Raw genomic sequence first — 72,089 nt, 5'->3', positions numbered from 1 at the left:
AAGAGAGAGAAAGAAGGCAATGGTACTCCATGGGAGGAGAGGGGTGGGAGGTTGGGGGGTGGTCAAGGTCTCTTATTCTTGGGGAATTGAAGGATGTTTATTGAGATTAAATCATTAATTAGAAAAAAATCTGCAGGTATTCCATGATATCAAAAGGACTGACAAAGTTTTGAGTATTCTGAACATAGCTACTCCAGCAAATCGTTAGAACAGCTCCTATAAGCTTATCCAACAGATGGACGCAGGAGTTTTAAGGAAAACACTGAAGCGCACACAATCACTGGCACTGTACAAAGATCTGAGAATAATGTAGGCATACCCAATATTATTGAACTTTGTTTTATTGTGCTTTGCAGATATTGCGTGTCTTACAAATTGAAGATTTGTGATAACACTGCACTGATCAAGTCCATTGCAATCATTTTCTAACAGCATGTGCTCACTCTGTGTCACATTTTGATAATTCTCACAATATTTAAAACTTTTTCATTACCATTATATCTGTTTTGGTGATCTGTGATTCAGAATCTTCAATGTTATTATTATAATTGTTTTGAGGGCACTGTGAACCATGCCCATATAAGATGGTGAACTTAATCGATAAATGTTTTGTTCCGACTGCCGGCTGTTTTTCTATTACTCTCCTGTTCCTCAGGCCTCTATATTCTCTGAGACATAGCAACACCATAAATAAGCTAATTAAAAACCCTCTAATGGCCTCTAAGTATTCAAGTGACAAAGAATTGTAGGCCTCTTACTTTAAATAAAAAGGAAAAACAGTTGAGCTTATAAGTGAGGAAGACATCAACTGACAGGCAGGCTCTTGCATAGCCAGATTGTGAATGCAAAAGTTTTTCTTTTTTTTTCTTTTCTCAATACTAAGGATGGAACCCAGAGTGCTTTACCACATCCCCAGTCCATTTTATGTTTAACTTAATGTTTAATTTAATTTAATGTTTAATTTTATTTAATTTAATTTTTAAATTAAATTAAATTTGAGTTTATTTTATATTAGACAGGATGAGGCTGGCCTCAAACTTGTGATCCTCCTCCCCCATCCCCCCAAATTGTCAGAATGATAAGTATGTGTCACCATTCCTGATTAAGAAAAATTCTTGAAGGAAATTAAAAGTGCTACTCTTGTGAACACATTAATAATAAGAAAGTGAAATAGCCTTATTGCTGATATGGGGAAAATTTTAGTGTTCTTTTAATAGAACATCAAACCAGCCACAGCATTACCTTATGCCAAGCATAGACCCTAAGAGCAAGACCCTAAGTCTGCTCAATTCTATGAAGTCTGAGTGAGTTGAAAAAGTTACCGAGGAAAGTTTGAAGCTGACAGAAGTTGGTTCCTGAGGTTTTTGGAAAGAAGACACCTCCATAACATAAAAGTGTAAGGAAGAGCAGCAAGGGCTGATAAAGAATTTGCAGTGAATTATCTAGAAAATCTAGCTAGGATAATTGATAAAGGTGACTATGCTAAACAGCAGATTTCTCCATTTAGATGAAGCTGCATTATATTAGAATATACCATCTGGAACTTGCATAGCTAGAAAATCTCAGTGTCCAGCTTTACAGCTTCAGAGGACAAGATAATTCTTACTAGTTGATTATGCAAGCCAGTGACTTTAAAGTCATTGTTCATGTTCCATTCTGAAAAACCCGGTGCATTAAGGTCCACTAAATCTACTTTGCTGTACTCTATAAAGGAAACAGGAAAGCCTGGACAACACCTTTCTTTACCACATGCCTTACTGAATATTTTAATACCCCCCTCCCCCATTGAGACTTGCTATTTAGAAAACAGGAATCTTAAAATATGACTGTTTATTGCTAATGTACTTGGTCCTGCAGAAGCTTTGACAGATACACATAAGGAAATTGATATTTTTATGCCTGCTAACACATCAATTATGCAGCCCATGAATCAAGGCGTAATTTTTCTTTGAGGTCTTTTTATTTTTAATTTATTTTTCCTTCTTGTAGTGCTGGGGAATCAAACCTAGGATTTCATGCATCCTAGGCAGATAGATACTGTACCATTGAGCTACATTCCCAACCTTATCATTGCAAGCCTAATTATTTAAGAAATAGACTATAGCTGCAAAAGAGAGTGACTTCTCTGATGGATCTTAGCAAAGCAAATTCAAAACTTCTGCAAAGATTCACCATATTAGATGCCACAAAGAATATATATGATTCATTGGAAGATGTCAAAATAGCAACATTAACAGGATTTTGAAAGAAGTTGATACCAATTCTCATGGATGACTTTGAGGGGTTCAAGACTTGAGTGGAAAAAGTAACTGCAGATATGGTGGAATAGGAAGAGAACCAGAATTAGAAGCGGAATTTCAAGGTGTGGCTGAATTGCTGAAATTTCTTGATAAAATTTAAGTGGATGGAGAGTTCCTTCTCATGGATGAATAAAGAGAGTGGTTTCTTGCAGTGTACTCTACTCCTTGTCAACATGCTAGGAGTATTGCTGATATGATAACACAGAATTTAGAATATCACATAAAATTAGTTGGTAAAGTGGTCAAAGGGAATTAGAGGACTGATTCTAATTTGAAAGAATTTCTACTGCAGGTAAAATGCTGTCACACCAAATGGCATGCTACAGAAAACTCTCGTGAAAGAAAAAAAATCAATCAATGTGGCTATATTCATTATGTTATTTTATTTTTTTAGAGAGAGAGAGAGAATTTTTCAATATTTATTTTTTAGTTCTCTGCAGACACAACATCTTTATTTTATTTTTATGTAGTGCTGAGGATCGAATCCAGTGCCCCGCACATGCCAGGCAAGCGCGCCACTGCTTGAGTCACATCTCCAGCCCCATTAAGTTATTTTTGATAAATTGCTACAGCCTCCTCAGTCTTTAGCAACAACCATGCTCATCAATCGGCAGGTATCAACATTGAGGCAAGATCCCTCACCAGAAAAATTATTACTACTTGCTGGAGTCTCAGGTGAACATTAGCATTTCTGGAGCAATACTTTTTTTTTAATTAAGGTATGTGAAGTTTTAGACATAATGCTATTGCACACTCACTTTATTATGATACTCATTGTATTGCCATTATCTGGAACCAAATCTACAAACAATATCTCCAAGGTAATTGCACCTTAAGATTTGCTACAAGGGATAAACTTTTTTTTTTTGGTCAAAATTCCTAGAGTTGGATTCAGTTGAAATACTAATCTTAAATGAAATGTATCTGATATGTGTCTTAGTTTCTTTAAATGAATGTAAGTATATCCTTAAGATACCATTAGAATTGCTGGTAGAAATGAACCTAAACTAAGCAATTTCACTCAAAATTACACTATTGGTAGCTATCCCTAAGCTGGTAAATTTTATTAATTTTTGGCACTCTGAGTGGGAAAAACACCATTAAGGAGTAATTAAATAGCAGAATAAAATAGATTTTATTATTGCTGTATGATTATACGTGACTGCATGACCAATGTGATTCTGCGACCTATAAACTCAGAAAAATGAGAAATTATACCCCATCTGATTCAAATGTATGATATGTCAAGATCATTATACTGTCATGCGTAACTAATTAAAACAAATTTTTTAAAAAGGAGTAAGGAGATCTCTGCTATCAGTAGTGCTAAAGTAAAGAAGAGCGATTCTATCTACTGGATGAGAAGTCAGATTTAGTGACTTCAGATGTTTCTTATATATTCAGGTATCAGTACCTTTTGCAGTGGTTGAGTTATGTGTCTTTTGTAATGATACTGGCTGTGAAATGTACAAGACAGCAAATTTCCTCTGGTTGGAAAACAAAACACCTGCCTGTTATTCCTTGGGAGTTTGCTCACAGCATCGACGGATTAATGTTCTGACAGAAATTCAAATGATATACTATCAGGAAATGGGAGGAGAGAAATTTTGCCAAAAATCTTTTTCAGGTGGAATTTGTGCTGAATTTTGATGAATTTTCAATTTTTTGAATTTTTGAAAATTTTTTTAGCTAATGTGCTGGCCTTTGGTCATATTTATTTGTTTATTTTAAATTTTTTTATTGGTGTATTACAATTATACATACTAGTGGGATTTGCTGGTACATTTTCTTACATGAACACAACAGAATGTGGTTAGTTCCATTATCCAGTTTCTCTCCTTACCCTCAAGAATTTGACTTTTGACTGCCTTGTTGAATTGCTAAAGGAGAAACCCTCAATTAAGACTTGGAATTTAGATACAATTTGGAGTATGAAGACTCTGAGAGTCAAATTTAAAGTTTTGCTTCACCAGTTGATAAATCATCAAAGACTAGAGATTAGTCAGGAGGCCATTAGAAGTTAGTACTTGAAGAGAGATGATCGGAAATAGAAATTAAAGGCAAAAATGAATTTTCAAGAACAACATCATTATATAAATAAGCAGAGGAAAATATATAAATTATTTTACTATAGTATAAACTTTACTAACAAAACTGTTCTAACAAAAATGTAAATGATATATTGCCAGAAAATGGTAGTCACTTGTGAGTTAGATTTGAAATGTTGTGGACATGTTAAATTTGTGGGCCTTGTGTTTTTAGAGGAGGTCAAGCAGGCAACCAAATATATGAAATGGAATATAGGAGTCTGGCAGTTGTTATGGTTATCAGGCTTCTGAGTTTTGCTGTTTTTTTTTTTTTAATCTTTCTCTCAAGTGGTTTATTTCTCATGTGGTTTTTAAAATAGAATTCATATTTAGCATATACATCTTCATTATAGAAATGGATGTGTTTCTTTTCAAGAATGGTTATTTCAAATGGAATTAATTATCCTTCTTCCAAGCATCATTTTTAACCTTTCCTAGATACGATACCCTTATAAAATTTATTTGCCCTATAGACTGTTAGCTATTTTCATTCATTTGATACCTGGTCAAACAGATGAGACTGTGTATAAATCATTTCAGTTTACATTTTTATTTGCCAGAAATGAGTATTAGATAGGAAGTTTTTAGTTTTTTTTTCTGTTCTTTGGCTTCTTGTTGAGACAGTACTTCCCTCATTTATAAGAGTTGTCAAATTATCTATGTACGTTTGATATGTATGGGACTATTTGAAGCCTCATACTTGGGTTGCAACACCCTCTGCTGGAAGAAGTTGTAGAACACAGATGTGCAGTTCTGGTTGTCAGGGCAATATTTAAAAGATTATTATCCTCTAAGCAAATATATGTGTGTATATGTAATTCAAAAGAATGCATTTATTTAAATACCAAGATGCTCTGATAATTTCAAAAGTAATTCAGTTCATAAAACCAAAATTAACACAAATTTAACATTTGTGGAAAGCCAGAATAAATGATAAATCTATTATGTACAAATATGTATCATTTGAACTTAAACATAATTACAATCTTTTCAAATATTTCCTATGAAACCGCAGGATTTTCCCAGATTATGTGATACAAACTTTTCAATCCTGTTTGAGATTTTATACATTCATGAATATCTATTATCATTGTATAACGAATGGTGACTTATATAAAATGTATTATTTAAGTTGGCTTTTTTTTTTTAATCCTTTGTTTACTCTTATAAAGTAACCATTCTCATTATGGAAAATATAGACTTCAGAAAATAAAAATCATTCATAATACCAGCATAATAAACTGTTTAAAAATAAACTGGTTTTCTTTATTTTCTTCTAATCTTTTTTTCTATTCATATTTTACATAGTAGAAACTTAGGAATTTTGTGTAATATTTTTCTCTTAGTGTTATGACAGACAAATCTATGTAATTCTTTTTTTAAATTTTTTTTTAGTTGTAGATAGACACAATATCTTTATTCACTTATTTATTTTAATGTGGTGCTGAGGATTGAACCCAGGGCTTCACACCTGCAAGGCAAGTGCTCTACCACTGAGCTACAGCCCCAGCCCCAAATCTATGTAATTCTGAAGAGTTCCTCTGTCATCACTTGTTTCATTTTCTTTCTTCTCACTTTTAGTAAAAAAATTAGTGCATCAGTACTAGACAAAGCGTTTGATCATTGTGCCCTAATTTCTTGCTTACCAGAGGCCTCTACTCCTTTTTGACCTGGAAATGCTGTGTGCATCTGCCTAGTCATCAACATTCTGGTTGGCTACTAGAGCCCTCTACTGTTTGCTCTGTGGAAAGCATTTCTCTGGGTTTAAGAAATCAATGTCAGGGCTTTATTTTAAGGAACTAAAATAAGCCAGAGAAATGAATGACTAACCAAATATCCAAATGCTGTCTCACATTTCTAAGCCCTGTAAATTAGAAGGGATTATTTTATAAATTTTGGCAAATTCTTGATGTTAGTGGATGTGTTTTCAGTTCTATTATTAGTTTCGTTAGCAGCTTTTTCTTTCTCTGTCGGAGACTGTGGAGGCCAGGTGTTCACAATGCAAAACCACAAGATGAAAGCAGCCTGGATTGCTGATCCAGTAATCTTGGAGAGTCATGCTATTGGCAATAACCTGTAGGTAGGAAATCAATTTCATGTATTGAGTTATGGAAATTTAGGGGTGTGTTACCACAATAAAATGCAGATGATCCCAATAAATACATGATGGTTCTTGCAATCAGTGTTTGACAATGTGTTTTCTCTGCTTTGGATGCCTTCCCAAGCACCTCCATTTCTTCACCAAAAATCTTTTACTGGATTCTTCTTGCTTATTCTATAGGGCTCAGCTAAGAAGCATTTATTTTGATAAACATACTTTGATTATTCCCCAGCCTCCATTCATGGTTAGTTATTTTTTCCAGATGCCTTTTTAATACTACTAATATATGAATGAATGATTCTCATGCATTGATGAGATTATATTATGGACACATGTTACATAGATTTCCCTTTAGAATAGTTAGCATAGATCAACAGTTTTCAAAATGTGATCTACAGACCCCTAACAATCTCTGAGACCTTCAGGAGAAGTCAGTCAAATTAGACCGATGGTGCAAAAGCAGTAGTTGCTAAAATTGTTGGTACCCCTTCGAATTGAGGTACCGGCACCAAACTGTAGTAAGAATCTTATATTATCATATTTTTCAATGCCACAAAATTACAAGGAAAACTCTAATATCATCAAGAATGCCCTGGATGAAATATCAAAAATTATAAACTGTATTAAATTTTGACCCTGAATACATGTCTTTGTAATATTGGGAACAACAAAATGAGAGTACATGTGAGCATGTGTGCTGCATGTTTGAATTAAAAACACAGTCCCAGGCAAAGTACTTAAGTGACTATATGATTTGCAAGCTGAAAGCAAAGTACCACTGTTGTCATGGAAAAACCAGTAATGTACTTGAAAATAATGACTGACAAGCTATGGTGATTTACATTAGATATTCAACAGACATGTTTTGGAAAATGTATAGCAAACCCTTTACTAGGAGAACAATTGATAGCTAATGATAAACTTGAAGATTATTAAAATATAATTTTGGTAAGCTTATTTGTGTCTGATACACTTTTACCAAGTTTGGGGAGAAAGGCTACCTCTAAAAAAGTGATGAGACTTTTAGTATTCCAGGTTCTCAGGTGCAGGAGAAGGTCCCCCACAGTAGTCTTGCTGAACTGCTGCCCTATACCCACCTTCCCTACACTGAAGCACCACTTCTCTGCTTTCAGGCTGACACCCATCCCAGGAACTATAAAGAGTGACAGGAGGATACTCCCAACCTGTTTCATCAATAGAATAGAAAAGCATATAAATTTTTTAGTTGTAGTAAAATACTAAGAGGCTACTTATGCCATTAAAAAGTCAATTATCTTTTTAAAACTGTGATGTTAACAATCTGAGCAGGCTCATTTGTAATAGAAATTTCATAGCTCCATAAAATAGGCACTACCAATACAAAAGTGTTGAAAAGGGAAGCAAGGCGAAAAAAATAGAATAAGTGTCCACCAGAATATGAGTAAAAATAAAGGGATCCTTCTTCAGCCTTCACAAACATTATTTCAAAGGATGCTGAAGGTTTAAGTCTCCTTTCCTGGAAAAGGAGTAGACTTTCCTAAAAGGAACTTGGGCTATGAATTCAGATTTGTTGTAGTTGTTGCTTTTTGTTTTAGTTTTTGACAGAATCCACATTCTTTGAGAAAAGGAGTAAATAAAAACATTCTTATATTATTCTAAGCAAAGTTCTAAAAGGTGTCATTGGATCATAAAAGAGTAAACCAATAAATACAGCAAACATATTCACAGAGTAAAAGATTTGGTATGTCTTGTGATTGAGAATTAATGAATAAAAAAATAGTTGGGCTGGGGATGTGGCTCAAGCGGTAGCGCACTCACCTGGCATGCGTGCGGCCCGGGTTCGATCCTCAGCACCACATACAAACAAAGATGTTGTATCCACAGAAAACTAAAAAATAAATATTAAAAAAATTCTCTCTCTCTCTCTCTCTCTCTCTCTCTCTCTCTCTCTCTCTCTCTAAAAAAAAAAAAAAAAAAATAGCAACTAAAAACTGAAGAGAAAAAGTCCAAAATAGGTCCAGCAGAAAAGGAATTGGATCTAGTGCTGGTTTTAATAGAAAATCAGAGTTACAGAACCTGCCCTCAATCCTTGGGGATATTGTCAAAGTCCTAGTGAATATAAGATCAAAAGAGGGCTAAGAATCAAATAAAAATGATTACTTCAGCTCCAAAAAAAGAAAAATCAGCAAGCCAATTACAATGCATGGTCACTCCACAGCTCCCGGTGCTGTAGGAGAAGCATCTTTTCTAGGACTTAGAAAAATTTAAATTATCCACTAGACATCAAATTTTCAAATTTTTCAGACTCTGACCTCTCTAAGGTTTTATTTTTTCTGATACAAACTGAATGAATACTAAAAAATGCCCTTTTAAGTTAATCATTATTTTCCTTTATTTTATCTTAGAACCTTAAAATAGAACTATTAATATGTGAAACTAATAGGTATATTACCATAAATCTTTGAAGCTTCCTTTTATGGGTTGCATGAATTTTTATGCACATTTAATTTATTTATATGAAATATTTAAGAAAAATGTTTTTGGGCATATAACTCAGTTGGTAGAGTTCTTGCCTTGCATGCATAAGGCCCTGGATTTGGTCCCCAGCGCACAAACACACACACACACAAAAAAAAAAAAAAAAAGATAAATGTTTCTAATAAAAACTGTGCCAACAGGGTAGGGACGAAGAGCTTGAGAAGAAGATTAACATTAAACAGGGATGAGAGGTGGGAGGGAAAGGGAGTGAGAAGGGAAATTGCATGGAAATGGAAGGTGATCCTCAGGGTTATACAAAATTACATATAAGAGGAAAGGAGGGGTAAGACAAGATAATACAAGTGGAAGAAATGATTTACAGTAGAGGGGGTAGAGAGAGAAAAGGGGAGGGGAGGGGGGGAGGAGAGGGGAGGGGGTATAGTAGAGAATAGGATAGACAGCAGAATACATCAGTCACTAGAACGGCAATATGTAAATCAATGGAAGTGTAACTGATGTGATACATCAATCTGTATACGGGGTAAAATTGGGAGTTCATAACCCACTTGAATCAAACTGTGAAATATGATATATTAAGAACTATGTAATGTTTTGAATGACCAACAATAAAAAAAAAGAATCTAAAAAAAAAAACTGTGCCAAATTCCACTATTCAATATAATGGCAATATCAAGACTTATTAAACATTTTATTCATATTGTTTCATTTTATGGATAAAGCAACCAAATTAGTAGTGATTGTATTTTTTGACATTATTTACCAGTTTATTTAACTAAATACAGTGTGCACTGTGAGTTATATCTTTTTTTGTTGATGATATATTCTCTAATTTAAAACATGTACAGAATTATCATTTGTTTTGAATAATGTTTGAATGAACATAATACTAATTGTGGGAATTTGATTTTAATAAATAACTAACTAATGAAAATTTTATATACAAAACTGATGCCTCTGCATTGCTAATTTTCATCACAATGTCTGTCATTAACAAACTTTAAGTAAAATATAGAATATGAAGTGTTATACTTAAATTTGAAAAAGTTTATCTACTAGTTTCGTAAAGCTCTTTGTTTTAAGTGAAAAAAAAAGGGAATACACAAACATTTATCTATAGTAAATTGATTTTTAAACACAAAATAGAGATCTCCAAGATGAAAATATATATGGATTCAGATTTGTTGTATTTGTTGGTAATTTAATGCCCTCTAAAAAAGAACTAGTTTTTTTTTTATTCATATGTTTCTTGACTAACTCCTTGCTAGGACTCAATTTTTAACTCCAGTGTAATCTGAATTTTAAAAATAGCATTTTTTCATTTATTTAACATTTGCATCATGATAAATGAAAACAATAGAAAACCACCGTGTTATTTAAGAGCTTCTCAGTATTCTCCATTTCCTTCATCACATGACTTATCTCTATCAGATATAAAATAACTAAAAATCACATTTATATAAAATAACAAAAATCACATCACATGACTTTCAGTTACCATGACTTATCTCTATCTGATATAAAATAACTAAAAATCACATTTAAAAGTGAATTTACCAAACTTCAGGATAACTTCATTATAAGGTTATATATGATATACAGTTATTCCACATTTTTGATAAAGCAAAACTTATAATTGGTAGACAGTGTACAACTCAGTAAAATATTTTTTGCAGAAAATTTAATAAAAGATTTTATTTTATATTTTTATATTCTAACCCATTGAAACTTAAATAAAATTTGAATACTCTATAAAGATTCATGAAATCTTGAAATCAAGTTTACAATCAATATGGTTAAAAAAAATTTACTCTTCCATAGTGAATATTACAGACCGAAATCACTTAACTTATGAAGGATATATGGTTCATAAAACAGAACTTATGTTCTATTCCAGAGACTGTGGGACTAAAACCATGGTCAATAATTCATATTTATACCCTACAGAAAACCTACCTACAAACACAGTATATAGATCTATCTCTTGAACTAACTTTCCTTCTCCCTTCAGTCTCTGAGCCCCCATCTTCTTCCCCATGCCCTACTCTGCTTCCAGAATAATCTTCTTGGTCTTCTCAACATCCCTCTTTCAAGACCTACTAACACACACCATCTTTTTGTGGTTGGTTCTTTTGCTACTGACTAACCATGAGCTCACAGGTCAACTACAATTGTTGCATAAAGGCAGAGGCTGCTTTCAGCAACCTGGCCAACCTACACCTGCAGGTCTCCCTTGTCTTCCTCTCTTGGCCTCTATTCCCACCATGAAAACTTGACACTGAAGACATGGGCTGCTTCTCCAAATTGATGGAGAAGTGCCAGGGCAGCCAGCATCTGTGAAAGATGAAAAACCACACAGTGTCTTAGCCCTCTGCCAGGCGGACTGGTAGCCATTTGCAGATGAATGGGACAATAGTCTGAATGATATGGGGAAGTCAGTTGGCCCTAGACATAAGGCTGATATCAAACCTTGTTGGATCTGCACATCCTGGGCTCTGAGCCTACTGATCACCACCTTTATGGCTTCCTAGAGAACTACTTCCTAGACTGGAAGGGGAAATTCTTCCTGAACTTGAGCAACCATCTCACAGAACTCTGCAGACTGGAGGTGGCCAAGCTGAGCTGGCCTGTTAGACCAGGACACAAGAAAAGACCACTGACTCCAATTAAAATCAAATTAAAGAAAGCTTATTATTTTGCCCGGCCGGGCTGCCTCTCCCTCTCAAAACGGCAGGAACAAGACAGCACCCCAGCTTTCCTGCAGCCCAGCTTTATAGCCCAGAAAGTTACACAAAGGGGGGTTACAGATAACAGAACTCTGACAAGCATCACACTAATGGTAGTTTACATTTTTTGCTGGCCCCAACATCAGAATTTATGAGGACCATTAGAGCCTCAGAGAGGGTCGTTGTCTGGCCAGGGAAGGCCAATATTTATGAGATGTCACTAGGTTTCAGAGAGTGCTGCTATCTGGTCAGAGAGCCAGGCATGGGTGAGTTCAAGGCACGGGCAGGCATTCCAAGCAGGTTCAGAATTTGCAGTAATTTATAGTAAAGTCGAAATTATCTTTTCATGGTTTTGTGGCGAGATGCCCAATTTTAAGAAAAGATCAGGTTGGGTCTATCAGGTCAGACTCATCTTGAAGCATGTGAGGAATACCCCCATCCTCCACTTCATCCCATATGAAGAATGGAAGAAGAAAAGAGAGAAGAAGGAAAGGGGGAAGAAGAAGAAAAGGAGGAAGAGAAGGAGCCACCTGAGAACTCTTAATAAACAAAACCCCAAAAGATGAAGAAAACAGTCATTAAAAACCAATGGTATTCCTTTAAATTTATTTAAAATACAGTACACATTTAATGGTATATAGTTATTTTTTCAAATACATTATAATAATGAATTTTTATAAAAACCTATACCAACACTGAAAAATTATTGTCTCTATTATAAGTTTAACTGCATGGTTTAGCTTACTTTTGATGATGGTGATATTATTTCACAAGTATTACAAGGACTGATAAAGATCCACAAAAAAATATGAGGCTTTAACTCAGTACCTACATTCAGACAAGGTTTAGGTCACAGCCACATTTCATCTACCAAAGCTGTGACATCAAAGTAGACATAGAGTGTTCCAATCCATCTCTCATCATGCTGCCTGCTAATTTGCTATGGACAAAGACACACTTTCATAATCTGACAAAATCTGAATAACAAAAACCAAGAAATTTATGCTGTGGTGAGATAACTATGATGTGGGTTAATTAAATAAAAAACAAATATTATTATAATAGTTCTTTTTGGTGGGAGTACTTTATTGGCCTAGGCAATAGGGACCAAAACAACGAGATTTCTTATTTTGTCTTGTTATTTTTGCTTAAAATGTAATTTCATAAACATTCCCTCAGGGTCATTATACTTTCAATCATGGCACACACTAGTTTTAAAAGCATGTTAAATTTGGCTTAGACCTAACAGTCAAAAACGTCCTGAACTAGATGGTACAAGATGATTTTCTCTTAAACACCAGTCTTGGAGGCAATCCAGTCACGGTAGGAAGTCACTCGCATGTAGACCCCTGGTTTATTTATTTTTCCACATTCAACTCCCCAGCTCACTATTCCAACAAGGTACCAAATATCTCGAGAATTGGGATGAACCAGTGGTCCTCCAGAATCACCCTAAATAAAACAAAGGACATTTATCATTTTGACAATTTTCTTTCAGATACTTCAGTTACAGGAAATGTTGAACCCAGAATCAGTCTGCAACTGGTGGTTGTTTCATGGAGACCTGAGGAGAGTATGTGATGCAGATCCCTGGACCATCCTTATCCCCACCGTGACCCACTGGAATGTATTCTCTGGTATTTACCTGAACCTGAACATGTTATCTGAAAAGTTCCAAACTCTAATTCTATGAGAGAGCTTTCTAGTGACATGTAGTATGAATGTACTTGAGATTTGGGGCTTCATATCTGAGAAAATTATTCAGAACACTACTCATGAGAGAGATGAAAATGTAGGAAAAATTTGGGAATGGGCTTAAAGTAAAACATTTCTGAGACTGCTCTTTTATTGAGATGTGCTTGAGAGATGGACTGTTATGTTGGATAGCCTGGAATTGCATGTCCGTTTTGCCACTCACTAGGAGTGTGACCATGTACAAAGTACTTAATGTTCCTCTGTCTCGGTTTTCTCATCTATGAAATAAGAATACCTACATTATAAGTTCATGATGATAACTAAATGAATGGATATTTGTAAAGGACTTAGGAGGGTAGCCAATTCAGAATAAGTTCAACGTAAGTGTTGAAATACATCTTATATGTAGAGAAGAATTACTATTGTGCAAAGCGGAGAGGGATACTGACAGGACTGTCAAAGTACCAATCAACTGAAGCATGCAATTATCTCCATCTTGATGATTTTCATTAAAAAAAAATAGCAGTTATTTATATACTATGTGTTCAATATAAATGGTGTCCACAGTTACCTGGCAGGCGTCAATATTTCCTTCCAAGTACCCAGCACATAACATTGTATCCTTTATCACTCCATTATACACTTCGGGAGCATTACAAGTGTTTGTATCAATAACTTTCACTGGTGCTTTCTGAAGTAACTCTGGGAATTCACCTACAGAAAGTAAACATCAGCAAAAGAGTGGCTGTGAAACAAAGCAGGATGGAAACCTTCCTTGGTCCTCTGTCAGTAAGACCTATGTTTGTTGCCTCTTAGTATAAAAAAAAAAAAAAGCCCACTCAGTTCCATCAGTCAAACTGATAAAAAAAAAAAAAAACTTCAAATAAAATTTAAAACATCTTTTAAATGTGCCTTTCGAAGTCTTCATCTTTCTTCTTGTATCTTTGGACTAGAATCTTCTCAATTAGGTTCTCCAGGTAAGGGAAGTTCTACACCCCAACAGGTTTTCCTGGAATGCTCCAAACCAAGGCAATTTGTAGTCATAACCCCATAAGCAACATTCCCTGAGTGATCTCCTGAGTGTCCTGGGCATCTGGAGGTAAACGATGTCTTGGACTCTACCTAGATGGCTCATATTTCTTGTTGCATTTTTACCTTGCATAGTATGTTTCCACTGGACTCACCATCAAATGTAAGTGCTCCCCATCCTGTAACAACAACTCCTTCACCTGGTGGCACAATCTCTGTGGCTTCAGGAAGACAAACTCGATGTACGTCGTTTGTAAAAACAACTTTTTCAGTGAGTAGTATAACTGCAACATCATCATGATGCTCACCCTTGACGTAGTCTTCGTGAATAATAATTTGTTGAACATAATGTTGCATATAGGGGGGACTTACTATAGTGCCAAAGCTAACAGTATAGTTTTTTGGATTTTCTGACCTAAAGAAACAAAAACAAAAATAAATCAATTTTTTTATTTATTTGTAAATAAATAGAAATTCTGCATTCTATAGTGAATAGTAGAAATTCTGCATCTACTATACACTTCTTTATGACATTAGTGTTTCTTTTCCCAATAGTCCATTGCAACTTGATGTTTTAATTCATTTTTAAACATTTAAAAAACATTGAATCCCTACACCATACATTACATAAGGATAAATAAATGAAAAAAATGAGGATAAAGAAATGAAAAAAAATAACGTATGCTTTCAAGATATGCTTTTCAAACATATGCTTAAATAAAGTAATAGATGGGCACAAACACAGACAATTACAATAATTGTTTAAATTCTTGAGTGTGTAATTAATGGAACCACTAAACAGAAGGGGTTGAATTTGTATGCTTAAAGGAAGACTTCTTAGGGAAGGTAGTATTTTGAATAAGACCAAGCCATATTTGCCTAAAAGACCATGAAAGTGGAACATTTATAGAAAAAAAGGGGGGGGAGATTGATTTATGGAGTCAGAGAGGTGTGAAATAGCATGCTGCATTTTAGCAACCACAAATTGTTTTAAGATCTGAAGAGCAAAGTGATAAAGACAATACTCATAAGAAAATAATAAAATACCAAAAATCATGACCCTTCTCATTTTTTTATTTTTACATGTTATTATTAATTTTTTATTTGTTTTAATTAGTTACACATGCCAGTACAATGACCTTGATATATCATACATTTGAATCAGATGGGATATAATTTCTCATTTTTCTGAGTATACAGGTTGCGATTTTTATCATGTAATTTTTCCTTCAACCAGGACCTTTTTTCATGTCTTCAGTAATATTTTTAATGTTTTTATTAGTGCACTATAGTTACACATAGTATTGGGGTTCATTCCATATATCCATGGAATATAATTTGCTTTACTTCAATCCCCAGTACTTCTCCTTTCCCTCTTGTTCTCCTTCAGTTGTTCCTCTTCCTTTGTTCTACTGGTCTTCCTTCTATTTATTTATAGGTTTTGTTTTTTTTTAAATGTGTGCTTTATGGATATACATGAATATGAAATTCACTGTAGTATATTTGCCTGTGTACATGGCATGATTTGGTCAATTTATGAGTTTGGCTTATTTCACTTAGCATAATGTTCTCCAGCTTCATCTATGTACCAGAAAATGCCATAAGACACTTTTGAAGATGAAAAGGAATGCAACTAAGAGTTCAGCAGGTGTAACAGCTACAAACTGGGACTCGTGCAGGGCTGCTCCTCTCCACAGATGAGCAACATGATGAACTTACCGTTGAAAGCAGTGAGCTGCAGTTACCAAATATCTCTCACTGATCAAGGATGCCCCACAGTAGTGTCGGCCATTGAATTTCACACTTGCTTGCCATGGCCATTCTCCTTTTTGAGCAGTGGAACCTCCTTTGATTCTATCATATGTAGCTGACATCCTTGGTCGTCTTCCACAGCCTATCAGAGAGGGTCAGTTTTGTTCCGTTGAGAATAGAAACATAATGTTTGGTTACAAAGCATAGAGTTGTCCTGATATGGTTATATCTGACAATGTCTTACACTGATAGGAATAAAATATAATCAGTACAGGAATCATTAGCTGTCCCTGGATCACCTGTCTAGCCATCATAACAGTTCCAAGATACTTCAGCACTTGGACAATGTGTAAGATGTGGGAGGAAAAGTCACAGTTAAGCCCATGGACTTTGTAACCAGACTCCCTTAGTTTGAATTCTGGTCCCACAACTCACAAGCTGGATAAATCTGGGTAATTATTTCACTTCTTTGTATTTGAATTTCCTCACCTCTAAAATGATATCATAAGCATGCTTATCTCTAGCACTGCTATGAAGATTGCATGAATTATTCTATATGAAGACTCAGAATTCTGTCTAGTAAAGAGAAATAACTCTTGACTTATATTTCATATTATCTCTTGTTTAATTTTAAAAGTATTGAACTTACGGTTGTTGATCATCTTTTCAGCTTCAACCTTACTGATTTCTGTAATTGAACAAAAACATCCATGATTATTTAAGAATTGAGCCTGTGGCAATGGAAAAAAGATGGTAGCTCTAGCAGAGAAAAGGTCCAGAAATAATTTGGATTCTCAAGATGAAGAGTCAATAGAAAGGAGAGAACGTTGGTTTATTGGAATTTTTCTCTTTCTATATGTGAATGTATTAGGTGAAAATATCCTCTTCATAGTTCCATACAGGAGACTTCTTTTTTATTTAATTGAAATTATATCTACATCATCTAAAGTGGAAAATTGTGAGTTTTCTATCATAGAAGGAGAGGAAGTCTTCAAAAGTGAATCTAATTTGGGTCTATATACAAAAATACTTTAAAAAGGGACTGTCTTATAATGGCAGATCCAGTGTTGTTTCTGAAAATTTAGGATACCACAAAAAGAAAACCAAAGCACACCATTACTTATAAAGATTGTTTAAAGTAGTAATATTAGCTTTAGAATGAGAAAGAGTTCCCCTTCCTTCAAACCACCTATAATGTGGCCTTAATAATAACACATTGAAATGAATTAAATGAATTAAATGTCTGATTTAAAATGAAATTCGTTTAAAAATGTATTTAAGATCAGCTTTGTGTCTGGTATGTCTTTGTGTATGATATGTGTTAGGGACAAAATAATGAAAATAACATTGCTCAGGTATAATATATAAGCTTACCCATGAGCTTCAGAGAATCAGGATCTGTAGGCAAGGATCCAGAGTGGCTTGTCAGCATCTGACGTAAGATGCTTTCAATTCTTTGTCTTGCAGTTTCTTTCGATGATCTGGAATTCTTGAATACCAGCCATATATGTGCTGTCAGACTGTTGTTATCGGGACTGGAAACAACATTAAAGTTTCATATGTTGCTAAAAGTAGCATTTCCTTCCTCACGGTCTAATTTTTTTTTTTTTTTAATCTTGGCTTCCTGGGGCTGGGGATGTGGCTCAAGCGGTAGCGCGCTCGCCTGGCATCCATGTGGCCTGGGTTCGATCCTCAGCACCACATACCAACAAAGATGTTGTGTCTACCGAAAACTAAAAAATAAATATTTAAAAAAATCTCTCTCTCTCTCCCTCTCCCTCTCCCTCTCAAAATAAAAATAAAAAATAAAAATAAAAAGAGGATACAGGATGACAGGTTGCAAGTTACAAGCAGCCTTCAGAAGGATCTGATGCCCCTAGAGGGGCCTTTATTTAAAAAAAAAAAAAAAAAATCTTGGCTTCTTCTGCTCTTTTATGGCTCTGTGCACTACTTTCACTTTAGGTCAAGCACAGGCTTATTCACTTGTCTATATTTAGTGGTAACATTATTCATGCAGCTATATTATTCAGTTTAGAGTCAATTCTACAAATCTGAAAAGGTAGGGAAAGCTGAGACACAAATTATGGCAATGACACAATTCTATTCTCTAGGAATTTCCAAACATGCATACAATGACTATAATAAATGAGGGAGACACAGGAAGATATTTATCCTAACTGGAGACATTCAGAGGAATAATGAGTCATTTTTTTACTTAAGTATCAGATAAATTTTCATGAAAGAGGTGATATATACACTGGACTTCAAATATTGTTATTGATACTTCATCATCAAATAGAAAATTTCATCACCAGAGATAAGGAGAACTCATCCTACAGAATAACTGACTGATAATAATATTAATTAACAGTTATTGTGCATCTGATGCTTTTTGTTATCACATATATTAGTACACATTTTGTTGAATCTATGATAATACTGAAACATAAGTATGCACCATTTATCATGTTTTATACATTTGGAAAAATTGAGGCTGACAGGTTATGTAAATATACTCAATATGCAACTACTAAATGGGAGTTTAGAGTCAGTACAGCTGATTCCACAAATAGAGCTCCTTACTCTATGCACTCCATCATATGTCTAGTCATCCAGTGACTATGGTGTCTGAGGGATTGGGCTCAGATGGAGACAGGCTTTTAATGCAATGCAAGGGGGTAGCAGTGATGAGAAAATGTTAAACAAAATTGCATTCAAATATTAATCTGAAGATTTATGGGGAAATTTGGTGGGCAGCCCAAGAGGCTGGCCAACAAAATTACCAAGGAACCCTGAGGCTAGTGCCTGGAGTGTTATCATGATGTTTTTGAGTCTCCCTAAGGGGTACTCAACATTTTGGCATATAAATCAATAACAATTCCTACTGAGCACTCCACTCACATTGCTACGAAGCAAAATAATAAGTGATTTTTGCAGCATTATGTGCCAAAATGAAAAACTGTTCTGTGGCCTTGCTGTCACTTGGTCTTGACCCTACAGATACCTGAAGTTATGTGCACTGGAAAACAAAGCAGAGAGGCCTTCTGGTGGTTGCAATCACCTGAGACCTTCAACTTTAGTTTTCCATTTCTGTCCAGTACTGAAATTGCTATTTGGAACCTTAACTCGTTCTGCAATTCCAAAAATCACATGAGCCCAGGACCAGGGAAAGAAGGGAAAACATTAGTAACACTAATGAAAGTAAAAGTAATAATCACTTTCACTGAAAATATATTTATTTGAAAGTATTTCTGTACACATAATCTTTTTAATTCTGAGTAAAGTTCTATGAGCAAGGCAGGGCAGATGTTGTCACTAACATTTCATAAAAGAAAGGAAGATTTAAAGTGGTACAATGGCTGATACAAAACTCTAGGGCTACTAAATAGCAAAGACAGGGCTCAAGTTGTCTAACTGCATTTTAAGGTTCTTTCTACTATTTTTTGCTATTCCAAATCCATATGCAGAGAACATAGTATAGTTATTTTGCTTCTTGATATGGTGACCAGAGGGTTCTCCTTGGTAACAAAGCCTGTCTTCTACCCCATATCTAATAAGAATACTAGGGTCATTCCACAAAATGTTAAACTGACTTGCAAGTAGAAAGACTGGAGAAAACAGAGTTCATGTTTATGATTCTGATAAATAAAATGTTAGTGTGTCAAACATTGGTCTAAAGAACGATCTATGTTTTTTGAATATAAAAACTTAGGAAATAAGAATGATGAGTAATCCACAATTTTAAGGTTAATGCATTCCTGGTAGATTTAATGAATTCAACAATAAAGCCCCAAAACTTACTTCAGTTTTGTACTGAACAATTTGTCTGATATTTATGATAATGTTGGACATTAGTAACTTACTAGTTAATGACTGTAACATATCAATAGAAATTTTCACAGAAGAACTTGAAGTATAATGATACGCACAATGATTCTGATGATTAGTATTCTTTACTTACACTAGTGTGATGACTTGAGAATTGATATATTGTCTGTAAATGTTAGAACTTTGAAATGCATCAACCATCTGTGAGGAGAGAACATAGTCAAGCATCAAAATCCAATTATAAATTTATATTTCAATGAATTAACAATGAAACAAAAGTAGAAAAATACTAACTTACTTTAGTTTCAAGAATTTTACTAATATAGTTATTTTCTGGTGATGTTTCCTTTTCATAATTTTTATTATATGGGATATTCAGCACTTTGAAGCTACCTTGATAGTAGTATGTCCTATTTTCTGTGAGACAAAGAAATAATCCAAGAATTATTCAAATTAAATGGACTTCAAACTCAGATGTAGATTACATATTAATACCAACTAGTATGTATTATTCTTGTTGGATATTGATAAACCCATGTGAATTCTTCTGATACACTTGATTATATACCTTAGGCATTGTGAAAAGTGTTTATAGAACCAATAATAGAACACACACATGCACCCACACATCAGAAAAAGGTCAGAAAGGAAAATTACATCATCTTGGTTGAGACAGAAAGGACTATATACTATAATGAGATTTTTGTTATCAATTGCCAGATTATGAATAAAAGTAGCTACCATTTAATATCCACCAAATGAAGATATTTTGTAAAGACCTAATGAAGTATACAAATGTTTCAGAATCGTCTCAGAATAACTTGCCAAATATACTAAAAGTAGCCAAGGATCAAAGCTCAATCTGCCTAACTTGAAAACCCACAGCTAATGCATTGTGTTTCTTTTTGAAATTTTCATGGATACTTGATATATGTCACATCTTATCTTTAGTAAGGTGATAGATATGAAGTGCTTATAGCATGTTAGACATGGGGTAAGAGTTGGTAGCATATAATAATAATAACTAAATAAATTTTATTTTACAATATGATCACTGCCCTTGAAGATTATCATGTGGAAGAGACATGCTCAATATTGATGAAGCCATCACATGAGTAACCAATAAGAATATATTCAAATGATGAAGTTGATTTTTCAACTACAAGATCTATATGAATCAAGAGAAGAGAGGAATCATAATTAAAATAAAACATGGTGTTATAAAAATGTTAAAATATTTTATAGTGCTAAATATAATGGAGAAAGAAGTTATCAAGTCCTAAACAAAAATCTGAAAATGTTTTTTATAAATGATTTATAAATGAATGTTGCTAATTGCAGTTAACTTGCCTGTACATTGTCATATGTTTATTCACTATATACCACACTTTGCAATTGCAGTTTATCAGGTTATAGCATAAGCAGCAAAAAAAGATCTTAAAACCATTTGACTTCTTTTTCATAATTCAGTGTTCACAATGCATCCTTCATTTCTTCATTTGGATTCCTATTTATTTCTATTACAATATTCAGAAGCCATGAATATTTCTTAATATAAATTAACAAATTGTCAAGACGTGGATTTGTTTTATTATAATAGAATGAAGCACTTTTCAGAGAGACAATTGATTGATAAACAGAATATTTACTATCTAAAATATATGAGATTAAAAACCATAAACTAAAGCAAGGAAATCAACTCATGAGTATCCTGTTCTTAATTTAACTGTATGCACCAGTCATAGCGGGACATTGAGACCTTACTAACTATGCTGAGGTCACTGTGGATATAGTCGTTGAGCTCAATTGGTACCTGATGCCATGAAAATAATCCACTGGGATGGCAAGTCAGTAAGGCAGACTCACACCATATGAATAACATTCTCAACTCCACAAGTAGTTCAAATGCCAATATGAATTGAGAAAGATGAATAAGGGAACAGAATAAGAAATCATTTTTCATGACTTGATTATTTACAAATCATTTCTAGAAAGAAAACCAAACATATATACAATTTTTTTAAACGAGGAGTACTCTGGGTAAAACATAAGGATTTAAATGTGTATTATGAGAAGACTTCTACTTAAAGTGGACAGAGTGATGTGGGCCAGATGCTTTTCAAGTAATGTGGGCCAGATGCTTTTGAAGGTATATTCTGGTATGTAGGCCTGGAGATGGGTTGCAGACTGGGAAAGTTATGTTAACTTAGAAGTGCTTTCACTCTGTCTCCTATGTCTAAGCCCAGAAAAATAAGAAAAGACAAAAATGTTAGCTGAATTCTAAGGAAACTAAAGAAAACAGCCACAACTCCAGGCCTACTTCCCAAAACCTCTGATGCAAACAGGCCTAAACTATGAAGTATACACTAAAGTGAGAAGTTATATAAATCAGAGATGCCTTTCATAAATTAAGCTAGATATAGATTTTTCTAAAAGTTCTCAATGATTAGAATCATAATACTCCAAGTTCTGAAAACACAAAAGGAATATTTCTATCCCACTGCAGAATGGCAGAAGAGAAAATACAAGTGAAAGCATACTACAATTCTCCTTTTAATATATATGGTCTAATCTTCCCACTGAGGCAATCTGTTGGTGATAAACTAGGGTATTCCCTTCTAGGTAGGGAAATCGCTGTATCATAATTAAGAGAGTATGCAAATTAGAGTGCTTTCTTCAGGGTCACTCCAGACTCCTAAGTGTTAAATATTGAAGATAAATTTTGTCTTGTGTTTAAAGAAAATAACAGATGAGATAAGACAATGTTTGAGACAAAAAAAAATATCAAAATATAAGCCTCAAACTTTCCCAGTCTGCAACCCATCTCCAGGCCTACATACCAGAATATTCCTTCAAAAGCATCTGGCCCACATTACAGAAAGTTAGCTAATCATTATTAAAAAGAAAGTGAATGGATAATTCAAATAACTGAAAAATAAGAATATAGCAATATCAAGAATCATATTAATAAGTTGAAAGTGGTTGCCTCTGATAAATGGGAAATAAGATACCGAAAGAAGGGCTGAATTTATCACTAAAAGCTCTGGGTATTTGACTCTTCAAAGTATATCTATCTTTTTTTATTATTCTTTTTTTAGTTATATGCAACACAAGACACATCCTGACATCACAAAAGCATGAAACATGAACCATGATAATGCAGTGTCCAGCAGTCTTCCTTTTGCCCCTCCCCAGATCCCCTCCCTCCGTTCCACAGATCCCTCTTCAATCCATTTAGTTTACTTATTTTTTAACTAGTGTTCTGTTGATACACCTGATGCTGGGACCCACAATGTCATATCCGTGCATGCACATATGAAAGTTAGGTCAGATTCATTCTACTGTTCTTCCTTTTTCCTATCCCTTCTTCCTTCTCCTCAATCTTTCATCTATTCTACTGAAATTTCTGAGATTTTAATGAAATTCTCCCTCCCTGTTTCCTTTTTTCCCCCTTTCTCTTTACTTTTTTTTTTTTTTTTCGTTCCTAACCCCTTATTTTGGAATAGCTTCTATATATCATAGAAAACATTTGCCTTTGATTTTAGGGAAACTGGTTTATTTCACTCAGGATGATAGTCTCCAGTTCCATCAATTTACTGACAAATGCCATAATTTCATTCTTCTTTATGGCTGAGTGATATTCCATTGTATGTCTACACACACACACACACACACACACACACACTTTCTTTATCAATCTGTTCAAGAGCACCTAGGTTGATTCTGTCGCTTGGCTAGTGTGAATTATGGTGATATAATCATTGATGTGACTGTATCACTGTAGTATGCGGATTTTAAAACTTTTGGATATATACCAAGAAGTAGGATAGCTGGATCATACAGTGGCTCCATTCCTAGTTTTTTAAAGGTATCTCCATACTGCTCTCCAGAGTGGCTGTACTAATTTGAAGTCCCACCAACAATGTATGAGTATCTTTTTCCCCATGTCCTTGTCAAAATTTATTATGTGTACTATTGATAATTGCCATTCTGAGTGGAATGAAATGAAATCTCAATGTAGTTTTGATTTGAATTTCCCTAACTTCTGGAGATGTTGAACATTTTTTCATATATTTGTCGATCCTTTGTGTTTCTTCTTTTGACAAGTCTCTGTTTAGTTCTTTTCCCATTGATTAATTGGGTTATTTGTTTTTTTAGTATTAAGTTTTGAGTTCTTTGTATATCCTAGATATTAATGGACTGAGGAGCAGGTGGTAAAAATATTCTCACATTCTGTAGGCTCTGTTTTTATACTTCTAATTTTTTCCATTGCTGTGCTTTTTAATTTAATGCTATGCCATTTATTGATTTTTAAATTTTATTTCTTGCACATTAGGAGTCTTATTTAGGAAGTCTGCTTCTGTGTGGACATGTTTGAGAGTTGGGCCTACATTTTCTTTTGTTTTATGGTAGGACATAAATGATATAATATCCTAAGTTAAAAACACATGTTTTTTTAAAATGACTTCAATTTTCCTCCTACTCTTCAAATTTTTTTAAAAAAAATCTACGTAGAAGGATTTTTATATTAACATCTTTATTATAAATAAATAATCAAAATTCAATATTCATTGATTTCTCCTTTACATAGAATATATGTAATATATTAATTATAACATTGGTAGAATTATTTTTTCTGCCTGTCAACTATCTACTTATGTGCTTATGTCTCTGAAAGAATATCCATTCTTTTAACTATGTATATTAAAATCATGTGAGTAATGTAATGGCAAATGTTAATAATGCTTATTTATAGGGTCTGGGGTTACTGATACCATTTTAAAGTGAGATAATTCATGGTTTGCAATTGTTTCTTTACCTTCAGTATAAATGAAAGAGCAGTTATAACAAAATCAAATAAATATAAATATATACCAACCTACAGCCAGAAAATGAACCAGGAGACCAATAGTTATTCCAAGGATAGCCAACACTCCAAACACAAGGAGGACAATCATCCATAGTGGCAAAGATGTTCGGGAAGCTGTGACTGGTCTATAAATAAAGAATATGAATATGAAAAATAAATCAGAAAAATCACAATCTTCAAATCTATACTTCATATTTCCTCCCTAAAACTCCACAATTAAGTACAGTACTAGCAAAGACATAGGAAGGAAGGGAAAAAGAAAACCAATGCTTTCCTTAAAGCTTATGATTTAACTTGTGCTATGAAATTTTATGCATTTTTCTGAATCTGTGCTATAAAGTTGTTTTTCCAAGATATGTGTACCTAGGACATACTTGCATCCAGTGATTGATGGATAGGAGCAGAGTTAGTGTCAATAAGTTAAGATCTTTCCAGGGCAGGGGACAAAAGAAATATCTTAGGAGTTCTTTATGCCTAAGTCCAGCATAAAGTCCAGTATTTATTCTGTCCTTATTAATACAAATACAAAGTGCAGTATCCATCTATCTTATTAGTTTGTTTATTACTATGCTTCCAAGGAAACTTTAATAGAAGAGCATGTCATGATGAATCTATAATATGTTAGGTGTTTTCACTGTGTTTCATTTAGGTAACAAATACGGTTTGAGAGTCATAACCTAAGTTGAATAAGGATCTGTGGGAATTTCCCAAAGAGGCATAGTAAGACACTCTTGGACAAAGGAACAATACATAGCACTCTAAGAATGTCTGGTGGTTGGATTTTTTTTCTTTTTTTGCAGCAAACTGTGAGCAACTAATTAGCCAAAGATGAAATTGGACAGTGTGATGATTAATTTTAAATGTCAACATTGGTTAGACTGGGGTACCCAGCTGTTTGGTTAAACATGAGTATAGATATTGTAAAGTTTTATCTAGCTGCAATCAACATTTACAATCAGTAGATTTTAAGTAAAGGAGATTACTTCTGATAATGTAGATGAGGCTCATCCAATCATTTGAAGACCTTAGGAACCCAAACAAATGTCTTGGGAGAATGAATTCTTCTTTGAGATGATAACATAGAAATCCTGCCTAAGTTTCCAGCCGCCATCTGGTCTATGGACATCAGACTTACCAACCTCACAACTGCATGAGCCAATTCCTTAAACTTGTGTGTGTGTGTGTGTGTGTGTGTGTGTGTGTGTGGAGAGAGAGAGAGAGAGAGAGAGAGAGAGAAAGAGAGAGAGCCCACACGCAAGTTATATAGGTTATACAGGTATAGATATTTTAGTCTCTGTCACTATCTCCATCTCCTATTAGTTCTGTTTCTGTGAGGATCACTGATAGAGGTAGCCTCAAGAATCACACTTGATATCATACGAAGGTGTTGAGATTTTGTCTTCTATATTAGATCTCCTTCAAGTGTGATTGGAGGGTGACCTTAATTAGAATCAGGGGAGGGGCTTATAAATATGCATATTGTGGGAGCCTATTTCAGATCTGGTGAATTCAAATTTCTGGAAGGGCCTGGAAATTTGCACTTTTATATTCCCAGGGCTGCAGATTCTCACTATGTGTTGTGTTCATGGTAAAGTGTTGAAAACCCTGGGGCTGGGGATGTGGCTCAAGCAGTAATAAAGACGTTGTGTCTACTGAAAACTGAAAAATAAATTGCCACAATCTGGCTGGGCAGAAATCATGAGACACTCAAGCAGGAACAAACTTTATTTTCCGAACTCCCACAACACAACACACCAACCAGAAATCCCTCCTCCAGCACTTCCCCAACCAACTCGAACTCTCCAGGAATCCCCTAGAGAACTCCAAAGTAGCCACACCGAGACAGACAGCAGGGGTCTAATATACAATTGAATACACAGCTTAACATAACCATTATCATCTCAATGGCTTGCTGGCATCACCTCACAACCACTCCGGTCTGGCAAAAATGCCATGCATGATTCTGACTTGGCTATGGCTCTCAACAATTAATATTAAAAATTCTCTCTATTTCTTCTCTCTTTCTCTCTCTCTCTCTTAAAAAAAAAGTATTGAAAACCTTTAATCTCCCAGGGTATCCTGTTATAGTTTTCACATTAGAGGTATCAAAGAAAAGCAATGTGTATGATGTTTTAGATTGTAGGTAAAGGTAAATTGGGTTGATGCCTTCAAAAGAGCAAGATTCTTTTTTAAAAAAATCGGCCTTCTACTGATGCTTTATAATTCTCTTGGAAAAATTATTTCATATTTGTCTTTTCCTAAAACCTTCAGCACCATCTGGTCCATCTTTACTCTTAGCTGATAACCATTTTATTCCACTGGAGAAAATAGTAGGAATATGAAAAGAATATTCATAATTTCAACACATTTGTGAACTCTTCTTTTGTAGCCCACAATCTGCCTTTTTCCTCACATTTATGTAAATAGACTACCTGTGCCTATGTCTTAGACCAACTGCACTGCCCGCTTTGCATCTCATTCTTGAACAGATAACCTGTGTTCCAAACATGTCAAATCACACCATACTCCATCATGCTTCCTTGTCCTTGCACAATCTGTTCCATTGGTCTAACATGTCTACCTCCAGTCTGCTGGGGAGCTGCCACTCAGACTTGGTCACGCAACTCTGTCATCTCCTTTGTCTTAAAGTTTTCCATGGCTGACTTTAATAGGGCCCTATATTCAGAGCATTTATGGGGAAAAAATTGAGATAAATTATTCATTGTGAGATTGGAAACATATCTGCCTTGGAAAGAGAGATTTAATTTTGTGCAGTATTTTATATAATAAACAGTCTGATCAACTAATCCAATTACACAGGCTCAATTCTGCCTTGTTTTTAGATGACTCCTAAGTTTACACTCACAATTGTGGTTGCTCAGTTAATCATCAGTCGGATATTTCCAATTGTGTACCAGAAATTAAAATATCCTTCAAACTCCATATGTAGAAAATGTGCAACTTTTTCTCCATAAACTGTCTCTTCTAGAGTACATTTTTCTCCCTTTTTATTTTTGAGGTAAAATCTTTTGCTGGTTTCAACATATTGCTGTCTTTTTTATCAACATAGTTTTTATTATCAAATTCTGGTAAATATTCTCCTGCAAACTTTCCCAAATTCCTCATTTTCTTTCCCTTCTGACTATCATCACCCAGTATCCCATTACTCCACTCTCATGGATTATAACAGCTCCTTTTCATTTCTTCTCCCATATCATGTTCCCCTTCCTCTCATCTATCATCAGGTACAAGTCCATCTTCCTAAGCACTGCAAGTCCTCATGTTAGTCATTTTCACAGGATACAGACAAAATACTTTTGACTAACACTGAAAGATTTATATCCTCTGGACCCCTCTGGTCTATTTACCCTCTAAGATGTTGTTCTCAATCCCCTTTGTCTTCATTCATTCACTGATTCAACAATTATTATCTACTTCCTCAATTTTACATTCTCATTTGTTGATGTTCCTTAAAGTTACAAGCCTTTAATTCATAAGGTTTTTGTTTCTTAAATGTCAAATTAAAAATATTGATCTTTCAGTGGGTCAGCACTTAACCTGTATTACAAGCATTCGGCTCCACCAAAACCACTGCCTCCTTGAATGCTTCTTTAATCTTTGCTCCACACCCTTTCTCTTTTTTTCCTTTCCTTTTCTTTCTTTCTTTTTTATTTTTTCTTTTTTATTGTTATTTTATCTTCTCTTCTCCTTTTGCCTACCATGAATTTTTATTAACTACTATTTTATCTAATGATCTCCTAATCATTTGCAATTTCTTGTTTTGACTAGTTTTATTTTAAAGCATTCACTCAGAACAGATCTTTGTATACATTTGGGAAAACTGGAGTTTTATCTTTATATTTTGTTTGTCAGAATTTGTATTCTTCATAAAGCAGAAAAAAAACTAGATCTTTAACAATTGGATCAAATAAGACATTTTAGAGTTCATTTCAGATGGTATGGTTTGAAAACTACAAAATTATTTCTAAATTTTCTATTTTATTTCATTAAAATTGCTATAGGGTTTTATATTTCTATTCCCTGTCCTCATTTTTCATTTTGATTATTTCTTATGACAGCTCAGCTATTTTTCTGGGTTTAGGTACTTTCAACTCATAAGATCTTGCAAACCATAACATGGAGTAAATAGCTGATTAAAAATGACAGAGACTCCTCAAGCAGAAAAATCACCCAGCTATTAGCCAAAGTCTGATAGTCCATACATAAAGTCTTCTGAGAAACACATAAGAAAATACTGGAAAAGGATACAGAATATAAATTATATCTTAGCATAAAATTCCTTGCCATAAAATTCCTTATTTCAGTAAGGAACAAAAATACAGCTTTTTCCTATTCTATCGCATAGGACTAACTCTTAAGAAAAATAAAATAAAATTTGTAAAATTTGGTTTTGAAGTTTTTATCCCCACTTATGGTGTTCCCGCTCTTCCTTTTAACCATTCAAGTACCCTCAGGCAATCACAAAGTTCACTAAGTTCTCCTAACACACATGCAGAATCAACTCTGTTTCCAAATCCCCCCAAGGTCTGTGTAACAGTATTAATGCCTCACTCTGAGAAAACAAATCACTGAATTGGGGCTTAGACCTTTCTTAGGTAATCCAGGTTTCCGAAAAACAATGGCTTAATTTTTTGAAATCTTTCAGATTAGGACTTTACACAAGTGTCAAATGATGAAGGAGAAGGAGAAGGAGTCATGTGAATAAAATATCTTTTCTGCTCAGCATGAAGGTGTTGTCTGTCTCATGGTCAAAACAAAACAATTATGCTTGCCTTTTCTCTTTTATATGTGTGCAATCACTGTTCTGATAGATTGGAGATATAACCAATAAGAAAATGTAAGGATTATGAAGAAAATATATACATTTAATAACATGTATTTTAGAGAAATATTTATATAAGGTATACATATATATTTCACAGTTATATTAATATGAAATATTTCAAGTTAATTTCTATATATTTTGTATGTCTTAATGAGAAATCCATATAAGCACAGAGCATATCCCTATAATCATCATCATCCACTTAATATGATAATTATCTAGTTAGATAATTTAAAATAGATGGCATACCAAATATTATGTATAATTATAATGCACCAATAATTTTTTTTAAACTTGATTTGTCTATATGTAATGATGCTGTTCTTGTTCTTGAACATGTAACAAGACAAATGGATCTATATATGATTCTGTAGAGAAATCTATGAAGCAGTGGTACTGCAAAATTCAAGATAATATTCATGAAAGTTCTGTAGAGAAGATGAGATGTTAAAAAAGTACAAGAAAGGGATGATCAGTACCGCATTTGATTAATGAGAAAATAAATGTTCCCTCTGCTACCTCCTCTTCAGTTGACAGCAGTCACCATTCATGTTATTTTTCCACCCACAGGATGGTGAGCAGCATGCCATCTTTCTGAAACATTCCCATGATAATTACTTAAAACCATAGATTGCAGACACAACACATGTTTGGGACAAGATTGTCTCTATGCAGAAACTTCAAAATACTGAGGAAAACCCACACATTTCCCACCTAAATGCTATTGTTTTGTTTGCAACCCTTAAGTGGGTGTCATAAGGACAGATAGTGTTAATTCTATTTATGTCAGAATTTTAGGCAAGCAAATCTCCACTTACCTATACATAATGTGCTGATATAATGGCTGTTGATGCTAATAAAGAAAAAGGAAACTTCTGCACCCCTTTATCCTGATCAGTGGTTCTCAGGGAAATGTGCTAACCACAAGGTAGTTGAGATTTTAAGGGCTGGGTACAATGGCTGAAAGTAATTAAAAGGAAACTTGTTTAACAAGTGTGATGACAGCTGTGGATGTGTGATCTTAAAGGAAGAAATGAAAATTCTCTTTGAGTTGGATAACTAGGAAAAAATACAATGGCTGTTACTTAGATTGGTCATCTGAGATACCCACCCAAGAAATTCTACCACAGATTGATGAATCAGTGTTCTGACTCAGGTGCTAGCCATCCTTTCCTGGCATAGAGCTCCTCCCCAGTGAAACTAGTTCTACCCATCAGAGCAGTCTCTGACAAATGTCTTAAACATAAGTTGTCCTCTTTGGGATCTAATAATTCTACTAGAGCATTACTCACTTGAAACATGATTTATTTAAAAATTCTCATTGGGTACAGCAAAGCATGCCTATAATCCCAGCAACTCAGGAGGCAAAGGCAGGAGGATCACAAATTTGATGTCAGCCTAGGTAATTAAGCAAGACCATGTCTCAAAATAAATATATATATATATACATATAAAAGGCTGAGAATGTAGTTCAGTGGTAATTGCCCCTGAGCTCTATCTCCAATAACCCCCCTAACATACACAAACACACACACACACACACACACACACACACACGGAAAAAAAAAGAAAAGAAAGAAAGTAAAAGAGAAAAAATCTGTTATGGTCGAATTCAGGACCCCCAAAGACCACCAGAGACCAAGATCCATGTAAACAGCAAAGAGGTGTTTATTACGAGCTAGCTTGGTCCTCCGCGCACGCACACAGCAACTGGTGACACTGAGAGGCCCTGAGCCCAAGGTTTGCAGCAGTTTTATACTTTCTTTGGAGAAGGCACCTACATCATAGCATCTCTTAGCAAATCATCACATACCTCGGGAAAATCAAATAACAACTCTAAAACATGATTAGCACATTCACTGGCAGGAACAAGTTGGGTAAGGGTGATTGGTCAGTACAAAAGGGGTATTCATTTGAACTGATTGGTTTAAGCCAAGAGGGATGTACATGCTGAACTACATGGTTTCTCAACACGCTATCAACCACCATAAACTACTGGGAGGGTCATCTGGCATCCCAGGTATTTCCCTGTCTCATGCTGATTGGTGGCTACTAGGGGGCTGCTATGGATCCCCACCTAGCCTGACTGAGTCAGGGACACCTGGCACAGCAGATCTCTCCTGTTATTTGTAGATAAACAACTTAGCAGGGTGGGAATGTGCCTAGGAGTGCTCTGTGGGTCTTTCCAAGGACAAAGGTGATGTCCCTTCCTTGTTCAGGCTTTGCTCTGAGATAGAGGCTGGTTTTTCAAATCAGTTCACTGGGACTCCATACTTTTTGTAGGAATGAAATTGCAGATGTAAGTAGTTTGGGGAGCAAGACAGTTTTATCTTGGTAATTTTTTTATAGGAAGTAGAACTAGTTAGTCAAGAATTGTTTTACTAAGTGAATATAGATTAAATTTTTTTGAGAGACATGCCAAATTCTTATGAAAACAAAACTTATAAGGCATTTAGATATAAAATATCAGACTGAATTTTAATACACATATCTAGATGCTTTAGATGATTTTTCTCATACCTCTAACTACACACTCCGTTCATTTGCTCATTTAATAAATATTTGTCATGTACTTCCTGGAGCTACACATTGTTCTTAGTGGTGTGTTTACAACAATAGGTGTAATAAAGTTGCGGTTATGCCTTCCTATGTTTCCTATACTTCCTATATAAAATCTCATATTTTCTACAATGCTTTTGTTACTGCTATTTACTGGTGACAAGTTCTTGTTTCCCCAAATGCTGAAGTACAACACCAGAGAAGCATGCCGAGGCAAGTACAGAGTGGAAAGTGGAAAGCTTTATTAAAAGATAGCAGAAAAGACTTCCTCCCGGAGGAAGAAGGGGACCCAAAAGGCGGAATCCGTGGAAAAGGGAGGTCTTCCCTTTTTTAAAGCTAAAGTCTTCTTTTAGTCCTCCCACATTCCAGTACTTTGTTTCCCTCCATCCTGCAGTGATAGAATGAAGGTGGGAAGGCCAAAGCTGGGAGGTAGGTGGACCAATGGGGCAGGGAGGAGTAATCTGGGTAGGAAGGACCTGGGGTGGTTTGATTAGCACCTCCCTGTATGCTGAGAGCTACTTCATTAACAGTTCTTTAGGATGCGTTGGGGCCTTGGGGACATGAAGATTTCAATTTCCCCAGGTGTTGTGGTTTTCTGGACTCTATTCTTGTTAATGGTCTCCATTTTCTTTATCTTACCTATGTTAGACCCAATTTACCTTATGACACTAACTACCTATCTTTAAATCTGGCATGGTTATGACTTCCTGGTATTTAACATCTCATATTTTCTACAATGCTTTCATGAATATATTATCTTGAATGTTGCAGAACCACTACTACATACATGTTCTCTGTAGAACCGAAAATTAATTCATATATATTTACTTGTTCAAAGTCCATAAACAAGAATGATATAAAAGTGAACTTTGCATGCTAACGGGAAAGACAGACAAGAACTAACAAAATAGTGAACGAACTGTCAAATGTGAGGTACTTGCACATGCTATGAAGAAAATAAAGTAGGGTGATTGGGCAGAAAGTGGTTGGGTATGGTGAGGTGGCTTTCTATAGGGTGGTCAGGAAAGGCTTTTTTGAGGAGAAGGCTTTGAGCAGAAAACCTGAATGATTATAGTAACTAGTGTGATTCATCTTCTTAAAATACATGTTCATGACATTTCTCTACTTAAAAAAAATTTTAAAATCCTCACCTGCTTTCCAAATAAAATATAACTTGCTTAGTTTCTATTCTATGTCTTTAGAATGTCATTTCTCTTTATCTACGTTGTTCCCTAGCCATACTGCGTAACAGAAAGGGCATGACCTGCATTTCAATGCCAGGTCTATTGGTAACCATCTGTTTGACATCTTCATTTTCTCATAGGCAAAAATGTGAGATAACAGGACCACACTTGTAAGGCTGTTGTTTGAACTGAGAGTATGTAAATCAAGTGCCTGGCTCAATGCCAAGGACATTGTGCTGCCTTGGCAATGACTTTACCTAAAGCTTGACTGAACTTGAACCATTTCTCACAGTCCTTTATCTTGAATAGCAAGTGCTTTCTTACCTTCAAATTTTAATTTGTGCTCTCTAAGGCTTTCAAGGTGGCCATTTTTACCCATCCAATGTTTATTCATGTGTCATGGTCCAACCTGGTTGCCACTTCTGCCATCAAACCCAGAATTTTCTCCTCTTTGAACTCCCTCTATCTCTAATCATTTACTCTCATCAGTATTCACTTTGAGTTTAATCATCTGCTGTGTTGTTGATTTTAATTTAAATTTATCCTGTGGATATTACCCCAAGAACAATTTGTTTGAACTTGAGGGCAAGAAATGTATCATATTTTTCTGTTTTTCATTGTTCATCAAAGCACCCTGGAAGATCCTCAGTGTATTTAAGATATTAAAAGTATATGTATACTTCCTAAAATATTTTATTCACTTTTAGTGAATATTTTATATTTACTAAGTAAATATAGGGGTTTTATTAGGGTATCCATAGAAGAAATACAGATGACCAAGTAACATGAAAAGTGCTTAATCTCTTTATAATCAGTAATTATATAAATATAAAATAAACTAATGATCTCACTACTAAAATTAAAAATAAAAATATTTACTATTTCAAGATTTGGTAAGAATGTGGAAAAATGGACTCTCACACATTGACAGTAGTTCTTAAAATTGAGGTAACAATTTTAGAGGGTAACTTGGCAGCATCTGTTGAATTTTAAAACTACCCTATAACTATGTGGTTTTGATTCTAAGTATCAATTCTAGCACATGTACTCAAACAGAAACATATGATGATTTTTTATTACAAAATTTATAATAGCAAAAAAAGGAGAAACATTATTAACTGACACAGGAATGGTTACATAAACTATATCATCTATGTAATGTTATACAAGTGTTATAAAATGAGGTTATAGTGTTATGCTCGAATTTGGGACCCTCAAAAGACCACTAGAGACCAAGATTGATGTAAGCAGCAAAGAGGTGTTTATTACGAGCTAGCTCAGTCCTCCATGTGCACACAACAACTGGTGACACTGACAGGCCCCGAGCCCAGGGTTTTCAGCAGTTTTATACACTATTTGGGGAAGGCAGGGACTTCACATACATCATAGCATCTCTTAGCAAATCATCACACACAGTGGGAAAATCATAAGACAACTCTAAAACATGATTAGTACAGTCACTGGTGGGAACAAGTTGGGTAGGAGTGATTGGTTACTACAAGAGGGGGATATGTTTGAACTGATTGGTTTAAACCATGAGGGGAGTACATGCTGAACTACATGGTTTCCCAACATGTTATCAACCACCATAAACTACTGGGAGGGTCATCTGGCATCCCAGGTATTTCCCTATCTCATGCTGATTGGTGCTTCTAGGGGGTTGCCATGGGTCCTCACCTAGCCTGACTGAGTCAGGGACACCTGGTGCAGAAGATCTTTCCAGTTTTTTGTAGATAAACAACTCAGCAGGGTGGGTATGTGCCTAGGAGTGCACTGTGGGTCTTTCCAAAGACAAAGGTCACGTCCCCTTCCTTGGACAGGCTTTGCTCTGAGGTAGAGGCTGGTTTTTCAAATAGCAGATATTGTGGATTAATATACTAATCCTCCATGCTGAGGTCACTTTCTATGCAGCAGAGATTGGAAAGCTAAGATCTAGATCTCACAGAGTCTGGTAGGGTTAGGATTCTGGATACAGATTAAATTCTACTGTTTAGATGAAACTTGAAATAAAGAAGCAAGTCAAGAGCTTTTCAAGGCAGCAGTGGTGCTCTTAGATTTACTGGAAAAATGCCATTGAGATGTTATATTTTTTACAGCAGCATCTGCCCTGTGTTCTCCAAACTCTGGAACTGAGAAACAATTTAGAGTACAGAGAAATCAGTCCAGCCTACAGATGTCAGGAAGGTGTAAAGTTAATATCACTGGTGCTGGATCTTAGCTGTTGAGCTCAATAATGTTAGTTCAGTAGATTCTCCTAGGCATCAGTTCTCTTTATGAATTATCCTTGAGCTTAGCTTGAAGCCTACACCTTTAGCCCTTGCAGCAATTTCCTAAGAATATTTTCAAATTTCTATCTGCTTAACATGTCCTTCCTGCTCTTAACCAGAATGTCAGTTATAGACCTATCTAAATATAGAAAGATTTTAAGAAAAATTGAGTTGAAATAGGAGATGTAGAATGATCATCCAACATTATACCATTAACACTTAAAAAACAGTAAATAATAGTGAGCTTCTTAAATGCACTGCATGCAAATATATGTATTGAATTTATATATTTCTTTATAAAAATAAATATATAAAAAGACCTGAAAGGATTCACAGATCAAGGTTTACTCTAGAGGACAAGCGTATAGACAAGAACTGGAAATGAAAATTAAAGAAACTAGCTTGATTTATAATGGGTTCATTATTTTTTAAGAATAATGTGTTCATAAACTTCTTATGTAATTTTAAAAAATTGTACTTGTTGAGTTGAAATGAAAGCTTATCTTCTATAAGGATCTAAGTAGAGAAAAAAAAGGAGAATTGTCAGTAAAATATATATTCTTGAACAGTCAGGGCCAAATTAATATTAGCTAAAAATAGATTGTATTTGTTAGCTATGTAGAACTTTCTATGATGAGATGGTGGCTTGGTGACAATAGGCACAAAATTCATGTGAACACAGTGGATTAAAAAAACTCACCAAAAAAAAATGTGAATTGATTTTTAAAGCATAGTAGAAGTTTATCATGAAAAAAAAGTTAGAAAAGGGCATCAAAGATGAGGAGCACAATCACTTGGAAAGATCCAGAATAACATGTTTCAGACATCTTAAGTTAGAATTCAGGTTCTAGGCAAGTGCATAACAGGAGATAAAATTGACATGTGTAGCAGCCAGATCTTGACAGTACATTTCTGTTTTATTCAGTTGGATACAACAATTACCTAATCACACCAACCACAAGTCTAGGAACACAAAGATGCTTGATAAGTTCAGGGTATAAGAGGAGACACAGATGCATAAACAGTTCATTTTTACATCAGTGTGAAGCTGGGACAGGTATATCCTCTAGACAAGCTGTAGCACCTCCCTGGGAATGTCAAGAAAGGATTCCTTGTAAAGGTGGCATCTGAGCTGAGTTTTTTTTTAATGCCTTTATTTTATTTGTTTAATTTTATGTGGTGCTGAGGATCAAACCCCATGCCTCACACATGCTAGGCAAATGCTCTACCACTGAGCTACAATCCCAGACCTGAGCTAAGTTTTTATAATGAGTAGAAAGAGGGAGTCAAGCTCTCTAGGCATACTCAGAGTTTAAATATTCTTCAAGAATGTTGAGATGGGAGGCAAAGAGGTAGAACAGGATTCTAAGTAGGAAAGAGAGGTGCTCCCAAAATATGTGATTACTCAGGTGTCTATTCTCTGAACAATGCCATTAGAGTACATTAGGGATAGTAGAAGGACCAACAATTTAGCTGACAATGCCACATTTTTTCTAAAGGGAAGGCAGGTTTATGTAGAATACCTCTCTGGCCCTCAAGTTTCCTTCTCTGATTATGGCTTGGTTTGATCCCCTGTAATACCTTCTCTTCCCCAAATGGCTAAGAAGAATGATGTGAGGACAATCTCTTATTACTCGGTAGCCATTTTTTTTAAAGAGAGAGAGAGAGAGAGAGAGAGAGAGAGAGAGAGAGAGAGAAAGAGAATTTTAATATTTATTTTTTAGTTTTTGGCGGACACATCTTTGTTTGTATGTGGTGCTGAGGATCAAACCCCAGGCTGCACACATGCCAGGAGAGCATGCCAGGCGAGCGCGCTACCACTTGAGCCACATCCCCAGCCCTCAGTAGCCATTTTTGTTTCATTGATTTTCTTTGATAGATAATATGGGCATAAAAACTTGAGATGTTATTTAGTAGAATTCTTGTATAATATGTATTCCTTTGTTTAGTAAAAATAAAGTTTTGCTTACTCAACTATGAGTGCCTACTGTGACAAATTTTAGATGAAGATTATTTGTAAAGCAATAGTATAACAAAATATGTCATAATCATTATGTTTTCCTAATTAAGCATAATAGTTACGCAGAACAACATATTATCATAACATGATTTTTGGCAATACTTTAATCACTATAAGCAGCAAATCTGAAATGTCCTTGAGGTGTTTTAAAAAAATAGAATCTTCCAAATTTCCTCTTGAGTTAGAATTATTAAAAATTAAAATCAGTAACAAATTGACACTAGAGCACTTAACAGCATATCTGGCACAATAGCCAAAAGTGATGTTCTCTAGTTGCACCATCTAGTAAAGGTCTCTTCTCAAAGCATAAATGAGAACTGGTTACATTCATTGGTGTGCTAGTAAATATTTACAAATATTAGTTCTCGGAGCCAGTGGGTGAGAGCTAATGTGGAACATTTATCAATTTCTATAGTATAAATATACCACATCTAATCTCAAGCTCCCCCCATGCACATCACTAAAGGTGGATTTTCCAAGTCATGAGCAACAGTGCTCCAGTATAGAATGTCTTCATCATACAGATACTATGGATATAAATAACCTTAAGATGGTAACTACTGATAGAATGTAATAATAATAAAGATGTGATGAGTTTTGAGTATTTATTGCTAACAACTATGATTGTGTTTCACAGCTAGTTCATATAATTCCTGAAGTTTTAATATTTAACTCTTGTACACTGATGCAAGCCACCTTCGGCACACCATAGCTGTGCCAAATATTAAGATGTGTAAAGATTTCACTCCTAAGATTCCACAGGGAAAATTCACATAAAACTTTCATTTAAAAGTAAAGGATACTGTGCAGCAAGAGACCACGCCAGCAAGCACTGGGCTGCCAGAAGAAAGAGAGCAAGCTTTTCATGGTTTATTCACATGCATGCACATGACTCTAGGTTAAACCACAAATACTGGTGTGATAAATATCAACTTTAGGAGAGCCAAAGGCAAAAGTTTGCAGCAAGATCTTAGATTAGTAAACAAACTGACCCAAAGGTTAATAGAAAGGTTTCAGACTGAAACCTCACATAAATCATATAGGCCTTATTTTGGCCATGAGTCAAAGCTGAGTATACACTAAAGAAAATGCAAAGACTATACTTTCAGGGATCATTTCTATAGTTAGTTACTAGAAAATTCAGTACACAATGGAGTATTATTCATCAATGGGAAAACAATGGGATCCTTTTGTTTTTAGAAAAATGGATGGAACTGGAGAACATTATATTAGGTTAAAAAAGCCGGATATAAAAAGGCAAATATTACGTGTTTTCTCTCAAATGAAGAGCTAAAAATGATGACCATAAATAGAAGAGTGATTACTAGAGATTAAGAAGGATATGTGAGTACTGGGGCAAGGTGGAAAAAAAGCAGGTTGGATTGGATCAAGGCACATTCATACGTGTGTGGAAATATCATACTGAATTAATATGTATGATTATTATGTATTAACAAAAAATGTTTTAAAGTAATCATCAAGCACTCCCAGGGATAAGGCTAGTTCAGTTATAAATTAACTCTATCTTATACAAAATCAAATAATGAAAATAATGATGTATGTTTCAAATATCTGTTATCCACGAGGATTATACTTTCACTCTTTTTTAAATGGGAAAGACTGATGAAAGTAAAAAAAAAATCTTTTTGACATACTAAAAAAAATTCTCTATTATATTTTTAAAAGGAAACTTTAAATATGTGTAACTAGAAGTCTAGGGAGAGGTCAAATCTTTGATTTCTAAAGCTAAAATAATACTACTTGGAATTTGTTAGTACAGAGCTGGGTTTGGAAGTTGTTTGTGCAGCACTGGACTGCATAAGATTATATAGGGTGTGGGTGTGAGTAGAGAGGAGGAGATATGTGAGCCTGGACTTAGGGCACTCCAGCACTTAGAGTTTGGGAAGATGAAGAAGATCCAGCCAGAGACTGAGAAAGAGTTGCTAATGACAAAGAAAGCTTTTCAACAGGTGTTCTTTTTTCCTAAATCCAAATGAAGAAAATGTTTCAATAGGAAATGAGTAACAGTGCTAAATATCACATCAAATAAAGAGGTTAAGTAAGAGGAAGATTGAGAATTTATCTTTCCTTTGGCAACATAAAATTTATTAGCCACCTTGAGAGATGTGGCTTTGGAGAAGTGTCTGGGTCAATATGCTGTTAGAAAAGAGTTTGGAAAGAGAAGAACAAGAAAAGAAGTGGAGACCAACACTATGAACTAGTTCTGCAAAGAAATATGGCAGAAAGGAGATATTTGTTCTTACCTGGGAGATACTGTGGAAGATTACTATGTTAATGAAAATGATCCAGTATAGAGTAGTAAAAGTGATGAGATAAAAGGGATAGATGACAGTCCTAGAAACAAATTCCTTCAAAAGTGTTTTAGTAAGCTTTGCGTTGCTGTGACCAAAAAAAAAAAAAAAAAAAAAAAACTGACCAGAACAATTTACAGAAGGAAGATTTTATTTGGGGACCCCATTTTTAGAGGTTCAATACATGATGGCCCAAGTCCATTTCTCTAGGCCCAAGAAGAGGTCAAGTATTATAACTGAAGGGCGCAGTGGAATGGGGAAAGTTTCTGAGCTCTTGACTAGGTCAGGAAGCAGAGAGAGAAGGAACAAGGAGGGCAGCTGGAAGGATGTACCCTTTTAGAGCATACTCCCCTGTGACCCACCTCCTCTAGCCATGTCCCACCTGGCTACAGTTACCACCTCGTCAGTCTACCCAAACTAGGATGGACTGATTAGGTTACAGTCTAAAAATCTAATCCCTTCACCTCCAAGCATTCCTATATTAGCACAGGAGCTTTGGGGAGATACCTCATAACCAAACAAAAACAGAGGGTAAGTACAAATAAGGTCTTACAATATCTGGAGAGTTTAGCCTTAGATTGCTGTACAGATGATTCATTGAAACAAAAGAGAAAATAGATGACAACAATAACTAATACCTATCTTGCGCCATTTGCTATGTATTCCAAGTGCATTATGTTTAACTCCTTAAATACTCCACAACAGCACCTGGAAGTAGACATTATTCCTGTTCTCATATGGCATCAAGGAACACGAGACATGGTGACGTCAAGTAATTTGCTCAAGTCACACATCTAGGAAGTGGCAAAACCAGGACTTATACTCAGGCTGTTCAACTCCATAGTACACTTACCTATGCTGCCCTCTGGGAAGCAAGTAGAGTATTGCATTCTTAAAATAAGTACCAGGAGAAACCATAATATCATTCATTTCTGTTTCATTTTTTGTTTTTGTTCTTGTTTGGTGAAATAATGAGAGTGGTCGTCAGATGAGTATAAGGAAATGAAAAAGAAAGTGTTGGAGTTAAGGAAGGGGAAGAGTGAATGAGATTTATTTAGGAGCACAGGGGGTTCTGGCTGTACAAGTACAAAAGGGAACATTAAGGACTTATTTGAGGCTTGTGATCATGATTTTAAAGTATGACAAGTCGGTGTGTTATGTGTGTTTTTCCACCAGCTGTGGTCAGTCAGCAACTAGCACCCACCCAGCAAAAAGTAGAAAAGTTGGATTTAACCATATTTGTGGTTTTTCCAGGCTGGATGGTGAATGTAAGTCAAAGACTCCCATGAAAAGCAGTTTTCCTTAAGATTAAGAGAGGAAAACAAACCTCTGAGGAGAAATGAAACAGTCTCCAACCCCAAAGAAAGGGCAAATGAATTCCAGGGATCTTAACTTGGAGATTGTTGGCTGTTAAGAGCACCATCCGTGCCTTTTCCTACCCCCTCACTCACTCCTTTGTTTCATCAGCCTCAGAAATCAGATGGATCATAGAAGCCAGATTACCCTGACCACAACTTCCCAAGGACAAACAATATGAAGGATAAAAGTGTTGAGGAGTCACAGAAACAGCAAATTCCCAGAACCTCTAACTTGTCACTTGCATGATTTGTGTTTTCTGTTCCACAAACACCACCATCTGTGTGTTCTCTTAACAGCTGCAGTGACTCATCCTTATCACAAGGCAAGATCATGTAGGAAAAGATGTAACCTTGGACTCCAGACTAACCCCCTCTTTCGCAAGGTTGAAGTGCTTGCACAGGACCTGCAAAGAGAGCACCTTAGAAAATGTGCCCTGAATCAGCTAAAATTCCTAAACTCTAGCCCACCCTTGTAATCTTTACACAGAAATAAATACTGGCTTCCTTCTTCATTCAGGGATCCAGATTAACACTCTCTGGGTCAGAGCTGTGTCTCTTCTGCTCTAGCAATTAGTCCCTCTAAACAGTCCTGTTCCCATCACAGTTGTGCCTCATCGGATTCTTCTGATGGAGGACACAATAACCTACTGAGTCAGTAACAAAGAGAGAAGGGGGAATGAATGAAAGATTCGTAAATATCTGACTTCTGAATTAACTATAAGACAAGGAAAATATACAACCTGAAATCCCTCTTATACCATTTTGTAATGACATTCTTTCTTTCTCTTTTCATTTGCGTTCTCTAAAGATCCCTGTCAGCTCACAAAGATATGTTCCCAGCCTAAGGAAAAAGATGAAGATACATTCATGTCTTACTAGTGAAGTCAGGAAGAAGAGATAAGCCTGGGAAGATAGGAAAACGGGCCCCTGGGTAACTACCTGGGCAACAGGCACAATCAGCAACTGCAGATTTTTGCTGAGAAACTTGAAAAAATGACTATTTTAAAATCAGGACCTCCGTGACCTGACGTCCACAGCCTTCCCAAAGAGGGAAAAATACTTGATCATTATCTTTATTGGACTAAAGCCTTCATGAATACTTCGGGAACACTGAGTGCCTTATGAGGTTTGGGCAGGGGCTGACTTCTTCAACCTGTAGATCCATATAAACCCCTAGACAATTGTGGAAAGCCATTTCTGACACGTGATTGGGTGGCTCCCGTTAAGGGTCTGAGCTTTGGCTGTGTCGAAGCTTTCCTGGCCCTTTCCTGATGAGAAAGCCCATCCGTGTGGGGGTGTGCCTGACCACTGATCCCGGGGGCCCAATCACTGACCCTGACCTTGGAGTGCAGCCCCCCCTCAACCTTCATTGGATGGAATTCTCCCCTGAATCTCTTGTTCCCCAATAAAAGGCTACTCCAGGCATGTTCACTCTCTCTCTCCTGCTAGCCCTGAGTAATCCTTGCTGCCCTGCTGGGCGGTTAGAGGTGGGAACCAGAGAGGTGAGCCGTCTCGGACCTGGCAATAGAAATAAGGTAACTGAGTCTGTGTGTTTTGTTTCGATCTCATCTAGCTAACTTTATGCCTAGAACCTCATTAATGAAACCATTGCACAGGCCGCATGGTAGAGACAATCACCATAGGGGAGGGTATCCCTCACTCAGGACCCCTCCCTCTTCAGGAGCTCTGCTTTCTTTTTTTTTTCTTTCTATTACTCTAATAAATTCTGTTACTTTGTTCTCACCTTTGTGTCCATGGATTTTATTATTCAAGTTTATGAGAGAAAGAACCCACCTGACATCCACACTCTGTGTTACACAGGGACAGCCTAAACCGGTCTCCCTACTTCTCATAGCGTGCCTCTCAATCCCTACTCCAGCCCATTGTCTTCATCATTGCTAACACAGTCTTTGCAAGGTACCTATAAGACCAGTTCACTCTCTCCTCTGCTTAGCAAACTCCAGGTCCTCCACTGAAGTTACAATTAAAATCCAACGTCTTGATTATCACTTACGTGGTCCTGTTTGACTGGATCTCAGCTACTTCTTCCATATTCTCCCCTATCATCTCTCATTTAGCCACCAGTCTTTAGTCACAATGGCCCTCTTTCTGCCACAGACATCTACCTCCCTTATGTCCATCTAAAAGCCTCATACTTGTTGCTTTTGAATCTTTCTTAGATATTTTGTATGTTTTGCTTTTTTGTCATTTAGGTCCATCTTAATTGCTACTCCATCATGGAGGTTATTTAGCCTGCCCAACATAAAGGATTACTCATTTGACCATGATTTTATATATTCATATTTCTTTTATAATATTTATCACAATCCAGAATTATCTTATGTATGAGTTTACTGCCTATTTTTATCCACTAAAAGTAGCATCCTTGGATAAATATACTGTGTGTATATAGTACCTGGCTGTACTATACTCAATAAATATTCATGATAGCCAAAATAAGGAGTGGGGAGGGAAAGACATCACCTTGTCACGTTGGTTCTGAACTGGCTTGTGTTCTTATGCGTGACATTGGTGTCATATTTCAGAATAAAAGAAGCATAAAAGAGTAACACTACAAACAACTGAAAGAAGGATTATTTTTATTTTATGTTATTTAAAGTTTGGAGCCACTTCTTTTAATTTAGGAAATGACATAAGGTAAATTATTTGTGGAGATTACAAAGTCAGCTCCTCATACAGATGCACTTGGACTTGAGGAGAGCTGCTATAATAGGTGCTTTGCAGCGCCCTGCCCTTGAGGACTTCACATTGTTTTTGCTGTAAAAGAAGACAAACAAGTGACAAAAGAAGGATTAAAAGAAAAACTATACACAGATTTGCAACTTAAAAATTATTTTTTAATTCTTGACAAATTTTGTGTCTAAATTTGATGAGGGAAAATTCATCAGTTTATCAGATAATAAATAATGACTTAAATAGTTTCTCCAGTGTTCAGTTTCTTGATTTATAAATTGAGAGACTCGGTCTCCATGAAATTCTGATATTCCATTTCTTCTCCAAGATCAGATGATTTTATGAAATACACAAACTATCTCATATATAAATAAAAAAATGAATGTATATTATTTGGGCAAACTGCAGACCTAGAATAGTACCTCCTCCAAAATGCAAGTATAATTTATAGAATAAAATAATTTATTTGATAGATCCAGTATATATGTTCTCATATTTACAAAATGTCTGTTTTCTTTTAATTATGAAAAACATATTAAGTTCAATTCTGAACATAATGGTAAAATAAATCAAAATTTAAATTAGTAGTAAAAATAATAGTTTGGCCTTCTTTGTTTTCTTCCTGTCTTCTATGTTAATTAAGTAAGTTAATAAATAAAAAAGAGTGTTTTAGAGATAATAAAATATTGACAAAGACATTTGTATTTTGTTATATAAGAAAATGACCAATGTACCATCAATTAAAAGAAAAACATCTTGAAGCAATAAAGAAGAAGATCCTAAAGTCCCGTTTCATACCTTTCTTTCAGAATCCAGTCTGGGAGGCTATCCACCCATGATAAGAAGTCGCTTGAGTATAGACACCTGGCTTATTGTTTTTATCTCATCCATCATTCCAACTTACTAGTCCAAAAAGATGCCAGATATTTCTAGAGTTAGAGTAAGCCAGTGGTCCATCAGAATCATTCTAAAAGAAGAAGAGGGAAAATGTTGCTTGTCCTGTTAAAGAACTTTCTTGTATCTCTCATTTGACGTTATAAATAGTCCTTGGGAAATGAAAACAATTCTTCCTCTTTGGGTGTAGACTTAAGGAAACTTTGGGTTTATTCAAAATGTAAGACAACTACAAGCCATGTTATTTTGCCTACATATATCAAATGTTGGATTAGACATATCAGAATTTGAATTTAGAGTCCAGAATTGAATACAGAGAAAGAAACTTAGCTACAGTGGACATTTTACTGAGTTTAAGTATCCATGATGAACCCTCAACAGAATGGTGAGTGACATGAGCTCAACTTCATGTTCAACATCATGCTCAACTTCCTATCACATCTCTGGAGAAGGAGGCACTATTGTAGGTCTGCAGTTTGCCCAGAAAACAGAACTAGTTTTATATCACAGATTTATAAGTATTATTTTTTGAGTATACTTTTACACTGAGAACTCCATGAAGGTAGGAATTGTGTTCACCACTTCATCCCCAGCAGTTAGGTTGGTATCTGACACATAAATGGAACTAAAATCTTCTGAAATGGATTGAAATAAGAAACTACCATGTGACAATATTCTCACATAAATTATTTTATGTTGATAAAAACTTTCATTTAATTGGCACTTTGGGAGAAAATGATTGAATAACAGAGCTGGAGGTACCTGACAGGCATTGGCTTCTCCTGACATACAACCAGTGCATAACATCACGTCAGCCATCAGGCCAGATAATGCACATGAGGCATTGCAATCTTTGCTGTCAACAATATTCAAAAAAGCCTTGAAGTTTCACTGGTAGGGCATCTAAAAAAAATAAATGCAATGAATGTTAGGGATTGTGGCCTTTTTGTTGTGATAAAGAACATTTATACATTAAACAAACTTTTTAAGTCACCAAGAGCCAGGCCATTCCCAGTCTACATTAGTCTTGTTCAGATTTAGAATTGGCTACCTCACACTTTAGTCCAATTTTTTCAATTTTCATTACAAGAGATATTTGAGAAATTATGTTGTTATATTGTATGCATGTATATATAACAATGCATCAATATAAACTATAGAAAAAAATAAATTTGTTAAGTTTTAGATTTTTATTAAAGAAATTGAAGATGATAGGATGCTGTGCTTTCTGTCCTGACACTTGAGTTTTCTTTTCCATATATTTGCTGATTGACTAATTGTATGAGGAAGTAATTGATGAATTGTTTAAATAATTATTCCAATGAAACTATTATTTTTTTAAAGAGAGAGTGAGAGAGGAGAGAGAGAGAGAGAATTTTTAATATTTATTTTTTAGTTTTCGGCGGACACAACATCTTTGTTTGTATGTGGTGCTGAGGATCGAACCCAGGCCGCACGCATGCCAGGCGAGCGCGCTACCACTTGAGCCACATCCCCAGCCCCGAAACTATTATTTTTTTTTTAAAAAATTATCATTCATATAAACTATTCCTCATCCTGCAACTACAACATTGTTCTTTTCTGAGAGCTTTATATTTGCTTCAGGAAGATAAAGCCTATGAACATACTTTGTAAAAGAGACTTCTTCAGGCAGCTACACAAGGGCAATACTATCATGAACTTTAGCACTGCTATAATTTTCATGAAAAATAATTCTTTGAATTTTTCATGTCATGTATGGTCTATTTACTACAGTTCCAAAGTTGAGAGTTCAATCCTCAGTCCTCTTATGAATGATGATCTCATGAGTTTAAAACATGATGTTCCCAAACAAACTTTTGTTATAAAGCACTTAAATTATTATCTTAAAAATTTCTCTAACATGGAAATGTTATAAATATTGCAGCACATAAAAACAGTGCTAAACCTGTCAACTTTCTGAAGATCCTCCCAGTGAGGATCACTGGTGTTCTTTCCATGATGATTCAGTTCCATCTGGGTTCTGAGCATTTGCTCTGGGCAAGAATTATATGAGCATCTTCAGTTCCATAAGGGTGCGAGTCTAGAATTAGTCTTATCATTATACACCCTGGGTTCTAAGAACTACAAGGCTGTGGGACCTGTGGACCTAAAAGATTGCAGCTCTTTCTTACTCATTCACCCTATTATGTTCACCTAGTCAATGCATCTTGGTGTCTAATTTACCAGTCCCCCCAGTTTCTTACTGAGACTCTTTCTTAATTCAGGAACTAACATCCTGTTTATTTATTTTCACCTCTTCCTAAAAATATCAGGCACTATTGTTTTAAGGCTTCAATATCTTCATGTTCTGTCTCCCATTCTCAAACTTCCAGTGACTCCACAAGGTCAACAACAGTGCTTCTTAAATTTAATTTCCTTAGAGTCAACTCTGGCTCCACCTCCAGAGATTTATATTTAAAATGTTTTGAGTATCTAGACTTTGCTGTTCATGGTCGTGGACTGCTTTTTAAAAATCACTTCTGAAAGACTAATTCTTTGGAATATACTTTGTAAAGATACTTCTGCAGCAAGTTTCTTATGTTTTGGAGATGTCCACAACCAATGGAAATAAACTTCAAAGAATATTTGCTAATGTTCCCTTTAATAAAATCTTCTTTAGGGCTGGGGCTGTGTGGCTTAGTGGTAGCACACTTGCCCGGCATGTGTGAGGCAATGAGTTCAATTCTCAGAACCACATATAAATAAATAAAATAAAGGTCCATCAACAACTAAAAAAAATTTTTTTGAAATCTTTATTTCAAACTGCTTTCCCCCCCCCCCATCTACAGAATACAACTTGTGTTCTTCTATCCCCACTCACTTTGAAGAAAGCTGTTTTCTTTAAACGAGAAATGCATATTATTCTCATCCACCTACCTTATCAATCAAACATTATATCTTTAGGGTTCAGTTAAATCTTATATCTTCATGCTACTGCCAAATATATTCTCTTTCTTCAAATTTACTTGGCACTATCGATCATACATGTGGTATATATCACACTATGTATGCTGCCTTGTACTTTTAATGTGTGACATTTATATTTCTTCAACTAGTTTGCAAATCCCTAGATGGAAAAACAAATAACCACCTAGTAACTGGAATCAGACATACCTGGATTTGGATTCAATTGCTATTATTTAAGAGCTATATGATTTTGGCCAAGTTAAGTCAACCACCTTTTCTAAGTCTTTGTTTCCTCCTTTAAATATGTTCAATTATACCTTCTTTACAAATTTATTGTTATGATTAAATAAGATGATGTTAGTAAAGCACTTAAGACAGGCCAAAGGAGCTATTTAGAAAATATTAATTAATTCTGTTCAATTTCCCATTCTTTCCTGAATTTATATACTTTCTCTGCCCTTCAATTATATAGGTAATAACAAATTTTGTATGTGATTGTAAATTTTGTAAATCTTGGTGATCCTTCACACATTAGGTTAACCCCTATAGGCTACCCAAAACACCCTGTACCCCCATAGGCTAACCAAAACAGCAGCCTACATTTATTAAAACTTTTAAGCTTATTTAACAAAGCAATAAACTGCAGATAATAACCACTGCAACTGATCAGAGAGCATAGTTGTGTTGGCCTTTCCATCACATGCTGGCCTGCCATGGCCCTTCCCCTTTCAGAGCAATTGTCCCACTCAGAATTTGGTTGCCAGCTGTGACACTATTGGCTAGTTGTCTCCTATAACCTGGAGAAAGGATTTATTTACACAAGAGAAGGTATTTTCAATTATGTTTTATAAGAACTACTACATTAAAACACTCTTTGATGCCCGTCAGTGGTTGTGTAGCATCTCCTGATTGATTTGGGGTCTTTCCTATAATGTGCCATCATTATGGTTCTCTACTCTATCTTAGGTTGGAAGACTCTGACTCATCCTCTTTTCCCATCTCAAACACCATTTAAATCCTTCCTTCCACTCTATTGTTGAAACTCTTCTCTTCCTAAGTAGACTTGAAGGTAGAGTATTTGCTTCATTAATGGCCACATCTTCCATAGCATTGGTAGTGCTGTCTGTAAGGCACCAGGTAGAAAGCAGTGCTCTACAAATATCCGTGAGTTCATGAAGGCATCCATGTATCTATCCTATGGGCAATGAGATACACTGAAGAGAATTTATTTTAATTGCAGAACTGGCTTTGTTTTGTAAAAAATGTATTTGACACTTTCTAGTTTGTATTTTCTTTTCCTAAACTGTCCCTTTTTCCCTTCAATCTTATTTATTTTAATTATTCACATAAGATCCTTCATTCATGATTGCACTCTTTGGAATCAGATCTTATTTCACTCTTTTGTACAAATGTTAAAATTTATAAACCCGTGTTTTTCAAAAGGAATGTCCTATCTGCTACATTGTCATTTTGAAAGTGCACTATAAATCCCACATGGTGTTTTTCAAGATTTTTTTTAGGAAAAAAAAATGCAGAAATACTTGTGAATGTATTGAATTTATAATAAAGTTTCTTAACTTACAGTTGTAGGTGAGGATTCAAGAATAGGCTTGCTGATTTCTGGAAATAAAGAAGAAAAAAACCCAAAACTATAAAATTGATAAATGCCAAAGAATTAACTGCAACCTAATAAAACAAATACAACTTTTTAAGCCCAATTATGCCCCAAATAGGATATTTGATCTAGTTCACTTGTTATTTCTTTCTCTGTCTTATTTATTTATTTATTTTGAAGATAGGGAGGTGGGAGGGAGATACTGGGGATTGAACTCAGAAGCACTTGGTCACTGAGCCACATCCCAAGAGCTCTTTTGTATTTTATTTAGAGACAGGGTCTCATTGAATTTCTTGGCCCATCACTGTTGCTGAGGCTGGCTTTGAACTCATAATTCTCCTTCTTCAGCCTTCCAAGCTGCTGGGATTACAAGTGTGCACCACCACCCACCGTTGATGTCACATGTTATTAACCTCCATAACTTTCATTACATTTTGACCTCTTGCCCCATCTCCACCATGTGCTATCAGGAAAGGGAAACAAGAAACAAAGCTTTCAGGTTTATGATAGTTGTACTGGAGATATAGCTCAGTTGGTAGAGTACTTGACTCACATGTATAAGGCCCGTGTGTGTGTGTGTGTGTGTGTGTGTGTGTGTGTGTATATATATATATATATATATATATATATATATATATATATATATATATAACAGTGGACTGCATTACATTCTTCACATATAGAGCAAAACTTTTCATATCACTGATTGTATACAAAGTATATTCACACCAATTAGTGTCTTCATACCTGTACTTTGGATAATAATGATCATCACATTCCACCATCATTTATAACCCCATGCCCCCACCCTTCCCTTTCAACCCCTCTTCCTATCTAGAGTTCATCTGTTCCTCCCATGCTCCCTCTTCCTATTCCACTATGAATCAGCCTCCTTATATCAAAGAAAACATTTGGCATTTGGTTTTTGGGGATTGGATAACTTCACTTAGCATTGTCTTCTCCAACTCCACCCATTTACCTGCAAATGCCATGATTTTATTCTCTTTTATTGCTGAGTAAATTTCCATTGTGTATATATGCCACACCTTTTTTTATCCATTCATCTATTGAAGGCCATCTAGGTTGGTTCCACAGTTTAACTATTGTGAATTGTGCTGCTACAAACACTGATGTTCCTGTGTCCCTGTGGTATGCTGTTTTTAAGTCCTTTGGATATACACCAAGGAGAGGGATAGCTGGCTCAAATGGTGATTCCATTCCCAATTTTCAAAGGAATCTCCATACTGCTTTCCATATTGGCTGCACCAATTTGCAGTCTCACCAGCAGTGTATGAGTGTACCTTTTTTCCCACATCCTCACCCGCAATTATTGTTGTTTGTCTTTATAATAAATAGCTGCCAATCTGACTGGAGTAAGATGAAATCTTAAAGTGGTTTTGATTTGCATTTGTCCATATGCAACAAAATGAAATTAAACCTCTATCTCTCACCATGCACAAAACTCAACTCAAAATGGATCAAGGACATAGGAATAAACCAGAGACCCTGTGTCTAATAGAAGAAAAAGTAGGCCCTAATCTCCATTATGTGGGCTTAGGTCCCAACTTCCTTAATAAGACTCCTGTGGCGCAAGAATTAAAATCAAGAATTAATAAATGGGATGAACTCAAACTAAAAAGTTTCTTCTGAGCAAAAGAAACAATATGTGAGGTAAATAGAGAGCCTACATCTTGGGAGCAAATCTTTACCCCTCACACATCAAATAGAGCACTAATCTGTAGGGTATATAAAGAACTCAAACAGCTAAGCACCAAAAAATAAATAACCCAATCAATAAATAGGCCTAGGAACTGAACAGACACTTCTCAGAAGATGATATACAATCAATAACAAATATATGAAAAAATGTTTATCATCACTAGCAATTAGACAAATCCTTGTATTTTTTTCATGATGATTATATTTATTCTGAAATACAGAAGGTTATGTATATTTTAAAGTAAAAGAATCACAAATTTCTAAAACTCTTTATTCCTTTTTTTTTTCTAAAAGTTTTTGCTAAATAGTCCAGAAATCTAAGGAACAGAAAAGAAAAGAAAGGAAAAAAAGTAGAAATAAGTAAAATACTGGTAAGTTCAATGGACAAGGAACTGAATTCCAGGATGCCATGTTGTCTGCCAGTATCTGCTATAAAACAGCTTTGATTTCAGTCCTCATGCTTTTTGTGGAAGGAAACTTGACCAGCCCAAATTTATCTTATAATTTTATGCAGAGATACAGCTCAGAGGAATAAAAATCATCACAAGGTGTAACACTATATTTATAATGCTAAGGTCTGCGTTTGGGCTCAGCTATGTCATTTAAAATCTTGTGCATCAAGCAAGTGCCTTGACTTTTATGAACCTCAGTTCACTGCATGTGAAAATAGGAATAGTAGAAAAACTGGTCCTGATTAGTTCAAAGGATTATTGTGAATGTCAAAGGATTATTGTGAATGGATGTCAAAATTCTGTAAACACATAAAGTTATGTGCTTATTTAAGGGCTTATTTTTCTGAAAGGCAAAAATTAATTGGAAAAATCAACTTTTGGGTGTGTACTGTTAATAAAAGGGTTGAAAATAAGACAATGTATATAAACAATCATGCTTGAATATCTACTATTAAAAGAGTCATTTATGGATTATACATTGCTTACCACCCATCAAATCTTAATAACCAACAGCAAACTTGAGCCAAGAAGAAAAAGAATATATATAGTCAGAAATGTATTGACTAAAGAATGTAACAACTCAACAAAAAAACCTACTGTATAAGCTATTTTATTAACAATGAATATTGACATCAAGTTTTGAGCATTTCAGTCTTGCCAAACCACCATAACTGGTGACATTACTATAAGTAGACATTTGATTTTTAAAAATTATCAAATTCTGTGTCAAAGAAAAATAATTATGATGTTGAAATAAAATATAAGTAAATGAATAAAAATTCCTAGAAGAAATTTAAGATTCATGTTTATTGTCAATTTTTTAAACTGAAAAAGATTTAATAGTATAAGTTAAAATTGAAAATAGTCAATATTGACCAACTGCCAGAAAATGAACTAGGAGACTGAAGTTTCTCCCAAGGTTGCTATCACTCCAAGAAAAATAAGGATCATCATCCATAGAGGCCAAGTTCGTTACTGGGAAGACATATTGGGCCTATGAAAGAGGAAAAAATGTTTCAAGTAAGGTGATAGACATTCCAGATCTACCTGGCTGTTTGTCAATTTATATAACACAATTTATAATTTATGCATTACTTCCTTATGTTATGAGGAGGAAGACTCCCAGTGCCAAGCCAGACCAGAGGAGGAAGTCAGGCCCCGGCCCCAGTGCTAGCCCGGAGGAAGCCCATCAACCCTTAAAACCCATCAAAAGGGGGGTGGCTACCAGCAGGGTTCTGCGGCTGATCCAGGTACCCGGTTTCCAACTCCACCACCCTTAGCTGCGATAACTCAAAATATTTCCCACAAGCTTTTGGGGGTTGTAGCTATCAACGCAAAACAACAACTGTACAGGCACCTGGTTTCTACCTCAGAGACTAGAGCAGGGAAGATACAGGTGGAAGCTCATTTCCTTTCACACTGGCTATACCCACCACCCTGAATACAGAGGCTCAAGCTAGGAATAGACAACGTCACCTACTGGAAGCAAGGAAAACAGTGTTCTGAGAGACTTTTTTTTCTCTTTCTTTCTCTCTTTTCTTCTCTCTCTTCCACAACTTCAGCATATGTGAAACCAAGAACTGTGCATGAACAACCGAATTACCAAGGTAATATAATATAGAGGAACTGCATATACCCCACCTTCCCCCCATTTTTTTCTTTATTTCTATCTTACTTTCCTTTTCCTTCTCTTATTTCTCTTTTCTTACTTGTTATTTTTTTCTTTTTTTTTTATTCATATTCTCTTTATCCCACTTTCAATCTCCTAACCTTTGCTATCTATACATAGGGTAACTATCTAAATTCAGATAGGAGGTTGAGTCTATACATTCTTCCATAAATTACCAGTCTATTGGTTAGAGTTCTCCAAAAGTGCTGTTAGTTTAACCTCATACCCTCACTCCTTCCCCTCTAAGTATAACATCCTTCGTCTGAAATTAAGTTTTATATATGCCACCAGATATGGTACGCCTTTTATGAAACTAATGAATATATTCTTAAGTAATAATTAAAAACAATATCTATAGTATTATAATCTAACTATAAATGTATTAATAATGAAAACTTGTGCTTAGATAATGTACTGTTGATATTGGGACTGTTAACATTGTCTTTCTCCGCAAAAGAGGGACTTTGGAGCTATACAAGAACAATACAAATATATAAGGGGGAAAACATTAGCACAACAATCATGAGCAGTATGAAAAGACAAGGAAAGAAAGGACCACAAACAATACAGGTCAATTCAACATTAGATGGGGTAATATCTGCAGCTGATGGAATGTCAGACAAAGAGTTCAGGATATACATGCTTCAGATGATCTGGAGTCTCAAGGAAGACATTATACATCAAATTCAGACAATGGAAAATCACTTTGACAATGAATTACATAAACAAATCCAAGAAGCAAAAGATCAACTCTATAGGGAGATAGAGGATATAAAAAACAAACAGAAATCCTGGAAATGCAGGAAACAATAAACCAAATTAAAAACTCAAATGAGAGTATTACCACAGAGTAGAACACTTAGAAGATAGAACTTCAGACAACGAAGACAAAGTTTTTCAACTTGAAAAGAACATAGACAGCTCAGCGAGAATGTTCAGAAATCATGAGCAGAACATCCAAGAAGTATGGGATAACATCAAGAAACCAAATCTAAGAGTTATTGGGATACAAGAGGGTACAGAGGTTCAAACCAAGGGAATGAGCAATCTATTCAATGAAATAATACTAGAAAACTTCCCAGACTTAAAGAATGAAAAAGAAATCCAAATACTAGAAGCCTACAGGACACGGAATGTACAAAATCATAAGTGATCCACACCAAGACACATAATAATGAAGATGCCAAACATACAGAATAAGGAGAGAATCTAAAAGCCACAAGAGAGGAAGCAGATTACATTTAGGGGTAAACCGATCAGGATAACTGCTGTTCTTTCAACACAGACTCTGAAAGCTAGAAGATCCTGGAACAACATGTTTCAAATGCTGAAAGAAAAAGGGTTCCAACCAAGAATCATGTATCCAGCGAAATTAAGCTTCAGGATTGAAGATGAAATAAAAATCTTCCATGACAAACAAAAGTTAAAAGAATTTGCAGCTAGAAAACCAGCTCTTCAAAACATCCTTGGCAAAACATTACAGGAAGAGGAAATGAAAAATAACAATGAAAACCAACAGCAGGAGGTAGTACAGTAAAGGAAAAACTAAGCATACAGGAAAAACAAATCATGTTAAGTAACAAACATAACCAAATATGGCTGAATATACAAACCATATCTCAATAGTAACCCTAAATGTTAATGGCTTAAATGCACCAATCAAAAGACATAGGCTAGTAGAATGGATTAAAAAAAAAATCCAACAATATGCTGCCTACAGGAGACTCATCTGATAGGAAAAGACATACACAGACTGAAGGTGAATGGTTGGGAAAAATCATATCACTCATACGGACCCCGGAAGCAAGCAGGGGTGTCCATTCTTGTATCAAATAAAATAGACTTCAAGCCAAAGTTAATCAAAAGGGATAAACAAGGACACTACATACTGCTCAAGGGAACCATACACCAACAAGACTTGACGATCATTAATATATATGCCCCAAACAATGGTGCAGCTACATTCATCAAACAAACTCTTCTCAAGTTCAAGAGTCTAATAGACCACAACACAATAATCATGGGAGATTTTAACACACCTCTCTCACCAATGGACAGATCTTCCAAACAAAAGTTGAATAAAGAAACCATAGAGCTCAATAATACAATTAATAACTTAGACTTAATTGATATATACAGAATATACCACCCAACATCAAGCGGATACACTTTCTTCTCAGCAGCACAAAGATCCTTCTCAAAAATAGACCATATATTATGTCACAGGGCAAATCTTAGCAATTACAAAGGAGTTGAGATACTACCATGCATTTTATCTAATCATAATGGAATGAAATTGGAAATCAATAATAAAATGAGAAAGGAAAAATCCTACATCACATGGAGATTAAACAATATGCTACTGAATGAACAAAGGGTTACAGAAGACATCAAAGAGGAAATTAAAAAATTCTTAGAGGTAAACAAAAACTCAGACACAACATATCGAAATCTCTGGGACACTATGAAAGCAGTACTAAGAGGAAAATTCATTTCATGGAGTTCATTCCTTAAAAGAAAGAAAAGCCAACAAATAAATGACCTCACACTACACCTCGAAGCCTTAGAAAAAGAAGAACAAATCAGCAGCAAATATAGTAGAAGGCAAGAAATAATTAAAATTAGAGCTGAAATCAATGAAATCGAAACAAAAGAAACAATAGAAAAAATTGACAAGACTAAAAGTTGGTTCTTTGAAAAAATAAATAAGATTGATAGACCACTAGCCACGCTAACAAAGAGAAGAAGAGAGAGGACCCAGATTACTAGCTTACGGGATGAAAAAGGCAACATCACAACAGACAATTCAGAAATACAGAAGATAATTGGAAATTATTTTGAAACCCTATACTCTAATAAAATAGAAGATAGTGAAGGCATCGATAAATTCCTTAAGACATATGAACCACCCAGATTGAGTCAGGAAGATATACACAACCTAAACAGACCAATATCAAGTGAGGAAATAGAAGAAGCCATCAAAAGACTACCAACCAAGAAAAGTCCAGGACCGGATGGATATACAGCAGAGTTTTACAAGAACTTTAAAGAAGAACTAATACCAATACTCCACAATCTATTTCAGGAGATAGAAAAAGAGAGAGAACTTCCAAATTCATTCTATGAGGCCAATATCACCCTGATCCCCAAACCAGATAAAGACACCTCAAAGAAAGAAAACTACAGACCAATATCCCTAATGAATTTAGATGCAAAAATCCTCAATAAAATTCTGGCAAATCGTATACAAAAACATATCTAAAAGATCGTGCACCATGATCAAGTAGGATTCATCCCTGGATACAAGGCTGGTTCAATATACAGAAATCAATAAACGTTATTCACCACATCAATAGACTTAAAGATAAGAACCATATGATCATCTCGATAGATGCAGAAAAAGCATTTGACAAAGTACAGCATCCCTTTATGTTCAAAACATTAGAAAAACTAGGGATAACAGGAACTTACCCCAACATTGTAAAAGCTATATATGCTAAGCCTCAGGCTAGCATCATTCTAAATGGAGAAAAATTGAAGGCATTCCCTCTAAAATCTGGAACAAGACAGGGATGCCCTCTCTCACCACTTCTGTTCAACATAGTTCTCGAAATACTGGCCAGAGCAATTAGACAGACAAAAGAAATTAAAGGCATTAAGATAGGAAAAGAAGAACTTAAATTATCACTATTTGCAGATGATATGATCCTATACCTAGAAGACACAAAAGGGTCTACAAAGAAACTACTAGAGCTAATAAATGAATTCAGCAAAATGGAAGGATATAAAATCAACACGCATAAATCAAAGGCATTCCTGTATATCAGCGACAAATCTTCTGAACTGGAAATGAGGAAAACCACCCCATTCACAATATCCTCAAAAAAATAAAATGCTGGGGAATCAACCTAACAAAAGAGGTGAAAGATTTATACAATGAAAACTACAGAACCCTAAAGAGAGAAATAGAAGAAGATCTTAGAAGATGGAAAAATATACCCTGTTCATGGATAGGCAGAACTAACATCATCAAAATGGTGATATTACCAAAAGTTCTCTATAGGTTCAATGCAATGCCAATCAAAATCCCAACAGCATTTCTTATAGAAATAGATAAAGCAATCATGAAATTCATATGGAAAAATAAAAGATCCAGAATAGCAAAAGCAATTCTAAGCAGGAAGTGTGAATCAAGAGGTGTAGTGATACCAGATTTCAAACTGTACTACAGAGCAATAGTAACAAAAACAGCATGGTACTGGTACCAAAACAGGTGGGTGGACCAATGGTATAGAATAGAGGACACAGAAACCAATCCACAAAATTACAACTATCTTATATTCAATAAAGGGGCTAAAAGCATGCAATGGAGGAAGGATAGCATCTTCAACAAATGGTGCTGGGAAAACTGGAAATCCATATGCAACAAAATGAAACTGAATCCCCTTCTCTCGCCATGCACAAAAGTTAACTCAAAATGGATCAAGGACCTTGATATCAAATCAGAGACTATGCCTCTGATAGAAGAAAAGGTTGTCTCCGAACTACATATTGTGGGGTTGGGCTCCAAATTCCTTAATAGGACACCCATAGCACAAGAGTCAACAAATGGGACTTACTTAAACTAAAAAGCTTTTTCTCAGCAAGAGAAACAATAAGAGAGGTAAACAGGGAGCCTACATCATGGCAACAAATTTTTACTCCTCACACTTCAGATAGAGCCCTAATATCCAGAGTATACAAAGAACTCAAAAAATTAAACAATAAGAAAACAAATAACCCAATCAACAAATGGGCCAAAGACCTGAACAGACACTTCTCAGAGGAGGACATACAATCAATCAACAAGTACATGAAAAAATGCTCACCATCTCTAGCAGTCAGAGAAATGCAAATCAAAACCACCCTAAGATACCATCTCACTCCAGTAAGATTGGCAGCCATTCTGAAGTCAAACAACAAGTGCTGGCGAGGATGTGGGGAAAAGGGTACTCTTGTACATTGCTGGTGGGACTGCCAATTGGTGTGGCCATTTTGGAAAGCAGTATGGAGATTCCTGGGAAAGCTGGGAATGGAACCACCATTTGACCCAGCTATTGCCCTTCTCAGACTATTCCCTGAAGACCTTAAAAGAGCGTACTACAGGGATACTGCCCTATCGATGTTCATAGCAGCACAATTCACAATAGCTAGACTGTGGAACCAACCAAGATGCACTTCAATAGATGAATGGATAAAAAAAATGTGGCATTTATACACAATGGTGTACTACACAGCACTAAAAAAATGACAAAATCATGGAATTTGCAGGGAAATGGATGGTATTAGAGCAGATTATGCTAAGTGAAGGTAGCCAATCCCTAAAAAATAAATGCCAAATGTCTTCTTTGATATAATGAGAGCAACTAAGAACAGAGCAGGGAGGAAGAGCAGGAGGAAAAGATTAACATTAAACAGAGACATGAGGTGGGAGGGAAAGGGAGAGAGAAGGGAAATTGCATGGAAATGGAAGGAGACCCTCAATGTTATATAAAATTACATATAACAGGTTGTGAGGGGAATGGGGGAAAAAAGGAGAGAAATAAATTACAGTAGATGGGATAGAGAGAGAAGATGGGAGGGGAAGGGAGGGGGGATAGTAGAGGATAGGAAAGGTAGAAGAATACAACAGTTACTAATATGGCATTATGTAAAAATGTGGATGTGTAACCGATGTGATTCTGCAATCTTTGTAATGTTTTGAACAACCAATAAAATAAAATTTAAAAAATAATTATATTTTAAACAAAACACTATAAAGTATTCATTGGGGACACCTGATGCAAGTGATATTTGGAAGGAGGGATAATGTAATTATTATCTCCCCTTTTCAAACTGGATTACTGTTTTGTTTTTCCTAAAAACAGAAGACACAGTTCAAAAGTCAAGGCTAGTTGTTCTTGAAATCATAGGGTCTTGTTACTTAATGTGTAACCACTGGTGTTGTTGCCAATGCCCACCAACCAGCAGCCTCTCTGCTGTCTGGGAGCTGGTTAGAAAGGCAGTCTCAGGCCCCCTCCTAGATCCCCATCCCCTATTTCAACAAGATTCCCCAAGGGATTCCTTCTACATAACAGAGAAGCACTGTTTTGGCTTTCAAGTTCCCCGAATGGAAGAGTTTTAGGATAGGAAAAAATCTTAACATTGAAAACTTGTGAATCTTACATGTCAAATTCTATCAGAGTAAAAACAATAATGACAAATCCTTTATGTAAAGTGTATGTACTGCTGGGAGTGATATTCAGTATAAGGACTAGGGCAATACAGGTGGGGACCAAGCAACACTGATATCTAAGGGGCACTAGTGCAGTCCCATGGGCCCCTCTGTGCCAAGAGGTGATCTTTTAGTGGCTGGTTGGTTGGGAAAGTATTCGGGGGCAATGTCCAGAGAAGGGCTGGGGGGAGGAGTAATAGTAGGATAAGGAGTCTTAGGTGGTGTGGATGTTTACCCACTAGAATGGAAGTACTTCAATATTTTAACCACCTACAGCTGTGCTAATATGTATCAGATAAAGATCAGAATGGTTAAAGTTCAAGGTGCTGATCTACTTATTTCCCAAAGTTGCTGATGCAAAGGAATTTGAGTCCAGTGGAAAAGAAATATTACTTTAAAAATGTTTAGCATACATGTTTCACCTAATGCCTTGAATAGTATGAGAGAGTTAACCTACCTCAACAAGCAAATTTCTCTCAGTGCTATTTTCTTAACAACAGGATCATCTTCAGATTCCACGAATTTTTTTAATAGCTACTACTTGTCCAGAGGATTTGTTTCTGCACTTGAACACAACTCCATAAGACCCTTCTCCAATCTTAGCTAATTTTTCATACTTTTCCACTATAGTCAAGGTCACTTATATTATTATATTGATGGAACTGCAGTAAAATGTTGCACCTGGAAAATAAGATTGACTAACCTTAATCAGGTTGTAAAGGACAACATTCCTGCAGTTAAAAAAACAATTTTCCTGGCATGCCGAAGATTTTCATTGATTAATTTAAACCCGTTTAAAAATACTTGGATGTCATTTGTACATGTGCTGCTAAAGAGAGACCTGGATGCTGTTTTGTTAGTTTGGTCCTGTGTAGTTCTTGCAGCTATCACAAATATTTCGTGAATTATTTCTGATAATGGGTCAGTTAAATTACACAAATTTGTGGGAAGGAAACTTGTCCAGCCTATTGTTTTCATTGTCTTCAAGTAAATGATTAAAATATAATGCTGTAAAATCCAGCTTTAGGAACATTTCATACTCCAAACTGGTGTTTACTTTCTCCTTCCTAACTTACAGGAATGCCTCAATGACTAGGAAGACTTAGGTGACTAGACACGGTACAAAGTGCTAGACTCCCACCTGGTGGAGAGAATGAAAGAGACAATGTGGGCTGCTAACAAAGCAGCTTTAAAAAATAACAAAATCTTTCCAGGACATCCATCATTTATTGCTCTCAGCTTTTATATGAATGGGGAACTAATCCTTAGTCCCCCCCAAAAATAATGATATTGTACAAAAAAAGGAGGTAGACGGATTCTTTGAGTGCTTTCATATTCATAGTGATTTCTAGAGAAACACTGTGTTTAACAATTTTTCTATCCTGCATCATCCATTTTTGATTATGTTTGTAACTGAATTAAACATTAAATGACAAATAAATCCAGTATCATTAAATAAATAAGCCCCAAAATGAAAAATATAAAAAGTTTAATGAATCTGAAAAATCTCACCCCTTTATCCTGCCAAATCTTGTTAATATAATCTAATAATAATTATTATAATAGCACTGAAAAAGCATTGTTCTGTCTACATATAATCTGCACAAACATTCTACAAAGTGAGTGTTATTTTATCCACTTATGCAGATGAGAAAACTGAAGCACAGGAAGCTAATGTAAAATTAGAGCCCAGCCAATCAGGTTTCAAAGATCACAATTTGAATCACAACTTACACTGTCTCTCAGTTCCTTCACAAAAATGCACAATTTGAAGAACCATTTTTATCTAGGTCTTGGTATTAATATCATATAAAAGAAGTAAACACCTGTAAAATTTCTGTTTCAAATGAATGTATATTTTTAAAAATTCACTCATATTGTCTTTTCCATCCATAGATTATCTCAATCATCTACTCTCATTTGCTACCATGAAAATATACAGTAGGGAAAAGTGTTTGGGCAAATGATTACTAACATACTATTTTACAATTTTTTAAAAAGTATATTCTATTCCCTCTGAAAGGAGAAAATTCAGGCGAACACACTCATAAGAAATACATGGTATGAGAAAAAGATTAACATTAAACAGGGACGAGAGGTGGGAGGGAAAGGGAGAGAGAAGGGAAATTGCATGAAAATGGAAGGAGACTCTCATTGTTATACAGAATTACATATAAGAGGATGTGAGGGGAAGGGGAAAAAAAACAAGGGAGAGAAATGAATTACAGTAGATGGGGTAGAGAGAGAAGATGGGAGGGAAAGGGAGGGGGGATAGTAGAGGATAGGAAAGGTAGCAGAATAAAACAGTCACTAGTATGGCAATATGTAAAAACGTGGATGTGTAACTGATGTGATTCTGCAATCTGTATACGGGGTAAAAATGGGAGTTCATAACCCACTTGAATCAAATGTATGAAATATGATATGTCAAGAGCTTTGTAATGTTTTGAACAACCAATAAAAAAATAAAAAAGAAGAAAAAAAACAAATTATGCTTGAGCATGTGAATGCTGGAGGTACATCAGTGAGCAAAGCAGACATGGTGACCTGACCTCATACTGCTGTGGAGAAATTGACTTCCCTTTTTTAAAAATATAAAGCAGGTTACAAAACAGGTGTGGTGTTAATATATTTTGTAAACTATAGCTATATAATGTCAATGAACAAGTTAAGTGTTTTTTTTTTTACAATTTTAAAGATATTTTTATTGTTCCATTACGGGTATGCATAGTCGTGAGATTCACTGCAACATATTCATACATAATTAGTTTCATTTTGTTTATTTATTTATCTATCTATTTATTTATTTATTACAATTCACAATAGCTAAACTGTGGAGCCAACCTAGATGCCCTTCAGTGGACTAATGGATTAAAAAAATGTGGCATATATACACAATAAAATTTTACTCAGCAATAAAAGAGAATAAAATCATGGTGTTTGCAGGTAAATGGATGGAGTTGGAAAAGATAATGCTAAGTGAAGTTAGCCAATACCCAAAAAAACAAATGCCCAATGTTTTCTCTGATATACGGAGGCTGACTCATAGTTGGGTAGGGAAGGGGAGAATGGGAGGAATAGATGAATTCTAGGGTGGGAGGGAATGGGAGGGGGCAGGGGATTAGCAAGGATGGTGGAATGTGATGGACATCAGTATCTAAAGTACATGTATGAGGACACGAATTGGGTATCAACATACTTCATATACAAACAGAGATATAAAAAATTGTGCTATATATGTGTAATAACAATTGTAATGCAAAAAAACCCCAAAGTACATGTATTAAGACATGAATTGGCGTGAACATACTTTATATAAAAAGATATGAAAAATTGTGCTCTGTATGTGTAATAAGAATTGTAATACATTCTGCTGTCATATATTTTAAAAAATAAAATCAATTAAATAAAAAAATGGACAAATAAAGATTTAAAGACCAATTGAATACATATTATAGATTTATAGATTGACAAACAGCCAGGTAGACCATTTATAGATTTAATTATTGTGGAAGAAAACAATGAAGTCAACTTTAGTAATGTCTGTGTTACAAAATTAGGGATAAAATTTTTCTCTGCTAGATTTTCTTTTTTCTACAACACCTGTGGGTTATTTGTGTGACATAAATTGACAGATAAGTTAATTGTTTTATTACCAAACCCAATCAATTAGATGAAAAAGAATCAGAGAATGTAGTGGCTTGGCATCATACAGATAGAGCAGATTAGATTTTGTGGTCACACTAATCTGTGAAGTCTGGACATGAGTTATTCTTCAGATCTTGAAAGACATGATGTCATGTAATTATATGATGTCATGTAATTGCTCATTTGGAGGAAGGGCTGAAACACAAATCATGATTTCAAATTTCAAAACAGCCTTAACTGTTTCCTCAATCTCTGTACTCTTCATTACTCTAAATAAAACTGCAAAACAGAAGACATATTTGGCAGATTACATATTCCTTATGAATATGTCAAGGTTGTGTGTGTGTGTTTGTGTGTGTGTGTGTGTGTGTGTGTGTGTGTATTTCTGATTTCTTCTAGGAACAATTGACTTTTAGGTAGATATAGTTTTGCTTTGTTTCAGTTTTGTTTTGTTTTGTTTAGTTTTTTAATGTTATATTACACCACAACTGTGGATCTCCACCTAGTTTTATTTCCTCTTCACTGTTTTCTCTGCTTAATCCTACTTCTTCCTCTTTGTCCCTTTTGATGACTTGTTAGTGTTTCCCAGAACCAACATTATTTGTCAAAGTTCTTCAAAGATACTCCCTGTTTAGGCGCATCCCATGTATGCTTTCATACAGGAATTCTGTTTAATCTCATCCTTGGAGAAAAAAAGGCTATTCAGTATGTTTCTTCAATAATATTAATAATTTGATTAATGTTTGATAACATGTTTTTTTCTAATGACTATAATAAGTGCACTGTGAGAGTCTGGTCTCAAATTTCTTTGACCCAGTTACCGGAGTCCAGTAACCTACTGTTTCTGAGATGTGTGTATTAGTCTGAGGGACTCAAATATGTAGGCTAAAAAGTGATTCTAAGGCAGTGAAATAGTTTCTACATAATAGTCACTACTTGAAAGTCACATTTGAATCTTCTGAAAAATAATAAAGAACACACATTGTTTACTAATGTATAATGGCATTCATATTTTTTAAATTACTTCTAAGAAACATTTTAATATTATAAATTTTGATTTCAGTTACTTTTTTAGAGAACAAAAATAGTGCGTGCTTTGGATGGGTTATAAAAGAAATGTTCTGCCTCATTTCCTCAATGTTTCAAGTGAATTATATATTACTATTCCTTCCCAGTAAGCAAAATATTGCTAAACTCTGATTTTTTTTAAATAGAGGTCATTGAAATGACTTTTTGTAAAGTATTAATTTTAATATAACTTATTGACAACATTCTGATGCAAATGAAATTCCATTTAATTATGTTCAATATTTGTATTTTTTTTAAATTACCAGAGAGAATAATCATCCTTTCATATACTTGGGAGAACTTTGGATTTCTACTTTGAAGAACCCTATTTCATAAAAACTAGTCTTTATTTCTATTACGTAATTAGTCTTTTTTCCTTAGAGATATATATGAATGCCATATATAAATTTGTATATATATACATATATATATGAAATATTCATCAATTATGGTTCATTGTTTTGTTAACTATCTATTACCTATATACAGCTTGACATTTCATTGTTTTAAAAGATCTTTTCATCCACCAGGGACTTTTTTATTCTTAATAGTAAAATTGTATATATAAATATCAACCATAAAATGTTAAGAAATCTTTCTTACTTTGATTTCTTCAAAGTATTTTTCTGTATTTTCATCTAAATTTTAAGGTTTTAGGTTTTAAGGTTCAGATATTTTAAAACTTTAAGAATTATTGTGCTGATATAAAATGATATTATAATTTTATGTTTTTAATTTTTAAATTATTTTTCTAATAGCTGATTTTTCTAGACATTTTATGAGAGATCATACTTTCTCCACTAATATCATGTCTCATGTCATAAACAAAGCAATCTCCATGTTTCTTATCTCTTTATTCGGTTCTGTTGGTCTATTTATCTCTTCTTCTATTGATGCTAAATACTTTTAACTGCTGTAGATTAAGAGTTAGCAAGTGTTTTTTGTAAAGAGATAAACAATAAAGTCTGAGGCTTAGCCAGCCATATGGTCTACATTGTAACTACTCAATTTGTCTATTGCAGCACAAAGACATCTACAAACAATAAGTAAAAGGTATATAAACACAACTGTTTTCAAGTAAATATTTATTTATTTTATATAAGCCAGATAGGGCCCATGGTTGTCTGACTCCTGCTTTATATCACAATGTCATGATTTCATATCTTTATCTTGTTAATTGTTTATCAGCATGATTTATCAGTCCATTTATTCCTGTCCTATATTAAATATTTAAACTTTTGTCATTTTAATCATAGATCAGTATACAACACACATTTTTTTCATTTGTTATTGTTAAGACTTTTACAGTCATTAATAATATTTGTTTCTATTTAGTTTTCTATATGATTATTGCTAGTGTGTAGGAATATTATTGAACATAGACGGCAAACTTGTTGAAGCTTTTATTTATGTTAGTATTTATCTTTAGATTCTTTTAAATTTTTCATATAGACTTGTATTTTGTCTGTCAAAATTAGAGTATCATATCTTCTTTTTCAAATATTACATCTCTTTTTTCCTCTTATTATTACTGCCTGACTAAACCTTGCAGAATGGAATTGAATATTGGTGACATTAGTGGGAATGTCTATCTTGTTCCTAACCTCACTGGAAATGATTCTAAAATTTACAATAAAATGTATTTTCTTTCAAGGTAGCTTTCATATGGTAACAAAATAATATAATCTTCCTTTTTTTGGTTAAAAAATATAAAACATGTAAGCCTCTCTTTTAATAAGAAAATCACTTTAATTACAATAAAAAGATGAAGGAAATCCAATTAGAATAAAGTATTTTGTTACTATATTCAGTTCTGTGTTATAAACTATGCGTCTTTGTGCTGAGAGAAGTAAAAACTACAGAATATTCATTTAACACAGAGAACCTGCCTCTCAAATGATCAAGTTGAGATGAATTATCAACGTATTAACAAACTTATATCGTTTTGATCACTCTTTTAAATGTAAAAAAATGGTTTTGTTATTGAAATTGTCATTAGAATTTGAATTCATCATTTTTAATTTCTACATGTGTATTAAAACAAAAACTTAGTCTTTTTTGAGATAATTTCAGAGTTTAAGAAAAAAAATAGGCTTCCTCCCAGCCCATATACAAAGAGTTAGTTAAAAAAATACTAGTTCACATTATGTCTGTTATTTTTCATATAAAAATATGATCAAGCCAGGCACAATGGTGCCCTCTTGTAATTCAAGTGGTTCAGGACACTGAGGCAGGAGGATCACAAATAGGAGGCCAGTCTCAGAAACTGACCAAGTCCCTAAGCAACTTAGCAAGACTCTGTCTCAAAACGAAAAATAAACAAGGCTGGGAATGTGGTCCAGTGGTTAAGCACCCCTGGGTTAAATCTAAAGTACAAAACAATAACAACAACAACAACAACAAAACAAAACCCCACAATTATTTTTATTTTGTATTGAAAAATCTATGAAAATCCAGAATTTCTTTTATTTTTGAAAGAACAATTCACTTTATTTTTGCAAAATTTAAATAAAATTAAGGGAAGTTTTGATAACCTCTAATTCTCTGAATATTTCCAGCCTATTATCACATCCAACTATACTAGAGTATCTGGGACGCAAGAAGTTGTATATTTTATCATATCCTACCTTTTCTACAAGTTTTTTAATGTTTTATTACATTTTATGTTCACCTACTTTCATATTTCTTTGTTGTTATTATTTTACATAAAGTGTAACATGAGGAATAATTTAACAATCAGTATCTTGATTTTCCTTTGTATATTACTTTTTTATGACTACTCCTAGGTACTTCTACTGTAAATGAATATTATACCATTTCACGATTGCTTCCCCGGCCCCTCACTTTTCAGCCTTGCTATAGTCTAATTCCTAATGCCAATATAACTGTGGCTTTCTGTTTGAGTTCTAGCTGCCAATGTCACTGGCCTGGTCAGTGCCCTCTGGCAAAAGGCCATGTGAACGTGAATTTCATCCAGTGCAGTTTCTTCCTTTCATGGATTCACTTTCATTCAGGTTCTGCTTGGTTTTGGTCACTCTCCACTGCCTTCAGGCCGTTGGTTTTTATATTTAGGAATGCATATCCTAAATTGAGAATGCTTGGGATTTGCTGCCCCTTAAATGCCTGCCTATATGAATATGTGTAGGCTCCCCATACAAAATCCCCATGTTTCCATCCTTTGAGGCAGTATTGCCTTTCAGACAACTCCAGGGCTCTCCGTACTCAATGTTGGTAATAACTTCTCTATTCTTTTATCTTCTGGTCATGCTTAGTAGCTTCACATTCACCAAGAAGAGAATCTATTGCATTTGGTTAGGATGCCATCTTAAAGACCACTTTCTCAGGGAGACCTTCCCTGCTATTTAAAATGAGGTTACATTTCCCACTTAGAGACTCTCTTTGCTCAATACTCCTCAATTATGACTTCAATCATAATTTTATTTCTATTTTGTACTTTTTGCTATGATTCGAATATATCACCCAAAACTCATGTTTTGGAAACCTAATTCTCAAATTTATATGTTAATAATATTTGTAGGTGTGTTCTTTGAAAAGTAATTGGGGTCAGATAAAGTCATGAGGTGGAGCCCCATGATGGCACTAATTGCTTTATAAGAAAAGGAAATAGGCCTGAGCCAACACACTTGCTGTGTCTTGTCCTGAGATACCTTCCGCCAGGTTATGATGTTGCAGGAAGGCCAGTGCCAGATGCTGGTACCATTCTCTTGAATTTCTCAGACTCCAGATCCATGAATGAAATAAACCTCTACTTTTTAGAAATTGCCTGTTCTCTGGTATTCAGTTATAGCAATAGGTAATGGGATAAGACACTCGATTACTTGAATATCTCCCCTGCTAAACTGCAAGCAGGGGAGAGAGATATCCATCTTATTGTTCCTTTCTTTAAAGCCAGTAGGTTAGAGCCATGCTCCTAGTATCTGTTTGATCATTATATATTGTATGAATGATGAGATTTCACTTTCTTTTCTTTTAATCATTTAAGTTTTTTAGTATTTTTAAATTAAATTTTTTCTTTCTACTTTCTAATAATCAATCTAACACACACAATAAGTGATAGGTACTTCTGAAAGAGTAAAAGAAACTGAAGTTAAAATGTAAAGGACCAACCAGGTATTATAAAGTTTCTAAGCTGCAAAGCCTGAGTTAAAATGTAAAGGACCAGGTATTGTTAAGTTTCTAAGCTACACTCAAAGCCTGAAATTCCAGTAGCTGTTAAGACAATTCCCGGGACTGCCCATTAGATATGTGTAGGAATCCCCCCTGACCACTTAGTTGCTTAACAACTTGGACCCAGTGCAGCTCAGCACGTAGGCACCTCAGGGCCTAAACCAAACAGTTTGAATGTATACCCCGCTTTAGGACTTACCTATCACCCCCACCCGACCTGTTCCGCCAATGAATGTACTAATCATGTTTGAGAGTTGTTGCTCGATTTTCCCGCGCCTCATGATGATTTTCTCCGATGTATGCAAAGCCCCCGCCCTCCCCAAAAAGTGTACTTAAGCACTGCTTAACCCTTGCTCAGGGCTCTGGGCCGCTCTCCCTTCTTGAGTGAGCACGGAGCCCCAGCGCGCTGGATCTTCAATAAACCCCTTTTGCTGTTGCATGAGATGGTCTCTTGGTGGTCTCTTCCTCCTTCGTTCGCCGGTCCCTTACACTTCCTATATATTCCCTCCAAATTCAACTTTATAAGCTATATAACTTAAGACATTAATAGGCCAATTTATTATTATTTAAGTTATTTTTAAGTCTATATTGATGGAATATTTGAATTACTAAACTGTGATCATCTTTTCATGTATCCACAGAGGTGATACTTTATAGAGAAGATATGAGAGATGGCAGTTCTAGTTATGGCAATAAGTTTTGATAAAATCTCCTCAAGTTTATCTTTTTTTAAAACATTTTTAGTTGTAGATGGACACTAATCCTTCCTTCCTTCCTTCCTTCCTTTATGGTGCTGAGAATCAAACCCAGTGCCTCACACATGCTAGGCAAGCCCTCTACCACAACCCAAGCCCTCAAGTTGAACTTTAATAAATATGTGCAATTGAGTTCTCTAATACAGAAGTGAGATAATGAGGAATATGAAGTATTTTTCACATTTGCCCCCCCCAATATGTTCATTTACAATAAAGTATTAAAGAAAAATTATCATAAGAGATGTCTTACCCATTCTCTTATTTCATTATGGAAGAAAAAAACAATGACCAGAGATAAATCAATTTTAAAACAACTTTTAGAATAGGATGCATTTCTCTACTAATTACCTTTTAAAAAGCAGATTTGACTGTCTGCCTATCTATTTCTCTCTATATTAGGTAGTCCAGAAGTATTTGAAATATCAGAACTTTTTTGAGAAAGGATGCTTTTTAATTCTCTAGTCATCAGAGAAGGTGGCTTATAATATTTCATTCTGGAGAATTAATTATAATTTTTTTCAATGACCTACATCTGATCATTTTTTAATTTTAATTGTGACTTTCATCAATAATTTCTAGCTGAATTATATTTTTTTAAACACACAATCTTTTTTAATACTGGGGATTAAACACAGGGGCATTTTGCCACTGAGCTACATACCCAGCCATATATATGTGTGTGTATATATATATATATATATATATATATATATATATATATATATAGTGACAGGGTCACACAATCTGAGAATTGAGAACATAGTCAGTGTTATGATGTGCTGCTCAGATCTTCAGAATCAAAGCGGCCATTCCCCTAGCTACCAAGATTTTTGCCTGATGGTGGCTCAAAGGAATTGTGCTCAATCAAAAGAAGCAGGCTTCACTTTCTTAATTATTTTCTTTGCTGTGCAGAGCTTTTTAATTTGATTACATGCCACTTACTGATTCTTGTTTTATTTCTTGAGCTTTAGGTGTCCTGTTGAGGAAGTCAGTACCTATACCAATATGGAGTGTTGACTCTGTGTTTTCTTCTAGCAGTTGCAAGTTTTGTGGTCTGTTTCCTAAGTCTTTGTACCATTTAGATTTGACTTTTGTGAAGGGTGAAAGGTAGGGATCTAATTTTTATCTTCTACATATAGTTAACCAATTTTCCCAGCACTATTTGTTAAAAAGCCTGTCTTTTCTCCAACATGTATTTTTGGCACTTTTGTCAATATCAGATGGCTCTACATATGTGGGTTTGTTTCTGTGCATTCTATTCTATTCCATTGGTCTTCATGTCTTCATTGATGCCAATACCATGCTGTTTTTGTTACAATAGTGCCAAAGTATAATTTGAGATCAGGTTTTGTGATGCTTCCAGCTTCACTTTTCTTACTCAGAATTGTTTTGGGTTTTTTGTCTTATTTTTTATTTTATTTTTTTTTAGTTCTGTGAAGAATGTCATTGGTATTTTATGGACACTACATTAAGTTTGTATGCTGTTTTTGACAGGATGGCCATTTTGACAATATTAATTCAGTCTATCCAAGAACATGGGAGGTCTTTCCAACCTCTGAAGTCTTTTTAAAATTTCTTTCTTAAGTGTTCTATAGTTTTCATTGTAGAGTTCTTTTACTTCCTTGGTTAAATTCATTCCTAGGGTTTTTTTAAAAAAAGATATTGTAAAGGTGTAAGGGTCCGTCGAAACGTCGGAGGGAGAGACCACCCAAGAGACTGACTCCATGCAATTGGCAAAAGGGGATTTATTGGGGATTCATTCCAGCGCACTGGGGCTCCGTGCTCACTCAAGAAGGGAGAGTAGCCCAGAGCCCAGAGCAGAGGTCAAGCGGAGCTTAAGTACACTTTTTGGAGAGGGTGGGGGGGCTTTGCATACATCAGAACAAATCACCATGAGGCGCGGGAAAATTGAACAACATCTCTGAGACCGGATTAGCACATTCATTGGCGGGAACAGTTTGGACAGGGGTGATTGGTGCTCCTAAGTGGGGTACACATTCAAACTGATTGGTTTAGGTCCTGCAATGCCTATGTGCCAAGCAACTCGGAACCCTTAGCTATTAAACAACCAGAAAGTCAGTGGAAATATTTACTGGGCAGTTCCAGTATTGTCCTAACAGCTACAGGGATTACAGGTTTTGGGGGTAGCAGAGGGACTCTAACAATACCTAGTCTTTTACTTTTTAACCCAATCCCTGCACTTTGGAAACTTTAGGATGCCTGGTCTTTTACACTTTAACTCAGGCTCTGCGGCTTAGAATCAGCTTAGAAGTTTTACCTTTACAAAGGGAATGGTTTTCCTGATTTCTCAGCTGAATTGCTGTGGGAGTACATGAAAGCTATTGATTTATGAGTATTGACCTTATATCCTGCTACTTTTGTGGAATACAGAAGCAGGATATTCTGAGATATAGGGAAAGGTAATGGAAAATAAGGAAACGTAAAGTAATTGGTGGCCCACACTTGGGTGATGAAACTTTTTGGCTCTTCCTAGGACACATATCCAGAAATGGTGATCTTAACATGATCTGAGGGTGAAGGTTTTGGCCCTTGATGCCAAAATGTCACCTAACACATACCTACATAGGCCCAGGAGAAGGGTTTGTTTCAAACTGTCTGAAACAAACAAAAGCAGCCTTCAAGTTTCTGAAAAACAACTTGGGCCACTATTAATTAGCATCTTCACTCCTGTATTAGAGGGGTCTTCTACCTATAGCAAAGCTAATGGGAATTTCCTGCTTTAGCTGTGTGACTTTTGAAATTGGTGATGAAAGCAATTAAGTAAAGGTAATTGAAG

The 72,089-nt window shown here is 35.1% G+C and overlaps 1 protein-coding gene and 2 pseudogenes across 1 annotated transcript; 1 reads left to right on the top strand and 2 right to left on the bottom strand.

The window, feature by feature from the left end:
• Positions 1-12,979: 12,979 nt before the first annotated feature.
• On the bottom strand, positions 12,980-25,056 carry LOC113196066 (transmembrane protease serine 11B-like protein). Its single transcript, XM_026407768.2, has 9 exons — positions 24,873-25,056; positions 20,292-20,410; positions 20,127-20,194; positions 17,540-17,700; positions 16,815-16,853; positions 16,133-16,307; positions 14,569-14,828; positions 13,956-14,098; positions 12,980-13,141 (listed from the first exon to the last, which is right to left on the bottom strand). Exons 1-9 carry the CDS (start codon positions 25,054-25,056, stop codon positions 12,980-12,982), a joined length of 1,311 nt encoding a protein of 436 aa, XP_026263553.2.
• A 13,776-nt stretch (positions 25,057-38,832) lies between these two features.
• On the top strand, positions 38,833-38,923 carry LOC113196084 (small nucleolar RNA U3; annotated as a pseudogene).
• A 5,985-nt stretch (positions 38,924-44,908) lies between these two features.
• On the bottom strand, positions 44,909-68,782 carry LOC113196065 (transmembrane protease serine 11B-like; annotated as a pseudogene).
• Positions 68,783-72,089: the final 3,307 nt, after the last annotated feature.

This window comes from Urocitellus parryii, chromosome 10 (genome assembly GCF_045843805.1).
Source record: "Urocitellus parryii isolate mUroPar1 chromosome 10, mUroPar1.hap1, whole genome shotgun sequence".
Taxonomy (NCBI): domain Eukaryota; kingdom Metazoa; phylum Chordata; class Mammalia; order Rodentia; family Sciuridae; genus Urocitellus; species Urocitellus parryii.
The sequence above is the reverse complement of the archived record's forward strand: the minus strand, read 5'-3'. Positions and strand labels throughout refer to the sequence as shown.

Bases quoted from the DNA above. Each gene is read 5' to 3' on its own strand.
- LOC113196066 (XM_026407768.2), bottom strand. From the start codon at position 25,056: ATGAAGTATAGATTTGAAGATTGTGATTTTTCTGATTTATTTTTCATA. The intron at 20,195-20,291 runs GTAAGTTAGTAT...CTCTCCTCACAG, and splicing joins GTAAAATTCTTGAAACTAAA to ATGGTTGATGCATTTCAAAG. The intron at 14,099-14,568 runs GTGAGTCCAGTG...TACTTTCTGTAG, and splicing joins GGGAGCACTTACATTTGATG to GTGAATTCCCAGAGTTACTT.